Below are 69,632 nucleotides of genomic sequence, written 5' to 3' on the forward strand. Positions count from 1 at the left end.
AGTTTGGTGTAATATGAATGGCCAAGGGGAGATCTTTATCAGTAGGAAAAGCTGTAAAACTTATGAAAATACAATTAAAAGTGAGGAACTTATACCCTTTTCCACATTTTGGAATTTTCCAAGCTGTCCAGGGAGCTGGATTAGAGTCTTTGGCAGACTGAATCCAGTCCCCGGGCCTTATCTTTGACATCCTTGGTTTAAATGGTTTAAATTTAAAATAAAAAAAGTGTTTTTCCTCTTTCTGTCCACACTTGCAGCAGTTACAAGGATAAATAAACAGACGTTCCCTGCAATAATATAAATGAACTATATAACGTTTATTAAAATATATAAAAGACAAAATACATATATGCATAATTATATCCATGATGAAATATGCATATAGAGTATAATAATTATACAGTAAAATGTGTTTACATATATATATTTTTTTATACATATACCAAGATATTTTTGCATTAAAACTGGCAGTGGTGATTTCATATTCCCCCTCCCCCCCAAAAAGGAAACCCCTCGGTCCACAGCAGGCCTCCGAGAGGAAATAACCCTCTGAAAAGCTTGAGAGCAGCAGCACCTTTACACCTGAGATCCATGTTTTGGAAAGGTCTCGCACAGAACAATACAACAATTCTGACAAATAGCTTCCATGAAGTATAATCAACAGCTTCAGGAAAGGAGGGGTGTTACATCAAAAGTCATCCTCTTTTATACTGGTACCTTCCCGGCAGAAAATCTACAAATAACACTCACAGTGTGGCACACGATATCATCCTTGTGGTGCAGCATTATCTGTCACCAAGCCACATGCTCCCCTGGTACATCGAATCTCGGGATTTAACTGTTTAGCTTTCAGGAAGGAAATTAAAAGATCCTGGGCAGAAGAGTGAGACCCTCCCATGGGATGACATTTAGTCCTTGTGACTGGTGTGGTTGGCTGTGGTTGGTCCTATACAGTTTCAGCCACTGCACGCTGAAAGCGGTCATGTCTGGTGGTAATGGTGGTAGTGGTGATGGTGGTGGTGTTCGTGATGATGGTGGTGCTCATGGCGCTGGACCACAGGAACCACAAAGCCAGGGCTTCCAGGAGGGACAGACACCTGCTCTCTCTCCAGGCCTGGCAGTACAGAGGGCACTGGGGGTGGCTGCTGGGGGTGGGACTGACTTGGCAGAGGGGTTTTGGATGGGGATAGCGCCTCACGGCCTTTGGCCCTCAGGCGTTTACTGTGGCTGTATTGCAAAGGATGCTGGTGGTGGCCGGAGCTTTGGGCTTGGTGTGGCAAGTGGTAGACATCCTGACCTCCGTGAGCTGCTGCGCTGCCGCTGTGGAGCACCGTCTGCAGAGGAGGGTGGTGGCCATGACATTTAGTGGCTTTACCACTTCCGCTTCCCCCATTGTTGCCTCCGCTACCCTTGGAGGTTCCTTTAGGGGACTTGACGAACTGTGCACCTTTGCTTCGAGACTCGGTAGGATTGTAGCTATCACTGATGACCTGTGAGCGGCGCTGGTGCGCAACTTGGACTTCTGGTTCCTGGGAGCGCGAGCGGCTCTGGGAGCTGCGAGCATGAGCCTCCTGTGGAGGAAAGACAGGGGTGGTTCCTGACAGACAGGGCGGAGACAGAAATTAGTGTAGAACAGCTAAATTAAAGCTTCTGTAAATAAAATTACAATTTTATTTCTCTTCCCTCAACTTGCAAAAAAGAAGGCTGCACGAAAACACAACAGAAAAGACATTTACCTTCAAATCTGGAGGTGTAGTTCTCTATACCAGCCAGGTCAAGGTAGTGATTCCTCCTCTCTGTGTTCTCATCCACACAGTAATGTTGACCCTCAGTGGCTGGTGGCTCATTACTCTGCCCTCTACTGTTGTAAATAAGCATGTGGGTGCGTTAAGAAATAAATAGCTAACTCTCAAGTCGAGTCAACACAGTGTACACAGGAAAGGTTTTAAAACAAGTGCTGACCTGATGTAGGACGATAGCCTCTTGTCGGCTGAACGACCCTCCTCTTGGTGACAGCGCTCTGATGAGGGAGAGATCAATAGTTCAGACAAGGGAAAACTATCTTTCCCATAGATTTGCCATATCTGTAAGCTGCTATGTATAAATCATAAGCCAGGCGCTGTAAGTGTTTGTATGGTTACACGTGAAACACTGGCCACATTTGTTGCTTCTGTTGCAGAAAATAATTCTAATAATGATAATCGTAATGATATAATTAAGAGTATTGTTACAACGATAATCTAAGTTATAATGCTGGTGCCATCTACCTGCCCCCGTTTCTCTTCTGTGGCTTCTGGGCTCTGGAGTGACAGTCAGTTTGACACGCAGAGTCTTGCTCTTGTTATGACAGGACTGATTCACAGAGGCATCCACCACATCATAGATGGTGTGCATCAAACTTGACATGTCCTACAGTGACAGATAAAACACTTTTAATACAGTTTCTAGTGCTGTCGTCTGACAGAATAACGTGTAAAAGGACAGACTATGAATAGTAAGAAGACACATGACACATGTAGAAGGCTCAGACAAACACAACACAAAGGTAACATGATGCGAAGTAGCAGTGATCTCAACTCTGAATCTCAAAACACGTATAAGGTGCTTGGAATTTATAAAATATGAAACCAAAACAAAGTACCAGCACTCGCGGATGAACATGTTTATTGATATAAAATTAGTTTCCAATAAATGAATAAATATATTTAGAGGTATGCTCATTAGTAAGTGTCGCTATGTTGTCACATACCTCTTTAGTAACTTTTCCACTGTTGTCAAAGTCATAAAGAGTGAAGATCCACTCCTGGCGGTTGTCATCCTCCACAGAAACATCACACTCCAAATCCTGAGAATACAAACATTTAAATTTTTAGCAGTTGGTTGGCTTTAATCTCCATGTTTTTACCAATCCCAAGCACAGTAAGAGCACTGCATGCTCACTACTGCATGTCTGCAGTGTGCCAAAGAGAAAACACAGCAGCATTAATCACTGTGGTCAGTAAGTCCTTCAACTTTCTACAGATGAGTCAAAAATAAGTGTGGCCACCTTTCGGAGTTACCACTTTTTCTTAACCAACTTGAAGTCAGAAGTATCGGGTAACATGTTCATAAATGGAAAAATAAACATCTGGAGTATAGAGCCTGCAGCAGTGGAGATGGAGAGCTGACACAGTGTGAATGAGCACGTGCATTTACAAGAGATGAGACCTCAGGGAGAGACAAAGCTCTTTATGGTTTCATGAAATAACCTCGGCTCACGTAACCAGTGGTGATCACCAAAGGGCAAATCCAAGCAGTTCTTTAAAACATGCAGGTCTAAACATTACAATATATTTATTGGTCCCTAAATTCAATCAGGATATGGTCTGGAGTGGTGTAAACCTACAGACAGATGTTCTGCCCACATAGAGAAGGCATGCTGCGGCAGCTTGAGCAGAGGCTACCGATCATCCATTTACTGCCTGCAGTAGATGTTTAAATAGCTTTTACTCACTAAAACACACAACTGGTTTACTGCTTTTGGATCTTAGCATATGGCTTTTTATTTCTAACCGGGGAAAAAAAAGTGTCATATGAGGCAACACTGACTCAGTGTTATATGCACTCGTTTAAAATGGTGTCTGAAGCTGTACGTGGCTTAGGCTGGAACGCCACAGTCCTGCTCTCATTAAACCCAATGTCAGTCAAATTTATCCCAGTTATGTCCGTACACTAACCCACTCCTGCGCACATACTTTGTGATAAACATCTGAACTGTTGTGTATTTGTAAACGTAATCACATTACGTGGTTGAAGTGTGGTAAGTGTGGGTATGTACGGTGGTCTTGAGAGGTCAAGCGGACTGCAACTTAGGAAAACACCAGCAAATGCTGCAAAAGCACACAAAACACAACACGGGTTTTTCTGGGGACACAATAATGTGACGGGCCAGCTGGAGAAGTCACAGAAACCGAAATATTCAAAGGCTTGCAGAGGATTCATCGATGTTGTGTGGGAGAAAAAGATGCAAAGTATTATGTGTTTTAATCACATGATTCATATAATACTATAGATACATGCTTGCTGTTAGCCTTTACTGTTAGCTTGGCGCTTCTCCTGCAGTTATGTCATGTTATTGTGTCCCCAGAAATAATTGTGCTTACATCCAGGCTGATACGCTTCTTCCCCGAAGCTTTGGTTGCGTCTCTAAGTGTCTCCCTCTCGCCTTCTTCTGAGTGCAGGTACTGCAGGTAGCTTTCACAGCCCTCAGCCTTCTCTGGAGGCAGAACCACTGTTAACACAAGAGGACACATTTCAGTTAGACACAAACACACTGATTTAATTTCATTTCAAACATCTTCTTTAATCAGAAACCCTCACAAGCCTTTATCCTTTTTGTCTGGCTACAAGGTGTCTAAGCACGACTGTTTTTTCATTCCAAGGAAAATAGTGTTTCTTTTATGCTATGCATTTGCCTTAACCTACGAAATGAAGCCAAAGATCTGCGCTCTAATTGATGGCTTTTAACTGTTCCAGATGTAATTAAGGAAAGCTTTTAAGATCTGCACGTGATACAAGGCTTATTCTTACTAGTTTTATTACAGACGTTTATTTTGTAGTGGTGCTGTGCTTAGTCCACGTAGCTTGGTATGCTTTAATCAAAGCCATTAAAACCCAGCTCACTGCACGTTTTGCAAAAAATCACATCCAAAGAAATCTTGTGGAAAACTTGTAGTTTGACCACAAGCCAAATCAATTGAAGCACATCCTTCTCCACTTACCCTCTAGGGGACAGTGTTGATCTGTGAACTGTCCTTCCTTCAGCTCACCATTTGGAAACTCCTGTGACAAGGAAACAAATTAGAAGAGAGAGAGGGAGAGGAGGAGGACGAAGAGGAGGAGGGAGAGAGAGATGTAAGTGAATCTACAGTTCAGACCACAGACACAGAGAAACAAACAGTTCCAGCTAAAGCATTTCCTACTCAGATGAACGGGAGAGGGCTGGAGGCTCCAGCGCAGCCAAACACTTTGAACATCTGCACGCTTATTGTGTTTCACTGTCTGGGACACAGCAGGCCCAGCCACAGCCAAGCTTTCAAGATTCCTCCAAGCCCTTCAAACAGATCCCTCACATCCATCAAAAAAAGACAAAAAACCTCACCATGATGCACTTCATCATCTGAGCTCTCTCTCAGCCAACCTGTTTATTCTCATCCTGCTTGACGCGACACCCACCGAGAAGCATTTGATGGCAGCTCTGAGTCTGTCGTATTTCTCACTTGCGACTCGGCTCAGAGACGTTTGGTTTATGTAAAACAAACTTCACAGTGAGGTCTCAGCAACAGTTATTTTGAATGGAGAATAATTACCAGATGGAAATTTCCGTGCAGATAGGATGGGACTGATTAAATGCACAACTCTATAGCCATAAAACAAAAGCAGGGGAAAGGAGGGGGTGAAAAATATCCTGCATTAAACAGAACCACAATGCATTCATAAGCATCCTATATATGTTCAGGCACACTGAGGCAAAGGCAGCAGGGTCTCCATGCACACACACACACACACACACACACACACACACACACACACACACACACACACACACACACACACACACACACACACACACACACACAGCTAATCTTTAATTGCAATTGGATTGTGGAAACAATGAAAATTAAGTGCAGCACAGGCCCTAAACCACAAGTATTTAAACAACAAATGATTCATCTTATTTACGTCATTCTCAGTACTCTAAGCTGCTCCACACACACTTTGAAATAAAATCACACCAGATTGAATCAAGGAGGCCCACTGAAATGAGGCAAATAAAAAACAGATAGATGCTAGAAAACAAAAGAACTCCATGTACCTTCAGCTCAACTGAGGCTCGAGCGGGAGTCTGAACATCTGCATGCGTTTAGGTGAACGAGCCCCCCCACCCTTTCCTCTCCCTTCCCCTTCCCCTTCCCCTCTTTCTGAGAGTAATCACAGCACCAGGGCCTGTGGTTCTATTTAACAATCTCCAAGCCTATGATTATTCCTCACTTCAGAGCATGATACCTCCAGCCTGTAATCTGGTGCTGACCTTCACCGCTAAAGGGGGAGCCCATTGAGTCTCAGGGTCAAGGCTTGGATACCCCTTGCAAATTGGCCACAGGAGACACTGAGAAAAAACAGCAAAAAGAATAGGAGTCGAGCCTCGGGGTGGGGGAAGAAAGGGAGGCAGGAGGTGAAGAGAAAGAAAGAAAGAAAGAAAGAGGAAAGCGGGTGCAAAGGAGAAGAGAGGAGGAAGGTGAACAAGAGAGACAAAGATAAGAGAAGCGAGAAAGCAGATAAGCGTTGAGGTAAAGGAGGAAGCAGTTTGGGAGATAGTGCCTATCTGTTGCTTACTCCAGTCTCTGGGAGCTCTGGGGGAGGGACGGAGGTGGGTTTTTAGAGGCTCTGGAAGGCTTCTTTGAGAGGTGGAGACAACTGATACCAATCCCTGGGCACCAAACAAGAAGGGCTCTTTAATCATCAAAAGCACACACTGGAAACAAAGCGTATATGTATCCATAGACAAAAAACAAAGCAGTTTCCATCTTTTGTGGTTTCTGCAGCCAAGTTGTTGTTTCCTCTCTGCACTGGATGCTTTTATCTCTCCTCCCTGTGCTCAGTCCCATAATGAAGGCCAGTATGTAAGGAAGAGGGAGTTCACACAGAGACACTGTTCTGCAGCTCAGGGGAACATCAAAGACAACCACCGATTCCTCCCATCCTCATCCCCATGAGGGTGCGAAGCAAGGTATGAGCACCTCCAAATGATTCAGCCTTAAATCCAATGAAACTAAATTAATCAACCAGCTGGTCTTTAATTAAAAATCACATATTGGGACGCATCTCGCTGAGTGCAAAATGAGGGAACCAGCGGGGCTTGTGTTGAGCACATGGCTCCCCCGACTACCACCACCACCATGCTCATTACATCTATGGGGGGAGCTAATGAGAGAGCAGGCTGGGGCCGACCGCAGTCTGCAGTTTAACGTCCAAACACATGGCATCTCTATCCCCATCGCCCACAGTGTCGGGCTCGAATCTGCCCACCACATGTGTAATTAACTGCTTTCTGGCATCTAGCAGCTCTCATTCTTTCACTATCAGATCACAAACTGCTCTGCGGCCTGCGGAAATCTGTTAGCATTTTGGAGCAAAGTGTTCCTCATTTTTCTACCAGTGGTGTACACCTGAAATCCTTGAAGTGTGTCGCATTGGGTATGGAGGAAAAAAAATACTAAAAAAAGCCAACACTGCATGTGCAGAACAGGCACTTCAACAGGAATGACAGGGAAATGATAAGGTATCAGATCTCAGTTTTCTTTAAAAAATGCATTGGAAAAAAAGCAGCGACAGTGTTCCATGTAAACAGATTCTGTCTCCCAGACACCTTGACATAAGAGACAGAAAGAAAGGTGTGTGATGTTTGTTCCTGTTTAATGCAGCAGTTCTGCCAAGCTTCCCTAAAGCCTCAGCCTACTGCCAGACTTTTATGTGGGATAGGGTAACCAGGGGATGCTTTCATAGCTCCCTACCAGGTGACATCAGACATCCCCCAGCAGCCCCTCTCTCTCACTCCCTCTCTCTCTCTTGCAGCCTGCCTACCACCCATCCTCCCACTGGAAAACAGTGCACATCTTTGTTCTCACATCACTCCCTCTAGCTCACCCCCTAAATATAAGTGCACACACTTCTTTTAGTCAATTCTTTAAACCATATGATGCACAACTGCTTTTGAAAACTGTGTCAAAACACGAGGCTAACATGATTTTTTTTTTTACTCAGTTCCTCTCTCCTCTGGGTATTCTACATGGAAACTCGATCTGATGTCTGCATGTGTATCCAAGTATAAACATATGGAAAAATACAAAACAGGATACAGTCTGTTTCCTCGTGTATTTTTGAAGTTGTGTGGTTTTCTGAAATCCTCCAGATTGCTTTTTTTTTTTTTAAATATGAAAATATAATTGGAATAAAAGTTCTCTATGACATTCACAGTTTGTGGAAACACAAAGTCACCTCGAACTGACACAGAAAGGCTTCATAGCCATCAGCCAGCCAACATTCCTGCTATTAATTGGAGATGACTGCTGGGTTCTCTGCTAATGAAAATGTGGACCGAGTAGAATCAACATAAAGACGGGAGCACCAGCTTGTAAACAAAGTGGATTTTCTTATGCATACCGGAGGATGAAACTAGAGGAGTGTGGGGCCATTGAGAAATAAAAGCCCTCCATTCCTGAAGAAACCAACCTGGCCTTGACTCAAAACCAGATGTGAGCGGTTTTACTGAAGAGAGGCAGAGTAAAAGGGGGGGGGGGTTCCTACAATAACGGGAGTTAAAAGACAAAAGATCAGTTGCACAACTCCCTGCCTCGCAAGACAGTAAAAGAAAAATAAGTGTGTTACTTTCTTGATGGCTGGAACAAAAGGGTCATTTTCTTTTTTGTTTATCTGACCTCTGGTTTTAATCAAAGTCAGTGACATTATGCTGCTCACAGTCAACAGAAGCATTTTACCACAGTTAGCATTGTTTATACTAATTTCAGCCTGCACGATAATTATCTTCAGGACCGCAGTATTTTTGCGTGCTATCATAAACGAGCCAAAAACAACTGTTTGTTCTAAGTTTGAAATGAAAACACCATCTCATCAAGTTTCAGTTACCAGACGGCTAAAATTTGCCTTTGTCTACTAATTATCTATCAGCGTGCCCTGACACGTCTTTCTCTGGATGGAAATGAGATCAGAGCAGGATGCCATCCTGTCATCTGGACTAGCCCGGGCACAGATATGGCAGCTTCATGGTAGCGGGATGCTCTCCGAGGTCAAACAGGAGGCAGAACCTCTCCCTTGGCACAACATGAATCGCTGGGGCGAAGCCTCGTCTGTCCTACTATAACAACAGCTGTGGCGAGAGATGAGCATGCTTGCTTGTCTATGTAACAGCAGCATGTAAACCACAGAAAGTCACCCACTCCCCTTCAATCAGGATATACTATCTCTTAAACTCTCCCCTCCTCACCCCACCGCTGATCTTTCTCTCGCTTTGATTGTGACCTGGTGGATGGCATAAACAAAGATTAGCATCATTGGCTGGCCATCCTGCATCTGTCACCAGCGCTGTAATCAGCTTGCTTTCATTAAAGTGAGCTTTGATAGGAGACTGATGTAATGGAGTGCCCTTCTCTCAGCTGTCACACAGGCAGCTACTGTAGGGACTTGGAAACCATGTGCTTCATACCAGTGACTCGATCAGTCTTACAGATCTGGGTTAGGCGAATGTACTAAATAGTATTCATAGTAGATCACGACACTGTTCATGTAATTGATCAGAGAAAACATAATGTGGCGCACACATTCTCACTGCAACCTCAGAGCAGAACTCTGCATTACAACACCGACAGACTCTGCATTGCCATCTTCTTCTTTTAACAGCCACAAGTAATGCTGCTTCATAGTTTTGTGAGTAAAGACTTAAATATTTTGTGTCTAAAGTCTGGGCCAAGGGTAAAGTCTTTACCCCCGTTTGGACTGTTAAATAATTAGGAGACTCATTCATTTAAACCAAGCAGAACATTAAGTTTGTACCATAATGCTTTCCCAAAGATTTAAGGAGTCTTCAGGAATAGTTCTACAGCTTCTTGAAGGACATTTAATCCTCATCATTGGATGTTGGCTGTCTTTTCTTCTGTTCTCAGTCAAAATGATCCCACACTGTTTCAGAAATGTTGAGGTGCAGGCTTTGGGGAGGCCAATCCATGACTGTGTTATATTGTGTGTTTTTTATCCAGGTATGCTTTTACTGGACTGGCAACATATTTGACATAATCATCTTGAAAAATGAAGCTGTTTCCCAATCAAATGTTTTTTAGATGTTACTGTATGGTGAATCAAAATCTGATGATACTTTTATATATTCATAAGTTACACTTTAACACCACTCATTGAAATACAGTCAAAAACCATGCCAGAGCCTTCACCATGTTTTACAGATGGCTGTAGACACTCACTGTTGTATGACTGACTGAACCACAAATTTTACATTTGGAGTCATCTCTCCATAACACCCATTGTTCTTGTGTGATTCGGCATGTCTTAGCCTCTCCTCCCCGTTTCCCCTTCTTAAGGGGCTTCTTGACACCCACCCTTCTACTGAGACCATTTCTGATGAGGGTTCAGTGAGCAGTAGGTGGATAAACTGAAGGGCATCTCACAGGTCCCATGCCAGGTATTTTTTTTTTCAATTGTTAAAGGACATGACTTTCAAACATTGTTAATCTGCTATAGTTAGCTTTTGGGTCTTATACTTGTTTGTCCTCTACCTGTCCAAGTTCCTAAAACGTTTTGAAGACACGCTACACACCATGCAGAGGTATGCCAAGTTTTCAGCTAATAGTTCATGCAAATCACCTTATGTCTGTGTCTGCCTATCTTATGTCTTCCAAGCTTTTTTATTTTGGGCTATTTTCTTTTGTAGATTAAATTAAGGAATTCAGAATAAATGTTATGTTTCTAGAACATGCTGCTGTTAGGCAAGTCCCTAAAACTTCAATTTAAAACTGGTTCTTTGCTAAGCCTATGTGTAGACACAAAACTGGTTCATCCCTTGAGTTAGGTGCCTTTTTCATAAAAACAAATTCATAAATATTTCTCTCAAAATACTCAGGTACAAGGACTAGACCAAAAAGAAGTAAAAACACAAAAACAAAAACAGACAATTTAAAGCCAGAAAAATTTTGAAAGATCTTCAGAAAGAATGCAGAACTATTGCTCAAGACAACTTTAAAAATGACAAGAAAGTCCAGTGGCTTAAAAGCAAAGTGGAAAGAAATAAGGGGTGGCTCAAGACTTTTGCACATTGCTGTAATTAAGACTTTTGTTGTTTGTTGAGGACAGATATTCAAACCAGCTTCGCCTACTGTGTTAAACATATGAAATCCAGGGCTGGAGCACTCTTCATGACCAATTAATCGTGCTTCTTGTTAAAAATTTTCCCTGACCTTGAGATGATCCAGTTCTCATATTAAAGTGGGGAGATTTTTAATAAAACAATCAAAAGAATCATTCATCTTTTACTTTGCAGCACCAGATATTAAGAACACACATAAACTAGACAGAGAACACACAGCAAGCAATATTTTTGAGCATATACGCACAGCCTGACAAACAAGAAAACAAGAAGGAAGCGAGTTCACAAGGCACCGGCATATCAAAGTCAGCGTAGGACTCAAACAGGATGTTCCTGTGTTTCTGGCCTCCATGTGAAATTCTGTAAGCTCCTGCACAGGCCCCTGGCTCTTAAGCTCGGCCAATGGGGAGCTCGTCCAGGCCGATAAAGCTGAGAGGATTTGTTCCACATTCCACAGGCCCTTTAAAAAAACACAGAGGATCTCAGAATGCCAGGTTGTGGGTGAGGCAACTGGGACGCCAATACCATTATGGTCCAAAGGTAGCTACTCCATGCAAGTGTCCAGCTGAGCTTGAAACCAGCTGCAATGATCTCATGTAGCCAGGGGTTTAGTACATCAGCAATTCAGACCGGTTGTCTGTCAGTTACAGTGAACAAGTGAGCATGTCTCCGTCTTGTCTGCATCTAGTGGGCAATAAAAACACCTCAATACAATCACTCTCATCTGTAAGAGTGCTTTTTGTGTACTCTACACTGTGTCAGGTTTCCAGCTGTCTGTCTAGCAGTGAGATGTCAGTTGTAATAGCTCTCACCTGTGAGATAACCACCAACACGCTGTTTTCGCTGCTCATTTTGCTAAGCTGCAAGAGATTTGAGTCATAGCATTGAAAACCAGACCCAGCAGTGCATAGGGGCGAGGCTCTGTGGCTGGAGGCTGGTGGAGCTACAGGCGTTACAATGCTCCTGTGGGTGACTGAGAAATGTAAACAAATCATGTTGGGTAAGGACAGCTGCACACCAGTGGGTAAGAGCAGCAACACTGCTTTACATGTAGCATGTCTCTCAACCTGTTTCGTCTGACGCACTCCCTCATCTGTATCAGTCAAGCTCAAGTGCATCTTCATCACCTCCTGTCAGCTCTCAAAAATGATCTCATGGATTACAAAATAAGTGTTACGTGGATACTCTTATAGAATGTAGTGTTTATAGGTATTTGAACAATGTTTTTAATCCAACAGTTTTAATCACGTATTTTAACTATTTATTAATTAGTAATGCTCAGTGCTTTTACCGCTTAGACCATCGCCTTTTTATGTTTAACGTTTGACTGCTATTGCAACTGTTTTTCTGTTCATTCATCTCTACTTTTATTCAGCCGTGCATTTGTCTGTCAGCTATTTATCACTGATTATCTACAGATTGGTTACAGAGACTGTAATAGGAAGATGGCCAGAGATGGGACTCCGGTAACATGTTGGTTTAGTCCACGAATTGCAAAAAACTGTTATGCAGGGAGAAAATTAGTTATACACAACTAGCCTACATTGAATCAGCTCTGGGTTAGGCTGCTAGATCAGAAATTTGCTGGACACAGGAATGAAGACTTCTAACACTTACCATAATATGGTCCAGTATGGAATATATTATGGACCATGGTGTTCCATAGACTGCATGGTATGTACTTAGCACTATGTAATATACAAATAAAACACTACAATTTCAATGACAGAAACTGCAGCACAAATGTGATTAACTGAATTAAAAATGCTTCAAAAGGGACCAACACCACAAACACAGTCAAGAGGTCCAGTTTACTAAGTCAAATTAGGAGGGGAAGGTCTAGCAGACATATAGTAGCCTAACTGGTACCCACTTGACACTCAAAGTCACTTAAAAGTGGGCAATAAAAAAAATCTCAGGCACCTGTAGTTTTTGGCACTACACCATTCAAGTTCTGTGCAGATTTGCTGACTATTTTTCAGTCACTCTCAAATACAGCAGCCAGTGACAAAAGATGTTGTGGCTCTCGTGCTGTTATTATAAAAGCTTGTGGTGTGATAGATGAGCCGTCTGCTGGTTTCCTGTATAAGTCTTCCAACCAAACAGAAGTTGGTTAAAGGTCAAAACCAAAAAGCAGTTACTTATTCCGATGTCTTTCAATGTAACTTACAAAGAAAAGTACAGATGGATATGAGTAACTACAAAAAGAAGAGCTTATGGAGTCGTGACCAGTCGATTCTTAACACATCATTTTGGAAGGCGTATTAGGCAAACAGAGACGAAGGTCTGTTGTAGTGTATTATCAGTGCATCAAAACTCCAGGGAGATTCCGGCTTGCAGGTAAGAGACAGCCAGAATCCTGAGCAAAAAATGAGGGAAGCAGAAGGCGGAGCCTCTAAAAACCCATCCATCTAACCTAACTACTCTACAGACACGTTTGCCAAACCTCAGGTTCTAGGCGACACCACTTATTTGCATAATTGGTACTGTGCTCTTTACTGTGAGATATTTAAGGCTTGAGGCCCTCCTGTTCTCTGCAAAAACGTCCTGGCTTTGCAGACTGCGGTACACTTTTTGACACTAAATACAGTATCTTAATCTGACATGCTGAAAAAAGTAGCAGCAGCTTATTCATAGTGGATGCACCCCTTTTATCTCCTTTCTCTCTTTGCTGTTGTGTAACTCCCCCTGATTGTCCTGTACCGCTGTCTCCTCCAGCCAGCAGCGATTGCCAGTCTCAAAGACCACAAGAATTCTTGACACTGCAAGAACAGGCTTAAATCCAAGCTGTGAAGTTCCTCACAGGCCTGGAACTGGACAAGGGGGTCATCCCAGGGTCAAAACCAAATGTTTTCCTGAGGATTCCTAAAAATACACTCCTGCTGGGCACAGGAAGCAGAGGAGACTCCATGATCTTGAGATGATGTGAAGGAAGCCCGGCTATGTGAAATGGACAATTGCCAGTAAGTCACTGGCTGTGATGCTATGGCACGTGAGACGCAACCTCTTTTGAAAAAGAAGTAGAAAGTTGCAAGCTGAAGAGGAACAGATGAGATACTGAAAAGAGAAAGTAGCACATGGGCTAATTACTGATGCACCAAAATCATGCAAAGCTCATTCATATTTCTGTTGAATTATTCTCAAAGAAAATAATTGGTCAAAAAAAGTAAAAAGGATATGAGGGTATGCATGTGATGAATTGCTCTTGAAATCATAGCTACAAGACAAGAATATTAAAGCCTCGTGGTGCAAACCATGAATTATAATTTTTACTTGCAACACATCACAGAAATATGCCAAGTGCAGATTCTTAGACCACCATCAGTGAGACTTAACATCTGCACGTCTTCTTTTTGGACTCAGGCTGCCATGTGTGCACTTTAGTGACCTGACAGACTAGCTGTGTTTCTGAAACACTGTTCCCCAGTGTGAAATTCTGAAACGTAATTCATCCATGGCACAAGCAGAGATCAAAAAGCTATGGTGCAGAGGGCAGCTTAGCTCAGCTCCACCTCCATCTCCAGCTTAGCTTTTTTGCTGCAGAGTGCACGAAAACTGGTGCTTTCATGGCCGTAATATTGGAAGGTCTACAGGGCTGCAGAGGAGCCTGCACTTAGCTTAGTGTTATCTTCCTTGTGTATTCTTATCTTATCTCCGATATAAAGCTACAAGCCCGATGGAGTCTTGCTCTCTATCATGCAGCAAGTCCGAAGGCAGTCCACTTGAAGCACTAAGTGTGACACTTAAAAGTCTGATAAAAGTTCTTTAAAGGGGATTTATGCTTCAAAAAGCAGAAGGGTGCTGATGTGCAATAACGCCTTAAAAGCTATGAGATAATGAGGCGCTACCAGGATAGAGCAGCTCTAAAAGCCTTGCAAGCATGTGACAGTGGGGGTAAAAGTTCAGGTGTTCTGATACACTGGCATTTTTTGAAATGATAGGATCAGTTGGGCCCCTATCAGCATGAAGAATTAAGTGCTGGTTATAAAGAAAGATCCTGCGGAGCAACTGCACGTGATATTTCTGATGTTTTCATGCATTTCCAAGTCTCCTGTTGAGATTCTTTTGCAACTTAACTCACTATATTTGGGCTTTTTTGAGGAACACATTTTCTCATCACATTCTGCTACACTTGTAAGCTCTTCTGTAAAACTGTAAGACACAAAAGGCAATGAGCGGCAATATCGTGAAATGATATCAAGATTTAAGAAAGTGTGTTTTCTTTTAGATCTGCCTCCTGTGAGCAGATTGTGTCTCTGAAAAGCTCTCAGTGAGGAGGGGCAGGCATCTCATGGAGAACTGCTGTTTATTTGAAATGAGCCTTTAGGTAAACACGTTACATGGCACACAGGGCTCAGGTCAGCTTTTGAAGTGGACGGGCTCAGGAAAAAATGGGTGGGGGAAGAAAAGAAGGCTGCCTTCAGAGGAAATAAGAACAGAAGCCTCTTTCAGCAGCATTTCATCCTCTCCCTCCTGTTCTGTCACATATAGAAGGAGCACAAAAGGTGTGTGGGTATATAACCAATGCATATTGTGAGAACCGCTGAGCTCTCATTTCTTCTGAACACATGAGCAGAATCATCCTGCAGTTTTTTGTTTTCATGTTTTGTTTTGTTTTGTTTTTTTCAAAATTAAATTACCACCAATGACAAAAATAGCCACTTCCTTTAAATGGGGACTCACTGAGGGTTTTGATGACGGGAACAGGTTTGGGTAACAAAAGCACGTTTGCAGCCATCCCCCATCGGAGAGGAATGCGTTGTGCAAAAGGAGGGCCAGGCCTGTGCTGTCTGCAGAGCCTGGATCCAAGCTTTGAAGCTGCTAGTGTGTTTCAACAGCTAACCACTTTCAGATGGGGCTGTGGCATTTTATGAGCTGAGTAATAGCGATACCTACACATGTGCAGGGTTGGGGTCCCAAAGAGGGGAAGGCTCAGCTCAGAGAGAGAGGAAGACTCCTCGGGGGTCTGGGTTAGGCTGTGTTTGAAAAAAAAAGAATAAGGATTTGGTAATTCCTATGTACAAATTGAAGACAGGAAGGTGGATAGTTTTAAAAATCTGTTCATCAGTGAGAACAGTTCTGCTATAAATTCCACCTTTTTCAAGTTACCTTGAACATCTTAATGAAACTTGAATGAACGTGAAACAAAATTGTGGTACTACCCAACGTAGCATGTGTAACACTGAGCATAATGCATTACTACAGTGCTTGATCTATGCATAAAGAATAAGCTCACCAGCATACTCTTGGTCTTTTTTGTTTTTTTGGATGGTTACAGGAAGCCAGGGTATGTGGCATGTGTGGTGTTTCACTCTGAAGCCTCAAACCCAGCAGGGTGTCAGGTTCATGAATGCGGTGCAAGGATGAAGTTTCGACACATTAAGCTGCGACCCTGAAGGATGTTTATACAAGAGCAACACAGAAATTGAAGGTAACAAGAGACAAAAGGAGGCGTACACTGCATCGCATCATGAAAGGTGTTAATCAGCCCAAAACTATTCAGCTATACTTTGTATAAATGCCCCCCCCCCCCTTTTTATGCATTGATATTCCCACAACTCTGTATCTTGTGATGCCCATCTTAGTTCCCTCTATGATTATCTAACATAAAAGTCATCTCTACATTTGATATGTATGTATTAGGACAATTTTCGACTGGCTGAATTTAATACATAACACACTTCTTTCCCAAAGAGTAATCTCCTGTCTTCTTTAAGCAAACAACCAAAACCTCAGACTTCCTTTGTGTCTTAAAACCTCAAACAAAACTAAATGTTGAAGAGTAGCAGATCTGGAGTGTCCTTTGTTAAGTTAAACACACATTCAGGAGCTTCTCACATCCTCCCCAAACGTACCTTGTGCACTATATTTAGCTAAATATGTAATTATAACAATGCAATCAATTAACAATGACAGAATACAATAACACTATGGGCAACCATAACTGAAAAAATATAATATTCCCCTGGTTGCTTTAAGGCTTGCGAAATGAAGTCCACTTGGAAAAGAACAGGGGTTTATGTGGAAACATACCTTACACACTAAAATGTAATAACCTTTGAGTCTCCCGGTGTTTTACTTGGCTTGGAGAGCACTAGATCAAACACACACTTGGATCCAGCAGCCTTTGCCAAAAATGTCAGCGCTAAGCACTGGATTCCAGCTTCAGGTATTTTCTTTCCCCTGGCAGGGATCGGGGGTAAAGACACCCACCAGCATTAACCCTCACCAGGGCTGCCCCAAACAGACACCAGCACACTACCCATGATGTAGTGGAGGTGAGGTCTCCCTGCTGTCATCGGTGACCATGCATTTCTAGCTCATTGAGTGTGAAGGAAAAACCTGTGCTTCTTTCAGAAAGGTGAGCTTTTACTGTAATCAATTTGTGTAAATCTCTCATTAATATAATGAAGAGAAAGCATTGATGGTGTGGGTGAGATTTCACTAACCACAACAGTGCTTCTGTCCAAAAGTGTGAAGATAAACAGTCCAATAATGAAGAAAACGAAATGATTGTAACTTCTTTTGTCTTAAAGAAAATTTTATTATTTTTGATGCCATCAAATATAACCAGTGGATAAAGCTGTGTGTGAAGCCTGCTTACAACTATTTATTATGTACTTATGGAAGCTGATTTAGGTATTTTGATTACACTATTTGAAAAGGTATGCTCTTACTCATTCAGTGTGACTGTTTCTTAGCAACAAGAGTGGAAAAAAGAACATATACAATAGCTGAATAGCTTAATTATCACAACATGGTGACTTACCAGACAAACATAAGTATTTCATGTGAATATTATTTAATTATTTATGTTGAACTAGATTCAAGTTGTTAGGTTAAGAAAAATCGCAAATATTTCTGGATGGCTTTTTTTTGCCTTTTTCCCGTCTTCCTCACACCCAACTGATCGCAGATCCTTGTGCCTGATTCTGCTGGAGGTATCTTCCTGTTAAAAGGGAGTTTTTTCTTCCCACTGTTGTCAAGTGCTTGTTCACAAGGGGTCATCTAATTGTTGGGGTTTTCTCTGTGTTATTGTTAGGTCTCTACCTTACAAAATGAAGCACCTTTAGCCGACTGTTTTTTGACAGTCTTAGACAGCTTAACACATAGTGAGAGGCTTCTATTCTATGTTCACATTAGTGTAACGACAACTTAAGTGAGGTTATATTCACTTCACCTGCCTCTCCTCAGCAGACAGGGGAAGTGTGCTTTGCCAGCACACAGACAAAGCAGAGTGGAAAAGACTTGACTCAGCTTGGTTTTCTGGATTGACTGTTAGATGGCAGTACCCAGTACCAGGTACCTTTTTAGTAGCTACTTGGCCAGGGTTCCAACTGAGCCGAGTCGAGCTGAATATGCAACATCAACAGACTGCACGCCACTGTGTGACTCACTGGATGAGTCATAAGAGTGACTCCTTCACAAGAATCAAACCTGTCATTTTTGAAACCCGACGACGAGGGAAACGGCTGCACACAAACCAGCACTGTGGTCCAGCAACAAGGTGCAGACATTTAGCATTGGTTTAGCAGCATGTATGCCATCGCCTCGATATCGTCCATTGTTGTGTCGTGCATGTGTGGCATAAAAAGTATGTCAAGGGACTTTTGGGCTGTGTGTGTGGGCTATAATGACCTCACCCACATTGAAGTGGTACTCAGTTCTAATGGAAACCGAATAGAGCTGAGTTGAATAGCTGTTTGTGGAAAAGAGGCAAAAGGAAACCATGTTCCCTGAGTTCCCGGAGTAAACTCCTGTAATTAGCACAGTTGACCTAAGCAGTAGACCCAGCCATCCATCCATGCTCAACATGGATGATGCTATTTGTATGTTTTAACTTCACTCTTCTCCACAGCCGGCTGAGGGTCTAACAACAGAACAAGCAAGAGTAACCCACAGACCAGTCGTACCACATGTCTTTGACACTGCCCCCATCTGACAGCAGACGCTCTCTGCGGGCAGAAAGGCAGACTATAGCTGCTCACAGATTTCCAAACCACAACCACCACTAAACCACGATTTTCCCCATCATACAGTGTTGTGGTGTGGGAGGTCACAGCAGGGTCTATAGGATGATTTTGTTATCTTGCAGGGTAAATAAGTAAATCGCTAAATAAGCCATACACAAAGAAGTGGTTAGGCTCTATCCATGAACTTGCTGCAGCAATGCAATAAAACAGGCATTGCGCTATATTGCCAGTGATGGATGAATGACTGTACCTTGCAAGGAGCAAAACAAATCCTGCTTTTCCTTGCGACTTTACTACTGGAAAGCAGTCAACTTGGAGTGATGTCACCCGACTTCCAAAGTAAAGGGAATGCAGCATAAGTGCTGGCAACATCGGCCACTTGGTGTGGCTACCTCGTAGGCTCTACACAGATTCACCATAGAAGTATAACTCAGGTGTTAAACCCTAATGTTGTAATCTACACCATAACCTTGCGTGCACTTCCCTCGAAATTTATCCACATGTCACACTGACAGCCTGCACAGGTGTAAATACTGGTAATGACATTGGCCACTTGCATAGTCTATATATATTCAACAGAGAAGTATACATGAAGCAGCAGGGAGGGATTCAGGCTACTTATTTTTTTTTCTGTTTTAAGACTTTACGTTAAGCAGGCTGAATGCTGAATATAAATGTATTGTTCGAACAAGATTGGTCATGGATGTGCAGTAGATAAAGAGCTTGACTTCTAATAATGCAGAACCTGTATTAATGCATAGTTAAATGTGGCTTGGAGACTTAAGTGTTTTGAATGGTCAGCAAGACTAGAAAAGCTCTTTATAAATGTTAGTTATGTCCATAGAGAGACGAGAGTTTGATTTATCGTCGCAATAAAATCTACACAAATATTCCTTCAAGATTAAGGAGTTTTTTGTGACTCCAAATCTGTTTAGTAAAATGCATTTTTAAAACAACCGACAGGAAGGATCTATAGGGGCCCATAGCTCATTTTTAGTCCCAGTATCCCCTAATAAGATTAATTTGGCTCTGGTTTGTGCTGACAGCGTGTAAATATGTAGCGTGTGTTTCTTTTTTCTTTTGATGGCAATAAAGAGTTATTTTCATGAGCATTGGCCACAAGGGAATTACAGTAAAAGAGAGCAAACAAGTACTTCAGACAAGTATCGTCAGAATAATAAACATTCAATTTGCTAACAGTGTTGTAATGTCTTTCTCCATTAGACTCAGGCCACGCATGCCACTCTGTAGCCTTTTATTCACTCACAAATATACAGACACACAGGCAAAGCCACGTGGGGGTGCACACCTATGCGCTCAGATATGAAAGAAAGTCTAAAACAAGCACATCGCACTTGTGAGAAGGGTCAGAGCCAAGCAGGTGATGATGTTTACACTGACAGAGGAGTGAATGTTCTGAGCAAATGGCAATCAGTGTAGGAAAAACCAAGAGAGTAGCTTGATTTACACGTTGAACACTTTTACAAGTTAATGTGGGAAGCAAGCTAAGATAAGATCAATGGTCCACTTCTGTCTCCCTAAAGAAAGCAGTGAAGAAGGCAGATGAGGCTCTCAATTACCCCCTTCCCCCACTACCTTTAAAACAATCAAATATCTCCCTTAAGAAAAAACAACACCCGTAAACTCTATTCCTCCTCCTTGTACTCTTTTCCTCTTCCCTCCCTGCCCCCCTTCCCACCACAGCCCCTCTCCCTGCTCCAGGATTTTTGCTGTACAAACCAGGAACAGATGTCTGCTGAGGCCGTGCTGAAAGACCCCGCTGTTCTGGATGCCAGCCACATGCTTTTCATTCAGAGATGAAGGCTCACAGCTCGCCTTCTTGTGAAGCCAATTTTTAAAAAAAAAAAAAGAAAAAGAAAAAAAAAGACGGGGTGGAAAAAAACAAACTAAATGCCTTCAAGTCTCTTCAAAAGCACATATACAAGCACACCTTTTTTGTCTCCTCTCCACCATGTATTGTTCCCTGCTTGTGCCTCATTCTAGGATGTTTTCCTCTTCATTCGTGGACTTAGATGACGGAAAAGCAAAAGATAAAAAAGTCATGAGATGCTGCTGACAAAAATATTTCTTGAAAGAAGTCGAGGACTTCAGGAGCTGCACACACAAATGTATCCAGTATACTCACAGCCGAAGCAAAAGTGATCTCCCTTTTAAAAACTTGCCCCCGTGTGCCGAAAAATAAAGTGTTATTTAGTGTCATAGTCTTAAGATTACACAGATATCCCGGCCTCGGATCCAAATCAAATACTGCTAACTCAAAATTAACGTGGCGACTAGAAGATATACCCAAATGCCCAGCGGCAAAACTGCCCAAAGAAAACATCCATTTTGAGCAGGATCACCAAATGAGTATGTTATATAAGGGGAAAGTCTTATTCACGAATTCCGAATTGAATGTTAAAAAAACATTAGCTTACAATTAGTTTAGTGAGCTGCTTGGGAACTACGCTCTTAAACCTAATTTATTGTTGAGGGGTGAGCTCTATGTAACTCTTTGTAAGTCAAAATAAATTTGTGTCTTGGAGCTTTTGGCACATCGTTACATCCAGCTAATTCCTGACTGAGTCTTTTTCTTTTTTTTTTACTTCAAGTGTGATATTATTAACCTTTCAAAGTGGCATAATAAAGCTCTTTGTTGTGGAGTTTAAGATGTTGACACACTCCTTCTTTGGAGGCCGCAGCTATGGGAAGTTTTGAGACAAAAGGTGGTGCTGAAAAGCTGAATTAGCCTGTCAATATTTGGGCATTCAAGCATGAGTGTTTGAAGTTCCAACGTGAAGCACAGTGTGTGTGTGAGAGAGAAACTGTGGATGTGTTGGTGTTCCTGGAAGCTTCACAGAGCTTGGAGGTAGCTTACATATTTAACAAGCGCAGATTAGGGTAATTTATTATGTAGTGGGGTGGGTAACTTTTCCGCCAGGTTGATCTATCATGTAATGATTAAACATCACACGAGGTGCTTCAAAAGAGAAAACTCATCGTGAACACCTGCACAGAAGTGTCAGTATCTTGATTGTAGGATGAGCAAAGTCATTGCGCTGAATCGCTCTCTCTTTGTCCCCTAATGCCGCACTTCAAGGAGACTATAGGATTACACTGAAGAAACGGTACAGCTGCAATCATGAATCATGGTTTGCAGTGATATCAATATTTAAACAGGTCTTTAAATCCTTTGATCCTTTCTTATTCCTTCCTGGAGCACAGCGATGCATTCGCACTTTGCCGGAGTTAAAAAAAACAAAACAAAACAAAAATCCTGCTTTATTGAAGAAATTCAGACTTACACAGACTGACGATGGGAACATGCATTTTGGTTTGTTTTTTTTTTCTTTCTGGTAGCACACTATCCCCCAGCCCATCCCCCAGGACGGGGAAAAGGGGAGGTGGGATAGAGGAGTGAGGGTTCGGAGCCTTCGCTGATATCAGAGCCCTTTTATAACTCCCAGTTCTGTGCTTTGAAGTCGCAGCCAGACAACTCAGGAATTCTACTCCCCCGTTTGACAATGAGGAGGGGGATGGTCAGAGCTCTGCCGTGTGTTTAGCCAATCTTCTCCTATATGAAATCATAAGGAATTTTCAACTGTCTCTGCAGCTCATCAGCCAGAACCGTGTGACGAAACTTCTATCTGGCATGAGGGTCATGTGCAAAAACACTGAGCTGAGGGGAAAAAAACGTGTCTGCAATGAATCTAAAAAAAACTCCCAACAACTTCTAAACACATTAAATCATTATTGCTGTTTTTCTGTTTGCTCGGACCTGTTTAATCCAAACTCCAGACATCTAAGAAGCCATAATCCAATAATTACAACTGGAAATGTGACAGAGTAATCCGATCCCAGCGAAGAATTAATTAGCAGAATGTGGGATCAAACAGGGAAATGGTGTGAGCGTCTGATAGCAGAGATAAATTTTATCTTTGAGGAAGCTCTGTCTTGTAGGTGGGGAAATTATAAAGCATTAAAAGGGTCTCCAGGGACATTTCATATCTTTACAGGAAAGTTGGTTTAGGACCATTTTTTAGCAGCATGAATGGAGCTTCCACTTAATATGAGCAGGCAGTTGCATGCTCTATCTGGAATACAATACTGAGGTGAAACTCAATATATGATCTAGTATAATTTTCATACCTGACTGTGGTTTATTTAGTAGTTTATATTCTGTATTCTGCACTTTTTTTTAGATTTATAAGCATACATGTTTATTTAGTTTTACAATTACATCTACAACATACGCAAAAATATTAACTATCCAGTACTAATAAGTAACTAAAAATTCTACTATGCAAATTAATTATTTTAGTCACTTTCTGACATAAAATAACTACTACCAGATTACATTTTACCACAAAGACCCATCGAGACCATTATATGCAATGACTGTGCTTGAATCTATCCACCTTCTCAGTCCACATGGAGGTAGTTTCAAAGAAAGCATGAAAAGCAAAGGGTTTGCTAGTTACATGCTAACAGCCATCCAGTTTTGTGGTGTGATTGAGCCACTAATACAACCAGCTAATAGCACAAATAAATCAGGGGTATGACTTTGATAGAAGTGAGGGAGGGAGCCACCTACTAATAAGTGCCAAGCTTATGCCTTTGGTGGTTTTCCTTCAGGGGAGTGTGAACTCAGCCTCCTCTGAAGCCGAGTAAAGTTCTCTTTAATTTGCCTTGAGTGGGTGGTTTATAGCCCTGATATAATCCATAACTCTTCCACTATTACAGCCACCTACCTCACAGATTGTCTGTGCCGCTGTGTGAACTTCTTGCAGTTTCTGTCTGAGAGCCTGAGACTCATAGTACCCCTCAAAAAGGTACGCTAATTGAAGTGATGTAATGTTATGCCACAGAGGGCTGCCCACTGGGAGCCGCGCTAGAATAGGAGGCACTGAAGAAAAAGACACAACAACGATGCCAGCAGCCACAAGAGCAAACTTTATATCCCTCAGTCTGAGAAATGACTACCTTTCCAACCAACCAGCCTGTGTGTGTGTGTGTGTGTGTGTGTGTGTGTGTGTGTGTGTGTGTGTGTGTGTGTGTGTGTGTGTGTGTGTGTGTGTGTGTGTGTGTGTGTGTGTGTGTGTTTGGGTCTGAGTTGCTTTGCCAAGCCGCTTCACTCATGGCTGTCATAACCCATCCAGCAATGTTGGCAGGGGAGTAACCGCTGCAGTGTTGTGCCGGAGCCAGACATGACAGAAAGAACAACAACCTACAACTCTGCGAGGACATCAGCATGTCTTCACACATGCCTGTGAATACAGTTTGCCTCCACTTAAGTCAAGAAGTTCTTAGATCAGCTTTCAGGGGAAAAAGAAATGTAACAGCTCTGAAGTGCCTGACAGACTCATCCCATCAGCAAATTCAAGCACACACAAAAACACCTGGCATGCTTTCCCCCCTCCACAATAATGAATTTTGTGTAAACTGTCAAACATATATAATGAGTACGCAATCCACATCCTAAAATTTGAATCAATAGAAGACCAGCTTAGTTTTGAAGAAAGTAAGACAATAATTAATAAGTGTAGTATTACCTGCATGCTCTTCAGCTTTTGATCCGCCGCGCTGTACCTCTCACATTCCTCCATCCCTCTCCGGAGGAAGGCGTTCACCACAAAACTGTCTCCTGAGACGCGGAGAATACACAGCGATTAGCAGGTACAAATCTCAGGCTAGTCCTGCGGTTTATTAGACCGTTACCATTTACAAACCATTACGCAAAAATGATGTGCGTTTATCCTCACCTTCAGGGTTCTCTCTGCGCTTGCACGCTACGGATCACGACGCACGAGGATGTAAAAGAGACACTAGTTAGTTTTTTTTAGGCTACAATATTCAAATTGTGTCATTTCGCTTTATTTTTTATTTATGTATTTATTTATGTATTTTGCTGTCTTACCGTGTTTTGACTGAAGTTTGCCCATTCTTTAAATCCCTCTTCCCTGGATCAGTAAATGTACTCCGAAATCCGCCACTTCTTACTCTACATGATCACATTGTTTTTAGTTTAGAAAGAAGAAAAGTCCAACTTCATCCAAAGGTGCGCACATATATCGCGCTATCATTGAAGCATTGCTTGTCAGCGATGAGATGATCTGATAAAAATCGCTAAAATGATCTGTAAGCGGCTCAGGGTGCGCTCGCAGTCTGGCTCCCAGCTTTACTCCCGTTCAACTGATGTGAAACTGCTTGAACGCAACAGAAACGGCAGAGCGGGGCGTCAAGCTTGCAGAAGAAGAGAGGGACACTTCTGGTGCAGGCTTTTACAAAATAAAACACACCATTGGTGCAAGTTGAACTCTGTTTGAAATAGATTTGATCTACCATGTATACACGTATGCGTGATAAGGTTTTTAAAATGGAAATGTTGCCTACTCTGATATTAGATAGGCTGGTGGTATTTCTTTTAATTGATTGGTGTTAGCTTATTGGTTTTTGTTGCTATAACTGGTTATCATTTATAATGATTATTATTTACAAGAGTTGATTATTCTTATTTCTTATAGGCATAATAAAATGAAATTATCTCCAATACCCACCATCATTATCCAGGTCAAGTCACCCCCAACCCCCTGCCTAATTCAGACAAAACAGCTCTACAGATCACACCAAATCTCAGCTTGTGTCCAAACGTTTTGTTTTTGTTTTTGAATTTAAGACAGTATGCTATGATGTTGCTTTTTTATTGGAAATGCTATTTATTCCACTACTGAATACAAAAAAACTTGTGAGTTATTTCAAAATGTCATCTTGATAATGGAAAGTTTAAAGTTGCTTTCGAAGAAACACGTTCCATACACTTTGTATTTTGTATAATTTATCCTTTCGATAGTTTTTCATTTTTCCTATGTTCTCTTAGTACAGCTGTAACACACCTCTACCTCTACTTTGAAAAGTCAATTCCTTTTCCGGTTGCAGGTTATGTCTCTCTTGACCGTTAAACAATTATTGGCAGTTCATGAGCAGTTGAAAGCTGAACCATGTCCTCTGTTGGTGTCATCTTCCTTTTGACTCCATTCATGTTTTATCCCTAATTCATTTCTTGTAGGTTCATATTTATGGCAAATACTTTTCATTATTCTGTCATTTGTAGTTCTGTTTACACCAGAGGTCAGTTAATAACTGAATAAAAAAGGTGAATTATCTCCAAATAGCCTTGTGGTTATAAAACCTTGAAGAAAATTGTTGTAGCACAATTATTGCTGGACTATTTTACTACTTGCACATGCTCTGGGTTAGTGTCGTGAATGATTGAGGATCAGTGTTAGGTGGCATATATAGTTTGTTTGGTTTGTGGGAATACGGATAGGCTTCCTATTGTCGTTTCCAGTATTTGTTTTTCATATATGCACAGTAGATGCCAAAGATAACTATTGTTTATTGAAGACAGCCAGGAAGAACATGTTGTACTTCAGCCCAGCAGACTTCAAAAGCTCCTCAGCACTTTTATAGTTTGTTTCCTTTGGCACAGTGTTAAAAGAGCCCAATCGCAGGACACATTCCACGCGCTATATAAATATTAATTTACTACAGCAATGTCTCGCTCAGTGTGAAGCTAATGTTTCTGTTTTGTAAATGTTCCTCGGTCGTGCAAATCCTTTAAGAAATCAAGAAAGGTGTTACTTTGATCTTTTGTGTGGAAACCTAGACACAAACTGTTGTGATACACTCTGCTGTCTCCTCCACGTGCTGCTGTCACATCACAGTCGTGCACTTAAACCTTGTTGTTGGAGAGCTGCGTGGATGAGCATGTATTCTCAGAGCCACTGAAACATGTTATTCTTTCTGAGGGTGGTACTGTATGATAGCGTCCCACTTTTACTGCCATACCTTTAATGTGCAGCAGTATGGCTCTTTCTATCAGTGTGACTGCTATATGACTCCTCAAAGACGCAGAAATCTTAGATCACTGTCTGCGGTTGACAGGACGAGTCGACATTTGCATAGCTCATTGATGGCAGCTTCCTTTGATCCTACTTGCTGCGCCTAATTATCACAATTTCTTCATGCAGCCCGGCTCCCAGGATTCAGCCTCTTTACAAGGTATCTCTCCTTCATCCTCGTTCTCCTACGCCTTCTAACATCCTGCTTAAATGGATGACAAACATATGGGGTACAGAAATCTCAACAGACTCGAGAAACAACAACTGTTCATAATTTCTGACAGGACAGTCTTGACTGGGAACAGATACAGAGAGAGAGAGACAGAAAGAGCACGCTGCGGTTTTCTTCTGAGGGAAATGTTCATTTGGATAAAAGCACTAGTTTATGATCAAAGGCTGCCATGTAGAAGAATTGAAAAGCCAACACTGCTTCGGCTTTATGGGCTCTCAGTATGCATTTGTGCAATGGATGTGGATTACCATGCTGGCAAAGGCGCAAAGTATTTCTAAACTAACAACTGAGTATCACACTTTTAGACCAGCAATGTAAATCATAACCTCTTAAAAACTCAGAGGAGATGAGTGATAATTTCCATAGTTCGTGTGCAGCTTGGCTCACTTTCCTCTTACCGCGCATATAAGTAAGAGTGTAAGTTAACCCCCACCCCTCTATTTGAATCACCATTGGCACATAAAGGTATATTCCATTGCTTTCAGCAATGTACCTGAACAACGGTTGAGAGGATAAACATCAGACTGTTTGTTTTGTTTGGAGTTTTCTGACATTTTAAGTCTGCTTGAAACAGTGATAAAATCCCCATAACAATAAGGCTTTTGACTTTTCTTCCTTCTCCGGCTTGATTGCCTTTTAACAGCTGCCTGCTTTTGGAGAGACTACAGTGAAAAGAAAAAGGCCTGCAGACAGAGCAATTATGGTTTTATTTACCGTGCCCGTTCTTACAGCTCTCCCTTTCTCTACTACCCCCTTTTTCTCTCACCTTTGTAATCACTGATCAGATTAGAGACAAGTTGAGCTCCCTCATGTGATTCATCTTACTCAAAAATTCACTGACAAATAGATATAATGGGAGCCAAACAATTAGGTATAAAAGATAACATGGCACTAAAGGGGCAATTCACACAAATGCAGTCTTTATGCATGAGGGGAAATCCATTCTGGGTTGGTCTTAATTATAACATAAATCTTCTTTTTTTTTCCATCTTAATTATAGACCTTTGACAGCATAATCAAATCCACCAATAAAATAATTACGAGCTTAATAAAACACGCAGTAAAGGTCACTGTAAAGGTGACAGTGTTATGATTGAGCAGGTCTGGAGCGTGCAAATGAAGACAAATCCAACATTTGCTTTCCTTTTACATTCAGGAACAGCCTACAGGATTCACCTTTGAAGTGGAATGAAAAAGCTGTTGCCAGCAACAAACAAAGGGCACATTGTTTGAAGCCGGCAGCTGACATGCAAAGCAGCAAAGCATTCACAGAATGCAAAACATGTTCATACGAACAACGAAACCACCGATCTGTTCGTATAAACTGTGTACAGGAGTGACGCATTTCAAACTCAGTCATCTTTCAACCTTTTGGTTTTTAGTCCACAATGGAAGACCGCAACATGTAAAAGCTCACAGTCCCAAATCATAACCATGAATCACTTTAAATTCCCGTGCATGGGCCTGTATCATAAAGGAGGAATATTACGTAGAACTGCTCTTTTGTTGCTTTGTTGTAAGGTAACATTTGATATTTGCAGGACTTTGTTGGTAACCCTCCCAAAAAAAAAACCCATTGTTCATCTAGTTGATACAAACTTACCACAAGATTAAATGCAATTAGCTTTTATTGCCACCTTATCGTGGTCCATCTTGTCTTATTGCCCTTTCTGAGACAACCATGCAAATCAGAATCTGTAATAAACTGAATTCTGTTTATGTCTAGAACTGCATTACAGCCTCATTGCGCCCCCAAGTGGTGGACTTAGTGTATTAAAATTTCCAAAATGCATCCGACACTGCAATCAGGAAACAATGCTGTTTATTACAATGTTATATACAAAATTAAACCAATAAACAACAAACCCAGATAGTTTAAATTGGATTTATCACATTCATTTATAAAAAAAACAAACAAACAAACAAACAAACAAACATGCGAACAGAGCACAAAGCAGATTGTATGTGAAGGGTAAAGTCCACTCACGTTTTTGTTTTGTTTTTTTGCATCGAGTGATTCATGCACAGGCATAAACCCCCTCTGTAGGGGATGCAGCCAGCTGAGCTTACAAACTTGTCAGGTGAAATAAGCGACCTTGAATGGGACCAATTAACAAGAACACATAATAACACACACAGGTTAACCGTTCATAACAAACAGCAACATGTTTACTATATTTTGGATTTGTTGTCCGGTGAGTCAGTTGGCCCATTGTGGGACTCACAAGTTGTCATGTCAGCATAGCTACACACTGACTGATCTAATGTCTGTGCACAAATAGTATAGGTTTAAAAAAAGAAAAACAAAAAGAAACAGTTATGGTTAAAGCAACAAATATTAAATACTTTGGAAGTGAGAAAAGAGTAAACATATTTGTTAATAGCATATAAAACAAAGAAAAATTCAAGCATTGGGGGCTACAACTTAAAATTACAATTCCTCTGTCGACATAGATATGGTCTTGGTCATTTAAGAGAGTAGCACCAGCAAAATTACCTGAATAAACACTTTTGTGTTACAGCACTTGTTAAAATAGCATTTGTGTGTATGTATATTGAATGTAGTGCTGACAAATGAACTGATTAAGCTCTATAAAAAAGATGTTTTATAGGTTTTAAACCACAAACAAGGCACAATCAGTCAGCCTGTGGGAATTTCAGCAGGTTCAGATACCATTGACCAAGTTAGCTTTTTCCTCCTTCTGTTTTTCCACAGCTTGGCCCATAGCCTCCAGAAACCTCTCAAGCGTTACTGTTGGTGTCTGCAAGACAACAAACCATTTTAAAAAGCCCATGTGAATCTTATGTTTGTCAGGAGAAAACAATCAAATACCTACCTTTACAAAGAGTGCATGGGCTATAAATGGTAACTTCCTGAGTGCTCTTCCGCTCAAACCTTTGCTTTTTCTGAAAAGAAAAAGAAAAAACTGAGCATTGGCCTCCATCTCTTTTCGCTTCCCACACTCTGATTTAGATGCTGCTTATTGGAGTGCGCACTTACATAGCAATGTTCCTCAGGTTTAGACTGTGTTCGGACACCTCACTCTTTGCAAAGCCCATAGTCTCGAGCTCAAACATGGTAAACAGCTGCTGCCGGGGGTAGATGATCTGGCACTGTGTACATCCGAGATCACAACTCAGAGACGTGTCGGAAAAAAATTGCATTTCATTTACATAAGCTGAATTTTAAAAGTGCCTCTTGTGATTTTTCTGTCAAGAAATTTCTGCAAAAAACCTAAATACAGGAAGAATGTCCTGTGTGAGAAAACTGAGAATTAATGTTAATTTAACAGCTAGTCACTGGCCCGTACAGACCTTTGCACATCTGTAGTCCTTTGTCGCACTGCAATTACAAAGCATACGTGACTTTGGGATGTTTTTAGCTCAAATTTTTAATTTACACTTGGTGGTCTGTTCAGATTGGATCACATTCACAAAATAAACGAACCGCTCTGGAGTTCCTTTGGAGACCACCTCCTCCAAATGTTCTCGTGGGGTTGTTTTGTTTTGCACCTGAATGCACTTATTTGCATCCAAATATGTCACATTTGACCTCTGACCTTACTTTTACATTTCACATCTTTCAAGTTGAACCCAAAATGCATTTTATCTTTTCAAGAGAATGAGCTGCCTAGTTAGATGTGTACTGTAGTAAAATTTCATATTATACAACATAACAAGCCCAAGTTACAAATCAGTACCGCTTTGCTTTCCTTAAATATGCTTAAATTGTATTTTGCACCGTGACTTTTTTTTTTTTTTTTTTTTTTTTAAATTGTTCTATCAATATTTTGTTGGAATAAACTGCTATATGGACATTATGTAGCCCTTTTATCAAGAGCAGTTTACAGTGTCTTCATTCAGTTACACAAACACTCATACAGAGATTGCAAGGTACAATGCCTGGCACTGGACAGCATGGTGGGCACTGCACCAGATGGCTGCCATACGTATGTAACATTTCAGGAAACTGACATTCGTTTCCTACTGGCAAAGTGCTCTTTTTGGTCAGGTGGTTACTACGCAATATGGTGACATCATAATATCTATTATAGACCTGTATGCCAAGTTTGGTTGCCCACCTCGTGATCGTGTAGTTGCAATTTTAGATGGAAAAACAATTAAGTCAGATGTGTTTCACTTTAGAAGTGGAAATAAACAGCTGCCAGATTACTGGATTACCTTCATCAGCTCCTCCAGGCAGGAGAGGTAGATGTTGTAAATGCCTTTTTCAGATGGCGGTCCGATGTACTGCTTGATATCAGCTCTGTCTACAAAGGCCAAGTCGATTTTTTCTGTCACATTGGAGGTCGTCAAGATCACTACATTGGAATGTCTGAAATTTCAGCCCAATAGCCAACACAGAACAACTTGTTTAAAGTAGGACATAATAAGTAAATAATCCATCCATCTACTTTCTGTCACTCCAAGTTTGGGTCAGTAGCAGTTTTAGCAGAGAAACTCAGACTTCAGTCTCCACAGCCACCCTAAAAGGTTACGTCTCATGGAAATGTTATGTTCCAAGTCAGCCAAGAGACATATTGTCTTCAAGTATGCCCCAGTTCTGCCTCAGAGCCTCCTGTTTAGATGCCCAAACCATATCAGCTGCTCTTTTCAATGTAGAGGTGTAGCAGCTCAGCTCTGGGCTCCTCCTCTGTCTTAAAGGGAGAACCAAGATACCCTACAGAGGAAGCTCATTTCCACCACTTCTCTCTGCAATTCCAATCTTTTGGTCTCTACTGAAAGCTTTTAACCATGTGTTAAACAACAGCTTCATTTTCACACTGCTCTCTCTCCACTACAACAGACTAGTACAGAGTCGATCTCTAATTTAAAACAAATAAAATCACTAAGAAAGGTTTGCATTCTGACCGTTTGATCTGGTCCAGCTGCGTGAGGACTGAGTTGACCACACGAATGGCATCAGAAGGCTCTGTTCCTGCCTGGCAGGCATTTCTTGCTGCTGTCAAACTCTCCACCTGTTCACAAAAGAGAAACCGTTTCAATCACACTTCAACATAACAAAGTACAACCAGTTGGCAAGAAGTTCTCCTGTCTTAGATAAACATAAAAGACACAGAAGCAAATCAAAATGAAATAAATACACTTCATTTTACCTCATCAATCAGAACAAACACAAGAGCGTCTTTGTCATCAATCAGCTGTTGGATCTTTTGAAACATCTTTGTGACCAGCTTGCCACTCTGTGAAAAATAGGCATAATTAGCTACAGGAGACATTACGAGTAACAAAAGCATTTAAAAAAAAGAAAAGAAAAAAAGACCCAGGTGTACCTCTGAGAACCACTTTGAGAACAAACTGTGGCTGTTTATCTCAACAAATTGGCCATATAAATACCTGCAGGGGAGAAAGAAAAAATGTGTATTTGGAAATGAAAAGTGCTGGTGTAGTCATAGCTGGAGCGGTTTCACTAGAATGAGGACGATCTTACCGACTTGACAGTCTGATTGACAGTTTCTGGGCGAGAGCTTTGCACAGTGATGTTTTCCCTGTGCCTGGAGGTCCTGAATGTGGGCAAACAAAGAGAGACAGTCAATACTCTTTGTTCCAATGTAATAACAATCACTGTAGAAATTCCCTTCTTAAATATTTACCATGAAGCAGAACAACACGATTCCATGAAATCAGGTTGCTGTCAACGTTTTTGTCTGAGAAATAAATTGTTGTTGTGACATAATCCAGGAGCTAGAGAAAAGGGGAAATAAGGTAAAGTTAAGAAGCATTAGGTTACACATCAGGTTATTTGATCATTTTTCCTAATTCCTAAACAGCTGTAATTTATTTTACCTGAGTTTTGACTCCAGTTTCATAAACCAGACTTTCCCAAATCCCATGAAATTCAGCTGTTAAAAAGAAAAAAGCAATTTAACATATATAATAGAACAGAAAATGCTTATGAGCTACAAGAAAAAAAATATCATCCTCAGTAGCGCAACACGCTCACCAAGCTTTACACCCACAGATCTCGAATGCTAAACCAAGATTATTTTATTTTTATCCCATAAAAAGAAGAAATAAAAAGCAGATGCTCCACCAGCAACATGGCAGCAGGATCTTGAGGCCTGTTTGACAGAAACATGTAGCCTGTACATTTGTAACAAGAACATCAGAATGTAAAATACTGATACATTTGCAAAGTAGGTTTTGGTCATGCTGGATTCAAACACACAAATGAAATCCCAATTTTGATACTAGCAAAAAGTAAAGAAACGTTTAAATAAGCGCTAGATTTTCACAATTCTTTCTGCTGTATAATACTCATTCCTACTCTTAATATGATCCATAAACATTTCAGCACAGACCTTGTACCATGAAGATACAAAAATGTCATTTAAAAAGATTTTGGTTAAAATATGTCAGTTTGTAACTCAATGCAGGAAGATTGCAGGGTCACATGGATCCAATATCTTCTCCCCCTCCTTTTTTTAAAGCTGCGTTGGAGACGTATCGTGACCATCAGTCATTGCTCTCCAGTCCTTTACTCCCTGTTAAATGAGATGTTTTTTCTGAGAACCTCCTGATGATAGATGTTGCTGGAACATACCCAAACGACCATTTCCATCCTACATACATCCTATATTATACTATTATCCTCCACTATACGCAGATGCCGTCACATTGACTGTCCAAATATCTAATAAAAAAACAAGATGGTCCACAGAACAATGAAAAGAAGATCCAGCATTTGGTGATACAGTCCTCTAAAAACAACCTTGACCTTAATGTTAAAGAGACCAAAGAAATGATGTCTATATTGCTGAGGACTTGATTTGGTCTCTTTATCTCCCATCTGATAAAGAAGGCCCAGTGTCGCCACCACTTCATGAGGTGGCTGAAAAGGGCCCATTTGTCACAAAACAAGTTTCTCCACTTCTCCAGCTTCACCACTGTACAAATATTATAGCATTATTTTCCATGTTCCCATCTTACAGTTTGGTACAGCAACTCTGCCTTGGCTGACGAAAGGGCACTGCAGAGGAAAGTCACAGCAGCTGAGCGTACTGTTAGCAATCAGCTACCTGTTATCAGAGATATCTACCAAAAAACACTGCCACCAAGTGTTTTTGAAATGCCACCAAGGCTCATTTTTTCCTTTCTCCACCCCAGGACAGTAAATCTCTCATGTCTCTATAACAATATGTTGCAAAGTCCTTTATGAATGACTTATTAAATGCATAGTCATACAATGTTTTGCACACAATCACTAGACCAGAAACTGTCACACACTGCCAACAACAACAACAACAACTGCAACCTACCTATAAGAGACAATTTATTGCACTGGTTTTGCTTTAATGACAGTAAAGCGAATTAAACTGAACGCAGTGTTACCTGCAGGCAGCAACCAGTGGTTTGCTGCTGAAAGCTCCTCATCCTCCTCCAAAGTGAGCATGCTAGGTCCATCTTCGCTCAGTGTGAAGATGTGAAAAGAGACACAGCAGTTCTTCAAATCAAGGGGCTGAAAGGGAGAATAAAAATTAATAAGTATAAAGCTTTACTAATACAATGATACTGCAGAGCTTTCATCCCCAAAACAAACTGAAATAACAGACCTGTGTAACTATTTCTTCTAGATCAGCTATAACCACAGATGCCACATGCTTCTGAAGGAAGTCATCGTCAAACTCTGTCCATGCGTAGTTTCCAAACACCATGCTGTGACAGTTCAGTAAACTCTGAACATGCATTTTCACCTCAGACCGTTTAGCTGTGCTGAAATATGAAAGACAAATCACAAATCACAAGAAGGCATGCGTGTATATATCTAGCTTCTGGCTGGTACTATGACAATACCATTGCTGATTTGTTTTAAACAAACGTTATCGTCAGACATGACTTGAAACATATTTAAATCTTTGGTGGAAAAAAAGGAGTCATTTGAGTTCAAAGGGTCAAAGTAAACCAAAGGAGGCATTTTAGCTTTTCATGTCCTTTATCACCTGTGTATGGGTTTGACCTAATAATAACTTCACTGTTTACACTAGGATTAAACTACCCACCTGTCAGATTTAACGTGAACTTCCACATGGATTTTTGGTGTGAGGTTTCCCGTCTCCATCCTGTCATCCTCCATTGCCGAAGAACTGTGAACACCAGAGCAATAACTGCGGCTTTAACAACAGCAAGTCTCAGAGGGCTTCTGTATTTTATTAAGTACTGAACAAAAACCCATCACTACATCGCGTTAGCAAGCTAGCTAACCCAGGTAAGGCTGTAAACGTGAGCTAGCTGACCCAGCTGCCTCATATGAACAAAACAACCTGCTGAGGTGACAAAACAAAACCCAAACCTTAAAACATTAGCGTCGTCAAACTGTTTAGTCGTATCAATCAAACATCTGGTGTATTTTTACTATCAACCGTGTGCTGCCGATATTTATGAGTCGAATTCCGCGCGTTTTGTTTAAACCGGAAATACAACAGTAGTTTTTGTAGCGTCACATCTGCCCACCGTCTCTCTTGATTTTTTTTTTTTTTTTGATACAGCTTGTAAACTCACTGTCCGACCCATACTCCGGAACAGTAGGAGGCGGTAATGCTCTTTTACGTTGGTTGCCAACCGCCGTTAAACACAAAGAAGAAGAAGAAGACCGTCTCTCTCTTGTTGCTAACATCGTAACTCGTCATAGCTAGGCTAACGCTAGCGACCAGTGTTAATTGGAATAAATTTACGACTTTGAGAATTTGAACAGAAACATGGGGAAAAAACATAAGAAGCATAAACCGGAATGGAGAACAGTTGACGGTACATTAGAGCACATTTTATTTGCACACCGAGCGCTCACTGCAGCGTCGCTTTTGTTCTAGCTAGCATTATGTTAGCTAGCATTAAAGCTGACAGAGTTTAGTTTATGTATAGTAGCTACATTCATTCATTCATTCATTCATTCATTCATTCATTCATTCATTCATCTACTGGTGGAATTATGTATAGCTAAAATCTCGCATTAATCACTTTGCTGCATTACGTTGTATACTATGTTCTTATTGTTGTTTGTTTTACGTTATAAATTATTATAAAACACTTCTAAAAACTACAAACTGTATTTGGGTTGTAAGTAGGAAAAAAATACATAAACAACATAAAAATACATGCATACATAAAAAATAAACAACAAAGAGATTATTATGCCTTATATTTTATATAAACCAGAGAGCTTATCATGCCTTTTTTAATATAATAACCAGTTTGGCGTGTAAAGTCCTTCGTTTTTCTAAAGAAAATCTGCATGTTAATGTCAACTTCTTTCATACTGCCCTTCTACTTTGTCGCTGCTATTGCCTGACACAATACCTTTACCAATTCTTCGTTTTGGTTGTAGACTATGAGGACAAAGCTCTTGAGAAGCCTCTGAAGCTTGTGCTCAAAGTTGGAGGAAGCGAAGTGACTGAACTCTCTGGGTCCGGCCATGACTCCAGCTACTACGATGACAGATCAGACCACGAGCGAGAACGTCACAAAGAAAAGAAGAAAAAGAAGAAGAAAAAATCTGAAAAGGATAAAGACAAATATGTAGATGATGAGGAGAGAAGGCGAAGAAAGGTTAGGTAGCTGAATTTCGTTCTTCTGCGTGACTAATGCACCATTTACTACTTTAAGTTGTTTGTTTTTTAATTGGCTTTCATTTCATTGGGGTGGCTGTAGCTCAGGAGGTAGAGCAGGTCATCTACTGATCAGAAGGTTGGTGGTTTGATCTCTGGCTGCTCCAGTCTGCATGCCATATATCTTTGGGCAAGATACTGATACTGATGCTCTCTGATGCATCCATTGACGTATGAATGTTTTTGATTGGTAGATTGCACTTAAGTGTCAAAGACAGTGCTTGTGTGAATGAAGCTCCTTGTATAAAGCGTTTTGGGTGCTCTGGGAGAGTAGAAAAGTGCTATATAACAATCAGTCCATTTACTGTTTACCATTTCACAGGAGGAGAAAAGGAAGAAGAGGGAGCGGGAGCAGAGTGAATCAGAGGCGGCAGCAGTGACTGTTGCTAGTAGTAGTAGTGGTGGTGGTGGTGCTGGACCTGTTGAACCATTCACACTGTCAAAAAGTATTGGATTGGAGGTGATAAAACTTAAATCTTAAGATTGTGACCAATAAATTATTTATGGTTATTTTTGACAAGTTGTTCACATTCTGTGTGTCTCTACAGCCAGAAGAGAAAAAGAAGAAGAAAGAAAGGTTTGAAATAGAGCCCGAAGGGGAGGAGTTTCACCCCACTGTGAAGGTGGACGTAGAACAACCAGGAGACAGGCCAGTCAGAGCGTGCCGGACACAGCAAGGCAAGACTACCTGTCTATAAGCGCATACAGTTTTTACAAGCATTTTTTATTTGGGCAAAAATTTACTTGTAAGTTTATGTTTGCCCGATTTAGAGAATGAGTCCACACCACGGCAACAGCTGCTAGAACACTTTCTGAGGCAGCTGCAGAGGTAAGAACAATGTTGTCTGTTTACAGCAAAATCTTCCAAATGCAGGCACCGCAGATGCCTTCATTGCATTTGATACCCTCAAATGAAAGCTGAGTCTACACATTATGTCCATGTCCATTATGTAACTATAACTAGAAAATGTTTCGGTAAACAGGTAAAAAAAAACAGAACTTGTGTCAGTGTCCAAATATATGTGGCCCTAACTGTACATATTACGATGAGCGCAGTCCACAGTAGTTCTGTTTCCTTTTTTATACCAGTAGGTTAAAAATGTCAGTTTTGCATGTGTCTTTTCCCACAGTCCACTTGGCAGATTAGCATGAGCTTAGATAAACAAATATATTCTCTTAGAGAGGGAGGTTCGCATTACTTTCCTGCTAATAATGCTCTAAAAATAGAGCATTTTGCATTTGCTGTTCTGTCGTGGAACACCAGCATGCTACATTTTGAACATGGCCAATAAATATCGCTCCTTTGACATGCTTTCAAACATTAACCTAGCAGATAATGAATTATTATTCTTTTAAAGAACTGAGGGGAAGCCCTGTTTGTTTATCACAGATTACAAAATGTGGCATGTGAATAAGGCTACATTATGAAATTCTTTGTTTGATAAAAGCACAGCAAGATCCATTAATAATGACCATTTTGACCTGAAAGATAACATTCTTGATCAGATCAGAACACTGGGCATGTCTAAACAAGTCTAAAAGCTGGTGCTTTCAATAACATTGATGGTGTGTCTCTCATCTTTCCAGGAAAGATCCCCATGGGTTCTTTGCATCTCCAGTAACAGATGCAATCGCTCCTGGTTACTCAATGATCATCAAACATCCTATGGACTTCAGCACCATGAAAGACAAGAATAGAAACAATGACTATAAAACAGTAACAGAATTTAAGGTGAGGGTGCCTTTAACATCTAATTGTGAATTAGATTTTCTTCCCAGCTTAAAGATGTTGGGCATTAAACCTGCAGCCTTCATAGTTGACTGAACACTTTTTGTTCCTCAGGCTGATTTTAAACTGATGTGTGACAATGCCATGGTATACAACCGACCAGAGACTGTCTACTACAAGGCTGCAAAGAAATTGCTTCACACAGGATTCAAGATGATGAGCAAGGTAACACGGTCAAGCAAACCAAAGGCAAAAACACTTTATTCATTTGTTATAACAACAGTGTATGATTGTTGTTGATGTGTACATTATATTGTTGTTTTATAAAGATAAAACAGCAAAGCAACAGAGATCACAAAGGAAGTTATTAGCAGTCAAATCATGTTCCATACACAGTGTGTTCCACAGTTATGGAATATATTCAAAGCGCTGTTATTTTTAGTAGCAGAGTTGTACGACTCTCACATACAAATAAAACTGATTTGGGTGTTGCAATCCAACGAATCACTCCGAAGATATACCATTAATTTAAACAATATTCAATCGACTGCAAATGTTGTTAACTAATGCTACTAGTAATGCAAACCTTGATGTTCTAAACCTAAAACTTGAGGATATACGTTTTTGCTTTGGTTAAAATATACTGTCACATGTTTATGGAATCAGTACAAATGCTTTACTACCAATATCATTGTTTATTATTGCTTTTCCATAAAAGTGGAATTTATGTAATGAATGTAAATATTGTGTCTTTTTTTTTCTTTCTACTCGTTGTCCAGGAACGGCTTTTGGCTCTGAAACGCAGCATGTCATTCATGCAGGACATGGATTTTACCCAGCAAGCAGCCATTTTGGGGGATGAAGACCTGACAGCTGACATTCCTCCTCCAGAGACAATCCACATTCCAATGGAATCTCCAAGGAAGCCCAGGAAGCAGCCAGCCAAGGACATGAAGGAAGTCATCAGGTATTCCCTGAACAGTGTCTACATTTCATGTCACCTTTACTTTTTTTGCAAACGTGTTCAGACTAACATATTCAGAGAAGACAGTGGGGAAGTGCTTGACACCGGATGCATTGTGAATCTTGTCACACAACACCTCGTCTGTATACTGATACTGTGTAACATTTCTGCCGTCTCAGTTACCTGTATGAACCAGAGGGAAACGCATGCAGCTTGACTGACAGCACAGCAGAGGAGCATGTTCTGGCACTGGTTGAACATTCTGCAGATGAAGCTCACGACCGCATCAACAGATACATGCCAAACTCCAAGGTTTTACACTTTGAACACTTTTTATACAATCCAGTTGTATCCAATGTTTACACAAGTTATAGCTCTTTTTTATTATTAGAGCTGACAGCTTTTAAAGCGTTTAATTTACCCAGTGTTTTGCTTTTTCAGATGGGGTATTTGCGTAAGGAGTCTGACAGTTCTCTTTTGTATACTGTTGTAAATCAACTCGATCCTGATGCAGAAGGTTTGCTACCACTACATGGCCTTTTATATATCTACTAAAACCTTTTTATTTCTGCTATATCATTATAATATGTGATATCTCTGTAAGAACCCGGTTTGATTTATTGTTTTGCAGAGGAAGAGACCCATAAAGTGGATCTAAGTTCTCTGTCAAATAAGCTTCTGCCTGGGTTAACAACCCTGGGCTTCAAAGATGACAGGAGACACAAAGGTATGTGATAATATATACTTTCATTGATTTACTTAATCTTAATTATTTTAAATAGTTCATGCTTTTTAACAAGTTTCTTTCTCTTTGTATAGTGACCTTTCTTAGCAGTGCCTACAACGTCCAGAGCCTCCAGAAGAACTCTGTCTTTGCAGACTTGTTACCTGATGAGATGGACATGCTCTATTCAGCCTATGGAGATGACACAGGGGTTCAGTGCGCTTTAAGGTAGGCAGTGATTTTATTGATCGCACTGATAAATTATCCAGTTGTGGTAAGTTTTTCATTTTTGATCATCTTTTTTCACTACTTAAGTATACAGGAGTTTGTCAAGGGCTGCAGCGGTGTCACCAAGCATTGGGTTGACGGGCTCCTGGACAAGATGACCGCAGGCGATCACACAAAATCTGTCAATCAGATACGACAGGTATAGTCTCTTTTTTTTTTTTCTTCTTCTTCTTTTTCTTTTTTTGCTTGCTTAAAGAAAAGTTTAGTTCCTCTGCTGCGTTTACGAAGCTTCTTTATTTGTAACGTTTCAGAAGAGAAATATAATGCTGAAACCTGACGAAACCAAGTCGAACATCTGTGACATGCAGGTACGCTGTGGCTCTCATGAAAGGAGATACTATAATATGTTTTGATTATTGTTTTTCTTGTTTCAACTGAAATGATTGACTAATTCAAGCTGGATATTTTCTGTTCAGATGGCAGACGGAGCTGGCCTGGGAGAGGGGAGTTCAGTGCTGGATTTCATGTCAATGAAGACTTATCCAGATATGTCTCTGGATATCACCATGCTTAACTCATTAGGTGATTGTTCTCTATCAACATGCTGTATATACGTTCATATTTCTATATCAGTAATTCAGATACAATGACATTTAGATAAGAGAAGCCAGGTAGTGATGTTACCATAGGGGTAGGTAAATATTTGGAGTTGCTGGAATAAAGGGCATTATTTTCATGTAAACATGTTTACTATTTTTCAGCACATGCGGCAGCCACGTCTCCTTCATTGGCATAGAACAGAAATGCTGAATTTGCTGTTTCACTTTCTTTTCCAGTGAATCTGTACTCAAAGTTTAGAGGAGCTTTCTGTGGGAAAAATGTATAATGTTCTGCTTAACAAAATTCAGCTGAATTGTGCAAGTTTTAGTTTAGTTTTTTATGGATGTGCGCCCTTATTAAGGTCGCATGAAGTGCCCTTTAATTCCCGATAATGAAGCCATATTTTTTTTTTATATCAGGCAAAACGGTGAAAAAAGAGCCAGGTAATGAGGAGGGCCAGCAGCCTTTTGATGATGCTGATAAACTCCTGCAGGAGTTCCAAGAAGCGCAGGTGGATAGAGTTGGTTCCAGACCCTCATCCAACCTGTCCTCACTCTCTAATGCCTCCGAGAGGGACCAGCACCACTTAGGTATCTCCAGCAAATGCCTTCTTTTCCCTTTATTTTAATGATTATATGAAATGAGCTACTAGTGCCAGCAATACAACATAAGAACCATTTTTTCGTGCATCCATAGGGAGCCCATCTCATCTGGGTGTTGGGGACCAGTCTGAAATGGTTCATGATCCCTATGAGTTCCTGCAGTCTCCAGAGCCAGAGAACACGGCCAACGGCTGACCACACACTGCCGCACTGTTATCCTGTTGCTAACCACTCTGGCTACTCTGTTATGGACTGTTGAATTGCCGTGAAGAAAGCAGGAGCCTCAGACCTTTGTTAAAGACTGAACATAAGTGTACAGACTAGTGTGATTGTGTGCTTTTGTATGAGTTGCAGCACTTGAAAAATAAATGTTTGTGCCTGTGTTTGTGAATGTGTGCACTCAGTTATTGGACACAAATCTTTTACTTATTCTGATTATACACAGTGTTGTTAAAAAGCATTTGCCCTCTTTTTTTTGCATGTAAATGCAAAATGCAGTTTTTAAATGCTGTTTTCATTTATTAAGGTAAAGAGCAGAATTCATGGTTCCAGCAATTAGTCGTCCAGCCCCAGACGATAATACTATCACCACTATGGACTGCTGGTGTGATGTATTTTTGTGAAATTAGATGTTTTACTGCAGATGTAACAGGAATCAAACCTTCCATAAAGTTCTGCTTTTATCTGTGGGTTTTAAGTGGTGGAAATGAAGTTTCTCTAAAGGGTGGCTGGCCTCTCCCTTAGAGATAGGGGTGAGGATTTCGGCCATCCGGACGTCAGAGTAGAGCCTCTACTCCTGCACATTGAAAGAAGCCAGTACAGGTGGTTCAGACATCTGACAAGGATGCCTCCTGGGTGAGGTGTCCTGGGCATGTTCCACCAGGAGGAGGCCTGGTGCAGACCCAGGACATGCTGGTGAAATCATATCTCCTGGCTGGCCTGGAGAAGGTGGCTGGGGGGAGGGAGGTTTGAGCTTCTCTGCTTAGGCCGCTGGCCCTGTGACTTGGCCCGGATAAGTCACAGGGGCCGAGTTCTGTCATGGCATCCGATGCCATTTTTATTCAGTATTTTTCTTATTGTTGAATCATTAACTGAGACTAGTGAGGCCTGCAGTTCTTTAGATGCTGTTCTTTTGTGATCTCCTGGATGAGTCACTGATGTGCAATGGCTCTCACTGTGGTTGACTAGAAATGTTTAGTCTTTTTCAGAGATAGATGTCAATTACTTTCTCATCTGTTCTTCCGTTTCTGTAGATAGTGGTATGATGTCGTATGTGTTGCTTTTTGGACTTGTTTAGCTTACTTTACCTTGTCAGATCGGTTCTATTTAAGTGATTTATTGATTCAATCACAATTAATTATTTTAAAGGAGTGTGTGCGTGTGTGTGCGTGCGTGCGTGCGTGTGTTTGGGGTGCTAACTTTTTCACACAGGACCAGGAAGGCTTGAATAAATACAAATAAATAAATGTATAAATACAACTTTGTCTAATATTACAATTTGATTGATGATGTGAAGCATGTAAGTCTGACATCGCTGCAAAAAATAAGAAAACAGTAAGGGTACAAGTACTTTCTCACAGCACTGTATATACACTATGGGAGCACAAAAATAGGAAATGTCCGTGTTATCCAAATATCGTGCATTTGCAGCGAAAACGCAGTTTCAGAGTAACTGAACTGCTGAGTCCTCGGGTTTTCAGCATGGATAAGCTTCCACCTGTAGTTACGCTGTTTGTCTCGGTGTGTTGGGGAAGTGAAACTGAAGCACTATGGGTGCTGCGACATATGCATTTAGCACGGTCTAATATGAGTTGAAAATAAAGCACGGGCTTTATTTTTGAAAGCAGAAGTACCCTGTGAGCACATATGTCTGTCTGCAGTTCCTTCTTGTTCTGTGGAAGCATTGAACATTGGTTTCAAATTCCCTGACACCTGTAAGTATTTAATAGCGCGTTTAATAGGCGAGTTGCATGCACATCATCTGGCGAGTCAAGGTTGACAAAGAAGAAAATACACACAAACACATGCACACAAAAAAGGGGAAAAGGGCAGGTATCGCGAAGAGAGCCATTGCGCATGCGCTGTCGCACAGTTTCCATAGCGCTGCACCGTCCTGCTGAGTGAGTTGATTCTTCTACTTCACGTCCTTCGGCTTTCACAAATCCAAGGACACCGGAGGGCCGGTGTGCCCGTTTTATCCAACATACGGGAGCTTTAAAGTGATTTGTCGATGTTGTCGTGTTTTTATTATCATGTGACTTTTACTCATAAGAAACACCTGCTTGGCTGACAAAGTTATGATGGGATATTAGGCGGTGAAAATCGAATGAACTGAAGAAAATTTAATGTTATGGTCGCTGTCGCAAGTAGAAAGGTAAGTAATTATGGGTTAAGACTAGTGTCGTCGTTATTATTATTATTATTATTATTATTATTATTTTAACGGGTACAAATGGAGTCAGCTAGATTGATTGCAAATTAAACAGCCGGGTTGATCCACTAAAGCAACCATAAACTGATTGCCAGCTACTCGCTTTAATTGTTAAGCAAAGCAGAGGCAACAAAACTAGCTGCCAGGAATACAGCTGGATGGCTCTGTTGCTTCTTTTTCAGATTTTTAATGCATAGATGAACAAGAACATAATTAACTGCCTTTTTTCAAAAAGTCCAGAAACAGTTGACCTTTTATGCTTTTTAAGTTAAACGGATTGCACAATTCATATGCTGTGCTAAGGGTAAGGCTAAAAGCAAAACATGTGATTGCAAGGCCTGTGGAAAAAGAAGGGGATGTAAAAGTTTGTGGAAGTCACTTTAATCAGCTGTTTCCTGCAGGCTTTGCGACTGAGTCTCCGTTCTTGTTTATTTGCCTTTTTAATTTAGTGGCTGAGAAATTAATGCTGCTTTTATGAAGTTTAAAATGTAAGAAATGTAGTTCGTACTGCTCCTCAGTTACACTTCACTTTACTATCACACTGCAGTGCTTATGTTTCTTTTTAATAAATATAAACCCTTGAAAGTAAACCAGAGTGGCCGGATCACTGTAGAACATCTAGCTGCACCTAATACAGTCTCGGTATAGCACCATCTGTGGATGAACAGTCACTGCCATTATGCTCAACTCATTTTCCTAGCTCATTTCCCCAGCAAATGTGGCCACACTCTGCCGGTACTCTACTTTTATGTGTACTCCAACCTGTCCTTATTCTTCTCTCGCACCATAGATGAACTGCTTCAGTCAGAGGTTCAGACAGACAGCTCCCATGCTTGGCAGCAGCAAAAATGAGCTTGTCCCCTCCAAGCCTCCCAGAAGGAACGGATGGTCGTGGCCCCCTCAAGCCTTCCAGGTGGTTGGGTGGTCGGTGTACAGCTATCTCACCATAGTCAGCTTTGGTATCTATATCCCGCTTCTGCCTCTGCCGTGGAAACATGTGGTCTATACTGTATCCTTAACACACAGTGGGTCTTTCTTATTTGAATATGGAGCAAACATTAGCCTGTGCTGGGGTTTTTTTTGTCTTTTTTTGTCTGTGCTGCTGAACAGGACAAGGATTTTGTTGTGTGGCGTGTCTGTATGGGCTGTATGTGACACACTTTCTTTTTCTGGCCCAAAAGACATAATCAGTGGCCTTTTTGTAAGCTGTTGAATGCCACATGATGTCAACCACAAGAACAGTCAATGTCTTCAGTCTTTATTTCTCATGCACAAGACTTGTACAGTAGTTGTTCTCTCATACTAGTCACACTTAATATTTTTCACATTACTGCACATTTATCACACGCTGCAATATTCTTTAAGGACGTTTATAAAAAAACAAACAAAAAAAAAACTTCCTTGACTGTTTTGTGCAGCTGATGGGCGTAGCGTTTATTGTGCACTTATTCGCACACATCGCAGTTCTCACTGTAGATCCAGCAGATGACAGCGTGAGGGCCAAGCAGAGCTATTCCACGCCGATGCCTCTCTTTGACCGAACAAAGCAACCGCATGTTATCCACGACCTGCACTGTTATCTTTGTGATGTGAATGTGTATGTATCCTGAGCAGCAGTCTCTAATGTTCATTTGCATTTTCAAATTGGCAGGTACCCTATCACAAATGAGGAAAAACTTTTTTTTTTATTTTTTTTTATAAAGTGTAATGATGTAAAACATTAAATCTTCTTGCAGTGGCCCCAAAGTAAAACACTGTGGTGTTTGCAACAAGTGTGTGGAAGACTTTGATCACCATTGCAAATGGCTGAACACCTGTGTGGGTGGAAGGAACTACCGGTAAGTTAACGTTTTTGGATTTATGAGCCTTATCGTTGCTGTCCACATGAAGTAAGACTTGCTCTATAAATTCATCGGTTTTCATGCATTACTTTCAGGTACTTCTTCTTGGCACTGTGCTCAGCTACAATAGGCGTCTTTCTGCTTATTGTGGTTGTGTTGTTCGTATTTATTCAGCATTACCTCAATCCGTACAGTTTACGGACTGCACCGCAGTTTGCCGGTGAGTGACCTGCAGTATAATCTTACCGAGTCGGTGGAAATTGCAGCACTGAAAGCTGTCCTTTGTTCCTTCTTTTCAAAGATGTGTCTGGGAATAGTACCTGGCTGATGTTTTTGCCGTTAGCTCCCATAAAGACGAGTTCAGCTGGTCTCCTAATACTAGCCTTCGTAACAGTCATGCTGAGCACCACCTGCCTACTGCTGCTAAGCCATCTGCTGGGCTTTCACCTTTACCTCTGTAAGTGAATTTTGGAGACATACATGTCATAAGGTTATTTTCCCCTCTTCCAGTGATTAAGCCTCACTATATCCTGTGGTGTTTGCTCCTCACTCTGGTTTATAGATCATAAAGGCATAAGCACGTATGATTATGTTAAGCTGCAGCGGCAAAAAGAAGCAAAGAAACGAGACGTCGAAGCAGGAAATGGTACTCATAATGCAAAAACTCATAAGGCTCCACAGGTCAGGCTTCTTTTCTGCCTCTAACTGTTATTCACCTGTTCAGTCTATTGTATTCAGTAGCTTTGTTTTTTCTTTCTTTTAATAGAACCAAGAGGCCTCAGTTGACTGTGAGCCATCATTGTCACAACGTTCAAGGTAAAATATTTCCTTTCTGTTTTGTAACGCTTCTTTTAAAGCTGTTTGTTTTAAAAAAAATAGTAATACCTCTCTGGCTTTCTTGAAGTTCTTGCAAATTTCATGATAAAGATCCGTTCACCAGCCGGCTTTCGGAGTCCATATGCACAGAGGTAAGCATGTCTGCTTATATCTTCTTTGATTGATTTATGATGGATCTAATTTGTGACGCATTAAAGTGTTCGAGGGTTTGTTTATGTTTTGTTTTTTTTATAGCTGGAAAACTTTAAGAAATCAGAGAACAAATTCCGTTATGGTACAGAAAATCCCAGTGAAAATATAGCAAGTAAGTATTCATCTGTACTCTTTACCAATGAGCTCTTTTATACTTTACAGTTACTTTATACTTTACACTTTTTGTAGGTAGGCATTTTCAATAACTCTTACACAAATAATAGCGCAAATATTTAATCAGCCAATCACATGGCAGCATCTCAGTGCATGTAGACATGGTCAAGACAACCTGCTGAAACATCAGAATTAGGAAGAAAAGTGATCGAAGTGACTACAGGCGTAGCATGGTTGTTGAGGAACTGCTGATCTGCTAGGATTTTCACGCATGACCATTTCTATGTTTTATAAAGGATGGTAAGAAAAAGAGAAAATATCTATTGAGCACAAGTTTTCTGGTTGAAAATACCTTGTTGATGTCAGAGGTCAGAGGAGAATGGCCAGACTGCTTCCAGCTGATAGGGAGGCATCACTATCTGAAATAATCGCTTGTTACAACCAAAGTCTGCAGAAGAGCATCTCTGAATGCATCAAACCTTGAAGCAAATGGGCTCAGGAGAAGACCACACCGGGTGCCTCTCCTGTCAGCTAGAAATAGGAAACTGAGACTATAATTCACATGGGTTCACCAAAATTGGACAATAGAAAGCTGTGAAAACTTTGCTTGGTCTGATGAGTCTCAATTCTGTTGCAACATTCAAATGGTAATGAGTTTTGCACAGACACCATCAAAATAACCATGAGAGCATGGATCCAACCTACTTGTATCGACAGTTTAGGTTGGTGCTGGTGGAGTAATTGTGTAGGGCAGTGATTTCCAAAGTGTGGGCTGGGGCCACCTAGTGTGCTCCAAAGGTACTTGCAGGTTGGCCGCAGTAATAACAGAAATTCTGAAACTATGGACAGTTTCATATTTATATACATATATTGAAACTGGTAATAGAATGTGGTTAGTTTGTATTATTATTCATTACTCTGACCCACATTTACTCCTCTGGTATTGAGGTTTGTCCCAGTGACACACGGGTCACATATTGGCGGTAACACTTTGCATATGGGTTTGCATATGACTGAGTAACATTAGCAGTTTATAGCCAACAGCCTATGTTGTTGATGTTTTGTTTTTGTGTTGTTGTTTTTTTCAAATTAAAATTTCCATGAAATGCATCACTTTCTCTTGTATTTTGATTAGAGTGAAGATTTAAGATTTTCTTGCTTTTAAGTTGGCCACAGTATTCTTGACTTTGTGAATGGCTGGTGTAGGGGATGTTTCCTTGGCACACTTTGGGCATTTCATCTTTTGATCACTGCTTACAACAGAAAAATTATTCATGTTACAAAGCTCAAATCATCATCTTAGACCATGTACTCAAATCCAATAGAGCACCTTTGGGATGGGGTGGGACAGGAAGTTCACAATGCAACTGTGTGAAGCATTCATATGATAAGTATTTCCAGGATCTTGTTGAATCTGTGCCACAAACAACTATGGCAGCTCTGAAGGCAAAAGTGGTTCAATCTGGTACTAGCAAGGTGTACCTAATGAAGTGTCCTATTGAGTGCATGTCAACTTCATTTACAAATATGAAACCCCCGCAAAGTATTAGAAATCTACAGTATATGCATACTACTTCAGAACTGCAAACAATTATTGGAATTATTGCAGTAAAGTGTACAAGTGTTTATGCTGAGCGTAAATGAAGTGTGTTCTTCTACATTATCAGGTAAGTTTATTAGTATGTATTAGGAAAGACTGTCGGCACATGAAGTTTGTAAGTAATGCTTATCTCCTCTGTTTGACAGGGGGAATAGCTTTGAGGGACATCAAAAACTGGAAGCCTGACAATGATGAAGAGTCTCAGAGTGCCACTGTGAAGTCTGTTTGCAGTGTTCCTGGAGTGCAGGACCCTCTAGGCAGCTCAATCATGACTCCCGATGATATTTAAACAAACAGATGTCTGCGTGGTGGTGGATCAGAAGATGCTGCTCTCAGAAAATATTTATTTTGACATTATCAAAACAGGAACAGAAAGGTTGGCTATTTACAAGAACAGAGTACTGTGTGGACCTTTGCACTTTTATATGACTGTTTTGTTTTTTTTTGTATACCAACTGCATAACTTGACCTGTCAGTGGGTTTCATTCATTTTTTAAATAATTTTGTTTGTTTGTTTGTTTTTTAATGACAACAGTTGAATTATTTAAAGCAATGTTTTATCTCACTGACTTAGTTAGCGAGGCAGGTCAGTCTCTGTTCCATTTCAGTTAGACAGATGTATTTTTGCATCTTTTTGAAAACTAAATATATCACGGTGTAGTTTCCTGTTCATTTCACTGATGGTAACATTTGAGAATCTTTCCGTTTTTATCTGATCACCAAAGAGAGAACCTTATATGGGAAAAATGTTTTGTCTAACTGTGAAGAGTGGAGCAGATAGTGGCCTGAAATAACACTTCAGCTCTCTGTTCCCTTTCTATGAACAACCGATTTTAAAGTTGACGATGTTAAGCACACCCTTTTTTGCTAAATATGACAGTAAAGAATATAAAAACAATGTTTGCTCTATTTTATTTCTTAACTTCCAGTGTCTACATCATTTTACAAAATACAAATATGTATCTGACTATTTGCTTTGTTGACAATATACAGCATGAAAAATAGTCATACAGCTTTGACACACACACCTAAAGATGGAGCATTAAGGTAGGACTTTTTGGAATGGGTTACAGTTGAAGTCATACATTTTAATGATATGACAAAGGATGTTGCAGTTGCAAATCCCTTCAGTTTGCCAGCAGGAGGCTCCAGAAATGGAATTAGCAGTTTGTTTGTGTGTTGTTGTTGTTTTTTTTGTTTGTTTGTTTTTTTTAAACAATATGACTGCGTGGGTGTGTGAGCTTTCCTTTGTTTACAGGGAGTGCAGAATTATTAGGCAAATGAGTATTTTGTCCACATCATCCTCTTCATGCATGTTGTCTTACTCCAAGCTGTATAGGCTCGAAAGCCTACTACCAATTAAGCATATTAGGTGATGTGCATCTCTGTAATGAGAAGGGGTGTGGTCTAATGACATCAACACCCTATATCAGGTGTGCATAATTATTAGGCAAGGTCCTTTCCTTTGGCAAAATGGGTCAAAAGAAGGACTTGACAGGCTCAGAAAAGTCAAAAATAGTGAGATATCTTGCAGAGGGATGCAGCAGTCTCAAAATTGCAAAGCTTCTGAAGCGTGATCATCGAACAATCAAGCGTTTCATTCAAAATAGTCAACAGGGTCGCAAGAAGCGTGTGGAAAAACCAAGGCGCAAAATAACTGCCCATGAACTGAGAAAAGTCAAGCGTGCAGCTGCCAACATGCCACTTGCCACCAGTTTGGCCATATTTCAGAGCTGCAACATCACTGGAGTGCCCAAAAGCACAAGGTGTGCAATACTCAGAGACATGGCCAAGGTAAGAAAGGCTGAAAGACGACCACCACTGAACAAGACACACAAGCTGAAACGTCAAGACTGGGCCAAGAAATATCTCGAGACTGATTTTTCTAAGGTTTTATGGACTGATGAAATGAGAGTGAGTCTTGATGGGCCAGATGGATGGGCCCGTGGCTGGATTGGTAAAGGGCAGAGAGCTCCAGTCCGACTCAGACGCCAGCAAGGTGGAGGTGGAGTACTGGTTTGGGCTGGTATCATCAAAGATGAGCTTGTGGGGCCTTTTCGGGTTGAGGATGGAGTCAAGCTCAACTCCCAGTCCTACTGCCAGTTTCTGGAAGACACCTTCTTCAAGCAGTGGTACAGGAAGAAGTCTGCATCCTTCAAGAAAAACATGATTTTCATGCAGGACGATGCTTCATCACACGCGTCCAAGTACTCCACAGCGTGGCTGGCAAGAAAGGGTATAAAAGAAGAAAAACTAATGACATGGCCACCTTGTTCACCTGATCTGAACCCCATTGAGAACCTGTGGTCCATCATCAAATGTGAGATTTACAAGGAGGGAAAAGCAGTACACCTCTCTGAACAGTGTCTGGGAGGCTGTGGTTGCTGCTGCACGCAATGTTGATGGTGAACAGATCAAAACACTGACAGAATCCATGGATGGCAGGCTTTTGAGTGTCCTTGCAAAGAAAGGTGGCTATATTGGTCACTGATTTGTTTTTGTTTTGTTTTTGAATGTCAGAAATGTATATTTGTGAATGTGGAGATGTTATATTGGTTTCACTGGTAAAAATAAATAATTGAAATGGGTATATATTTGTTTTTTGTTAAGTTGCCTAATAATTATGCACAGTAATAGTCACCTGCACACACAGATATCCTCCTAAAATAGCTAAAACTAAAAACAAACTAAAAACTACTTCCAAAAACATTCAGCTTTGATATTAATGAGTTTTTTGGGTTCATTGAGAACATGGTTGTTGTTCAATAATAAAATTATTCCTCAAAAATACAACTTGCCTAATAATTCTGCACTCCCTGTATTAGGAAATGTGCCATGTACACAGCCAACAGTTTACAGATTTAGTGGAGATGGTGCAAGAAACTGGCTCACTTTGCAACAATTGTCAAACATGTGAATGTCATTCTTACAACCACAGCCTTTAGCATCAAATTTCTCATTCTTCATGTATATATGGGTCAAACCACAGCTGTACCAGGCCTGCAGCTTGTGTATGCTGCTTTTGAAATCAATCAAAAGTAAGTTTTGGGGCACATTTTCACATACCCCGCACATGACTGCTGCTTGAAGCATTTGTCTGATTTAGTCTGCCTTTTTCTCTAAAAAACAAAAAAGCCACTAATCATTATAATGTTCCTTTTGAGACTTGTTGTTATTGCATTTTTTTTTTCAATTACACGTTTTATTTAAGAATATATAATAAATGGATTGTTGCAGGGAGTTTTAAGTGTACATTACTTGGATGGTACATATTTTCACCACTAGAGGGCTGTAGACACTAGTGTCACCTGGATGGGTGAGCTGGGAATTTGTATCGGTGTTTGCATACCAACGTATAGTGTGTCCTTTTTATTGTCTCTCAGAGAGGACTGTGTGATGTGTCAGCTTTGTTGTTCCTGCCAAGTCTGATCCTCCACTTTCTGTTGATGAGGTCACTGAACTTGTTCACCTGGTACAAAAAGTTGGCATGCTTAGAGATATCAAGTTAGTTTTTAAGTTTTGTACAATGCAAGATGGATGGGTGTAAAGGAGTAGTTTACATCAAATATTATGATGTGGCATAGAAGGGGGGGGAGCACACACCTCCCATCTGTATAATTTAAGTCTAATTTAAGTGTATAATTAAAATCCTGCACCACTCAGTAACAGTGGTTAGTAAATATAGGTATTTATGATGGTATTGATATGCAATACAACAGCCTTAAACTGAAAATGATGATCAATACTTGCATGTTGCTATATGCCACAAGTGGTGAGGGTCTGTCAAAGTGAAACTAGACGGCCCAAAACCTTTGAATCCACCCACGCTACGTGCCTGATCTAACGAGACTGCAAAAAAACCACACTTCCCCTTCTTGTTTATTTTTATTTTACATGAAAAGAGAAATGTCATATTAACAACAAAAGTGTAAGCATATCTGTGAAATCTGTTTCATGAACCTGACACCTGCAGTATATTTCCTATATGTGGACTGAAGCTGGCATTTTCTAGCCAACCCAGATTGGGTGGTATTTTTTTATGGGTAATACTAGTGTATTACAAGTGTGGCAGGGCAACTCTTATTGCTAAGTCTGATCATAAAGCACTTTCAGTGTGTACTTGTTTTCGCTGTAGCCTACTACTAACCACACACTGGTGCAACTGAAGTAGCTTGAGTTAGACTATTATGTCATCAAGTGATTGCACTCTGTCCAGGCTGCTTTCATCATGATCAGCTATCACTATTCTCTCTTCGTTTGCTTGTAGGCGTGCATGCTTTCTGCTTATATCCTTGTGTTTGAGTTGCATACATCAGACCTTTGTGCCACAGTTGAACCAACCAAGCCTAAAGGTTACATAATGTCCATCCACGTCCAGCCGTTATGGGCTACTGGTTGTGTAACACATTACAGCCCTGGACATAAGAAGAGTCATATTCATGAGTATTTGTAGACATGCATCCATTCTGAAAAGATTGCTTATTAAAGTCTGACGGGTTTCCCCTTGAGATAATTCCCTCTGGCCATCCTGTGTTTGGACAAAAGCCAAAGATTGTTATTGCTTGTTATTGCTACTGTGTGTGACCACTGGCCTCTCCCATGCATGTCCTTCCAAGGTTCATGGCTACAGACAGCTGCTATTATTAATAAAGCTATCATTTCGTACGATCCCCCATCCCTTGTTTACATCTACTATCTCCTCCCCTCAAAGCACGAAAAGATGCTGCTGGTTGTTTATCACAGCTCCAGTGTGGTATCGTCGTGCCTAAAACCAGGAGGCGAGGAGGAGGGGGCGGTAAAAAAAAAAAGAAAAAAAAGAAAAGAAAGAAAGAAAAAGAAAAGAGAAAACAGCTCGGCGCACTCGACAGCAGCCAATCAGCAGTCTGGTTTCTCTTCAGCATCTCAGAGGGACTGAACCATCGGGTAGTCTTGATCCCAGGCAACAGGGAGGGAAGATAGTTGAAGGCTCCTCGCTGCTTAATTATGATTTTGTGAAATTCGCGAGGAGCTGGAGGATTACGTCACCAGGTAATTAAAACGATTTGTCGTATTTACTTCATAAAAAATAAAAGATACAAAAAAAAAACGTAGTTTGTTTTGACTACACGGTAGACCTGCATGTTTTCACAACCTGGAAAAAATGATTGCCAGCCTACACTGATTCATGTGATTCATTTGGGTTTTGTTTTTTTTGTTTTTTTGCAAGTTTCTGCATGTCTTTCCTTTTTATTTAGAATTTTCTGTAAAGGGATTAATTTTGACACTGCTCGATTCGCGCATACCTGGGCTGTACCTAATGTTCCGGACAGGCAGACTCGCAAGGGCTGACAATAACAAACGGATCACGTGGACGTGTGAATCTGGCGTTTGCAAGTTTATGTAACACGTTTCGCTCAATAAACGCACTCGGACTCTGTGGTTTAAGCAGCAGCTGCAGCCATGTCCACTGATATAAACAAGAGCTTTCTCCCCCCTCATACGTTTATCCTTTGAACGCAATGAGAGCGAGAGTGGAAGCTCCTTTAATAAGCACCATTAATGGTTAGAAAAAAAAGCGGGGGGGGAGCTGCTGGGCTACGAGTAGGTAGTTACATAATTAGGCACGGGAAGAAAAAAAAAGATCTGTGTCATAATCCGATGCTCAGCTCTGCTTAATTTTAAATGAATACAAGATAATCACATTAATATGTCCAATTGCGACTGTCTGTGGTGGTATTAGGTTGTAGTTTTGAAGGAGCCATTAGTGCATTATTTTGGAAGCAGTGTCACTAAAGCACTGCGCGAACACAATATGTTTAATTCCTCTCACCTAATGGCGCTGCTGCCATTGGTTGAATTAGGTATGGCTGAGAGGAAGACAGTCACTGAGTTTGTCCTAGATTTCACTGTGTAGGTTTTTTATTGCACTCGACCAGGAGCCTTTGGGTTCTGTCGCAAACAATTAATCTCACGGTGTAAATCATCTTATTTTGTTTGTGATGACTCAAATTTAGGTCAGATATGCAAAGTCAGTGGGATTTTTTAGACTGTGAATACAAATCAAACTGGAGGATAGCTGGCATTGGTGCGCTCTGCTATATTTTTATGTTTCAGCTGAGACATTTGGTTGCATTTCCACAAATTTAAAAGACTCAAAAAATGAAAAGTTATACAACACAGTCTACCCTCCCAAAAATCTTTAACTGTACTCCCTTCAGAATGAATTTTGTTGCTGGCTCAACAGGCCTTTCTCCCCATGAGCCATGTCAGGGACGCTTCTGCTGTCTCTGGCATCATGTATCCTGCTCCAATGTGCAGCTGCATAAGAATCCCTGGGCTTTGTTATTACCTCCATTTGCTGCTGCCAACAATAACCACTGCGTCGTGTTTTAAACATCTTATTTTTCTACAGCGTAATGCTTGCCAAGATCTCTGGCTCACAGAGCTGTTCAAGTGTTTGGGGAGGCGAGGAATGACAGAGACAGCGTGGTGGTGACCTCAGACCTGGGCTGCGGCATGCTAATGTCGTGTCCTCTCTCCTTGTGTGGAGAGTGAGGACTGGGGACTGAACAGACCGGGATATATTTAAGGGGCTGTATTGAACTTTTTTGAAGAAACATGGGGTTGTTAGAACTAAACAAGCGACTTGAGCGCGGGGTGAAGCCCTGAGCAGACACTGGGGTGGTAACAGTTGACTGACATGGTCACATTCCAGAGCAGCTGCCTGGAAAAGGATAGGTGATCTAGATAGAAAGCAGATGGGATCCCTCCATCCCCACTCACCATGATGGCATGATGAAGCAGTAGGTTACAGACACTGTCTTTTCTCTCTCTCTCTCTCTCACTCTGACAACAGTGTCATCATTTTGTGACTTAAACACCATCTGCCAAACTAACAGATTAACACCAAATTTTTCTCCCTCTTTTTTTTTCTTTTTTATCGCCTGCATGTTGTCTGCTGTCTGATCTGCTCCCCTAAGAATGAATAGAATGTTCCACTCGTGGCAATGTATTGTTGCTATGAATAGACGCAGTTCAAAATGGGTCGATTTATAGTTAAAGCACTCATCTGTGCAGTGTATTGCCAGAAGGAGAGTGTATGTAAGCATGCTGTCATCCAGTAACAGATTTGTCTCTGGAGATCTGCCCTTAACCAAACGGCTTCTCATTTGTATGTGGCAAAGTGGGACAAAAAAAGTGGCACAAGGCAAATTTGATCTGTAATGGTAATGTTTGTCTATTTTTTCTGTATCGGGCCAAATCCAAGAAAAGGCAATGAAACAAAGACTTTCAGAGGGCCACATTTCAGTTCATCTCAGTGTGTGTTGTGCTTTATCCCAATGAACTCTGTGCAGTGTTAATTTTATGTATCATTTGAGGAGGCTTGTTGTACTGAGTACTTGGGCACTTAACACTGCTGACAATAAATTCAAGGAGGACAGTGAAAGGATTCCTTTGTTTCTGTTAGATTTAGTCGCTCTCATTAAAGCACAAAGGAAAACACAGTGAGCAGCTAGTGTACTGAAAGGATGTGGATCTCCACAGAGAGTGAGGTATATAATCACAGTACCTCAGTGTCGCTGCTACAGGAAGCAATCGCAGAATTGCTTAGAGTATTATGAATTTTATGTAGATTATGTTATGTCAGTTATTAATTGTATATTGCATTGCAATATAGATAGTAAAAATCTTGTTTCAAAAAGAAATTTTGATAATCAGCAATTCCCTTAAGGACTATTTCAAGCTTTTATTTGTTCATTTATTTAATTTTGGAATGAACATCTTTTATAAAGTCAATATTTTTAGGCTCTAGGAAACAGTGGTGGATATTTACAGACTGTCGCCCCTAACCGGTCAGGGCAGGTGGCTGCCCCTCCCTGAGCCTGGTTCTGCTGGAGGTTTCGTCCTGTTAAAAGGGAGCTTTTCCTTCCCACTGTTGCCAACTACTTGCTCATAGACAGTTGTTTGATGATGAGGTTTTCTGTGTATTATTGAGTCTTTACTTTACAATCTAACAACAAAGATAAATTCAAATTAAATGTTGAAGTGATTATATAGCTATTATAATCAGTATTTATACTACTATTTAGTTGCATGCCTACATGAAGTTATATTAGTTCCATGAAGAGGAACATCATTGATTTGTTACTGTGATGGGCTGCCCAATCTTGAAGAATCCATCTCAACTCATTGAATTAGCTATTATTCAAATAGTTAAATTCAGATTTTAGGTTATCTGAGTCACAGATATGCTGAAAAATGTTTTCAGCTCCAGCATGTTTTCAGTTTTAACGCTACCTTCATAAATACATACCTGGTTTGTGAGCTTTGATATGTTCTTTTTCTAAAACTTTGTTGCCTATTTTCTGTTTGATATAATCAAAGAACCCGTTGTCTAGGTGATTGTGGGCAGCGTTGTCCTGTTTTCATGTTTCATTCTAAAAAACAGTTTTAACCTGATTTCAGCATGGTTTAAAAGGTTCTTACTTCCCCTTCTAGACATTTTAATGCCTAAAAACTTCAAAGCTGGTATGTCCTGACAGCTCTTGATCTGACTCTCCTTCTGCAATTTTAAGTAAAATCCCATTCCACCTCACCCTGGCCTCTCCTTCCTGAAGTATGGGACACAGGTTGAAAATGTGAGGTAGTAAGTCTTAAGTCGTAAGGAGTAAAATTACAATCCATTTCTGAAATTCAATTAAATCAAAGTTAAGACTCTTAAATTGAAGATACAATTTGATTATGAGCAGTAAAATCATGATAACTTAAAAAAATAAAATAAAAAAAAATAAAATAGCACTCAGCATTTCCACCACATCCCAACAGTGCTCTGTTGGAGTGTGGAGGTCATTTGAGTACAGCAAACTCATTGTCACGTTCAAGAAACCAAGTTGAACTTTCTGATATGTCACAAAGTTCAAATCTGTGGTCTCTAAATGATACTCACTTGATACTAAGAATCCCAAAGTGTGCCAAGGAAATATCACTTTCCACTAAAACTACCACCAGCTTCATTTGTTAATAAAAGGCAGGATGGATCCATGTTTTCATGTTGTTTATTCAAAATTCTGACCCAACCGTCTAAATGGTGTAACAAAATCTGAGGCTCATCAGACCAGGAAACATTTTGCAATCTCATATTATTACATTTTCATGAGCTCATGAGAACTGTACCTCAGTTTCCTGTTCTTAGCTGACAGGTGTTGCACCTGGTGTGGTGTTCTGCTGCTATAGTTCCTCTGCTTCAAGTTTCAGCTTGTTGTGTGTTTAGATGATGACGCTATTCTGAATGCCTGGGTTGTAACCCAGGAATTATTGAACTATTTCTGTCAGCTCACACTAGTCTGGCCATTCTCCTCTCAATATAACCTGACTGATGTCAGGCAATTTCAGCCGATGCTTACTGGATATTTCCTCTTTTTCAGACCTTTCTCTGTAAACCTCAGAGATGGCTGTGTGGGAAATCCCAGCAGATCAGCAGTTTCTGAAATACAGAGATCACCTGATCTGGAACCAACAACCATGCCATGTTCAAAATGACTTAAATCCCTTATTTTCAGCACATCTTCTTGACCATGTCTAAAAATGCACAAATATTTATATAGGTGATATAGGTGGTAAATACATTACTTCAGTAAAAATGGTAATGATTTTCTGTTCTCCTTAATGGTGACGAACTTTATTGGTAATCCATTGAGACTTCAGCAACCTCAATAACTCAGTCTCAATTGTCTTGGCTGGAGATCTCGATGACATATGACTACAGAAGCCCCTGCCATCAATAGTGGTACTCTGCGATGTCACCGTGTGCATGCGTGAAGAAATGGCATGGGTCAGACAGAGAAGCCACTTGCCTTGGACAATGGGTTCCCAGTGTCTATAGCTGTGAATGCTATTATTCAGACACATTAATAATCTCTTTTTCCTCACAAAGATTCAACATTCTGAATATAATGGCTTTATGCAGTGTCAATCTTTTAACTTTGGTACGTATTCAAGCATCGACCGTCCTTAGCTAGGCCCTGTTTGTGATTGTTAGCTACAGGATTGTGGAAACAAAGCCCTTCATATTGCCACTGCCACTGGGGGAGCGTAAAAGCACTTCATTGGTGACTCGAGGGAGCTGCTTAAACTTTGTTAGCCAGAGCAGACGGTTCGAACCGCAGGACGCAGCATCCCGCTCTGGTTTGGTTCTCGTTTGTATCTTTTTAAAACCGACGTGAGTACAACTTCTGGCAAATTGTTGTAGAGAGTTTGTTTGGGTGTACTTTGCAGTGGCAGCACTGTTTTTTTTTAAGGATGCTGAGCTGAGTATGGGAACAGCTGAAAGGTGAGCAGAAATGCATCATCCAAACATAATGCAGGGTTTTGTTATATTTATAGAATGAAAAAAAATGGTGTTACTGGCTTTTTTCTTTTTGTCACTCCTTTTGTATGTTTATGTAAAGCTGACTTGAGAAGAAGAATTTGCTGCTGTGGCTGCAAATCTGGCCGATGTGTTAGGAGAGACTGAATGAAGTGACAACAGTGGAAAGATGTGTGTCCTCACAGACTGTAGAAAGCAGAAATAAATTTGTTTTATCTGATTATAAGAAGGATTTTGACCTTGTATTAGTAGTATGAGCACCACTTTCAGTTTTTATGCTGCTGGGTTAATTGGTTTAATTAAATTTCTCTCCCTCTTACCCCTCCCTGACACTCACATCTGTACACACCCATAACATTAACCACTTTCATTCTGATCTCTCCCACAGCACAAAGAGAAAAGAAAAGTTGGCTAATCAAGACACTGCACAGAGGGAACCAAATTCCTGCACAAACATGGCAGACCAAAAGTAAGTCGTTTTAGCTGTAGTATATGACACTATAAGTGCTTCCAGTCCACAGTTTTGTGTGTGGGATGTGTGTGTGTTTTATACACTCTTGTTTCTTGATTTGTGTGACACTGAATTCCAGAGATCTATTTATAACTCTCACTTCTCTACCAGAACCGTGATGTCTGCCCATTCACAGGCAGTGTGAGCACTTTTTTTAAACTGCACTTTATCTTAGAACAGATTTATTTTTCCAGAAAATCCTCCTCTTCCTTTCTGGTATCCATGTTTAGGCTGTACGTTTCTTTCCTCTCTTATCCGATGATTGTGATCAAATCCATGAGCTTTTCTTGTAAATGGAAAATATTACAGGGAATTATTTATGTTTCTTGATGCACAGCCAAAACCTCACATGCTGCAGGGGCTGCTTTTCCCAACTCACTTAATTTCTTATTCTTTTACAGACCTCCTCTGTTGTGACTATTCACAAGTCTGCTTAGAAAAGAATAACTTCAGTGCATGTACACTTGATCTCAGTAGCAGTAAACTTCCTTTTATACTTCTGACATCACATGGATAACCTGATTATTTGCTATTTTACCTTCCAGAGACAACATAGACGATTTTAAAGTCCAGACAGCTAAGCACCCCAATATGACTTCGGCCCCATTACGGCCGCATAGTGAACACTCTAAAGACCGGGCATCCAAGAGGCTTTCGACCGAGTCCAATGGGACTAGCGACGGTGGTGTCGGGTCATCTACACCGGTGGAGATTACTGCTTTGGAAGAATCATTTCGACGCTTCGCCATCCACGGCGACACTCGTGCAACCGGCAAGGAGATGCACGGCAAGAACTGGTCCAAGCTCTGCAAGGACTGCGGCGTGATCGACGGCAAGAACATCACCCTCACTGACGTGGACATCGTCTTCAGCAAAGTCAAGTAAGAAAGACACCGACATTATTGCACACTAAGGATACAATTTCAGTTTGGATTAGTAGAAAGTCTTTTCCATCATATTTGGGTTTTACCTTCCAATTTGCAATTGATTGTTTAAATCACTTAGCTGTTGTGTCGCGACAGAAGCGCATATTTTATTTATTGCATTTGTCATTTCGTAGATGATTGTTGGTAGAGAATTGCAAACATTTAGAATTGTGGTTCAAAGAACATAAAACTGAAAACTATTTCGTTTCTGTTTCAGAACAGTTCAAAGAACTAAATTAATGTTTTTAGCAGGCATCAACCTTATTGTACAGTAACTATGAACACATGAAGGGCATCTAGCTATTATTAAACTAAACTTTAGTCATTAATAAGTAAGTCAGTCACGACCATCAGTTTATAAAGCCATCAAAATATCATAAACAACTCCAAGGCTCGGTTTAGCAGTTTCTGAATTTCATGTTCTGTTTCAGAACATGCTGTTCTTTCTTTTATTAAGGAGACTTGTAGTATTCGGTTGGTCAGAAACAGCAGCTAGAACAAAATGCCAGGATGGCTCATCTTATATTTCCTCAGGCTGGGCTGATTCATCCTTTACTGTGACCTCAATATTATTTCGCCATGGGAGTGAAAAAAAAAAAGTCTTCTGCACAGCTGTGCCCATGTTTACCAAATGCACCAAAAATCCGGATGCTGTCTAGGCTGGTAACACTTTTAAGGTGAGCGTACATGTGATCCACGCCACATTAAAAATGAATATTGTTCCAGTGTTGTTCACACACAATACGGGACTTGTGTGCAGTAGCACAGAGTAAAGCTGATGTAAGGAGCGGGGTTTTTACAGCATTGGTTTGTGCGACCGTGCGCATGGTTATTTTGGAGTTTTCATTCATATACAGAGAGGCTTTGAACTTGTTTCATCCTGGTTGAATGATCTGAATAAGGATTATTACGCAAGACGGCACCAGAATTGCGGAGTATGGCTGGGAGCCACACTTCATTGTGTCTACAAGAATGGAGAGAAAAAAGATCTACTCGGGAATCTCACGTTGATTTAGCAGATTTTCCATCTTCTACCTGCATATAACTGTAGTCCAATCTAAGTCATTTTTCATATACATTTACTGGAAGAGATTCCAAGATTATATGGCAAATCAGTCATAATACATTCAATGCATTTAAGAGTTTTAAGAGCATTAATAAAATATTCCTTCCTATTTCAGCTGTCTGTTTATACAACAAACAGAAGGATCATTTTTCTGAGCCAACCACATCGACACCTTTGCTGCTGGCATGGCAATTTGTGTTTACATTTACAAATATTTTTCTCGATAGAATGAACTTAGACTGTGAGTCTTGTTTACACCCAGCTCTACTTGTGAGCAGTATTTTGAAGTGTGCAAATAATATGATGGCCCAAATTTTAAGGAACAAAGTATGCCCAATGGCTTTTTGCACATTTTTCTTACGAGTAATTCTGTGTAGTCTCATTAGGTCTCTGGATATGTGTGTGTTTGGTGTGTGAATTTACAGGTGCTGTCATCTGATTCCCTCGGGTTCTAATCCCAGGTGGTGCAGCAGGCAATTCTTTCAAGACTCACAGCTCTGGAGTGTGATCCAGAAAATATTACTGTAAAATGTGGAAAAAAACCCCCCACACATGTGGTGTTTGTATACCTAGGTGTCACCGACAGTATAAACAGAGATACAGTTCTGGGGGAAGGGCCCTTTTTCATGTAGTTTCTGACTCCAGGCACAGCTGAGTGGGGGAGGGCTGGCATTGCAAGAGATGCAGATCATCACTTTCCTTTTAATCAGTGTTGGAGAATGCATGCAAAAAAATTAAAGATCTTAATGAGGACTGGCAAATCACAGCATGGCTCAGTGACTCATTATTTATTCTGGATATGGAGGTCTGCTGCACCACGTTAGGTCTCTGCTATGCTATGCGCCTGTTTGGAACCAGAATGCTACAACATAATCTGAGATAGATTCATTGATTTGTAACGACATCTTATTTCCAGGGCTTTGGTTGTATTTCCCATAGCCTGTATATAAAAGATGGGTATAGCCACCAAGTCAGAGAGTAGTTTCTAAATGTTTTGAGGCCTCGATCATTCTTGCACCATGTTTTTTGTTTTTTTAAAGTGAGGGATGGGACTATATTGGGATAAAGTTTGTAGTATTTTTATGTTTGTGTAGATACTAAACTACCCAAAGTGAAGAATTTTGCGGATGCAACTCACGCAGATGTGTGTAGTCCTTAAAAAAACCCACCGGCACATAGCTTGATGTGCTATGTGTAGATCAAATACTGATTGACTGAAAAGTAGGTCTGAACATGAAAGATAGTGAAAGCAGCTTTTTGTTTTTAGGCCTTTTTGTCTTTATTAGATGAAGAGATGAGATGAAGTGGGGAGAGAGAAGCAAGCGCTTCGTGTTGGAGTCGAACCTGGGCTACTGCATTTAGCCCTGCAGCATATGGTTGCTTGTACCTAAAAAGGGGTTCATCACAAAGAGGTAGAAGCATTAAAAAAAAGAAAAAAAAGAAAGACCAGTAAAGCAGCATGAGAGGCACGTTTTGAATTTAACACTGTGTTTGGTCTTTTTCGTGGCTGGCTGAAGGACAGGCAACAGCAGAAACAAGAGTAACGTACAGACAGGTTGTTTCCAAAGACTCTATTCAAAAGGCTAACATAGCTACCGTGACATCATCCATAGGCATCTGATAAGCCTTGAGATAAGTGGTTCTCGTTTTCATAAAAGAGGATGTGAGGTGCAGTTCTGACTGTGAAACTGCTCATGCATTTCCTAACGACTTGTCAGTCGCAATTCATTAGCCAATGTACATGCCACCGATAACCCTCCCTTTTGATACATAGTATAACCAAGATTTACAAAACAGACTAAATTTTTATCAAGTGGCTCAGACCATAAACCCAGCAGGGAAGTATTTATAGAGATCAAGTCAGAGAGCCATTTTTCGCATAGGACTGGAAGTCTTTTTGCAACCACAGCTATCGCCATGTGGTGTCCTTCAGATAAGAATGCAGGTTTAAGGCAACTTACATTGGTTGCATTGTGCAAGCATTGGTTTATAACAAACAGACAGTTGTTATAAAGGGAGACTTGGCTATAGAGTTAAAAACTGCGTTTTCACAAGTCTGTAACCACAGTTAGCCAGTTTGGCATTTTCACACTGAAGCCTGAGGGGTTTGACTTACTGTTGGAGCCAGCCTCAAGTGGCCTTTACAAAAAAATTGGCGCAGATGTTGAATTCATGTTTCATCCCTGGAAGTCACTGCTTGGTTTCCTTATTAGTGAATGTGATCATGGGTAATACATTCAGTCCATATGCATCATATATTCCAAATGGCTGATATATGTCAACAGACAGCAGGTCAACTATCAGTGTCCCTGCCAAAAATAAGTTATAATGACCCTCTGACTTCTGTCCTTTTCAACCTCATGACAGCCTCGTTAGTTTCTCATCTTCTGTTTATTTGCACAGATTAGCCTTTTGTATTCTGTGAGGAACTGAACCGGTCAGTGTGGGGAGGTCTGCAGAGAGGAAACACAGCTATGTTCCTTGCACAGGAATGGCAGTTTAAAAGTCCAGTTTCCCCTCTGACAATAGACAGCATGGAACATACTCGGGGGGAATGAAGCTCCCAAATGTTCAACACTGATGGATTGCCCAAACAAAACCAGTCACTGAACAAGTGAAATTAATAATAAACCAAAACATCTCTGTTTACTGTAGCTTGTTTCTATGGCAGCAGGTTGCCAGGGGAGACTGTGTGCTTTATAGGCTGTTGTTTAGGTGTTTAAGTTTATCACCACAGTGATAGCAGTTTGTGTTTGTGTTGCTATGAACTTTTCACATGGAAGTTAAAAATGGCAAATGGCCATTTAAACAAGTGGAGCACTTTGAGATGGAGAAAAATTGACGTGATGCAGGATTTTCAGTTCATACAAGCGGTTTGATCCTCAGATAAACGAGAAGTCAACACCCTTCCAGATACATGGCTGAACTTAGCAGACAGCTACAGTCAAACACATTTGGGTCTAAGTGCGTGAGCCGAACACATTATGATGGATGATTTTAAGAGACGGCCTCAAATGCGAGCTACACTCTGTGGAGTTGCTAAGGCGACACATAAGTACTGAGACACACTGGGAGACGTGAAAGTTTTCCCATTGTTTATCTCAATAGGATACCATCTCCATGCTGTCTTACATCTGCCACATTAAAGTGATCACACATGGCTGAGTGTAGACTGTGGACTGTCATCTTAACCTCAAACTGCTCTGAAACACATTAGTACTTGGTACTATGGAGGACCTAAATTCTCAAAAAAGTCAATAAGAAAATGACTATGCACCAGGAAAAATAAGTCAATATAAGTATTTGTTTAAAAAAAATTCATTTAAAAGTTTTATTTTTTCATTCATCTGCTTTTATATTAATTTCCCAATTAGCTTACTTTCTTGTTTAACACTACAGGCTATTTTCAGCTAGACTGGCTCATTTCACCTGACTTGTAACCATTTCTGTTGCAAGTCTTTGAATGACCAACCAAAAGGACCAAAGGTGAATCAACAACACTGTGACTGATAGCTCCTTTATTACCATACTGAAGCAAAATATGCCAAGGGGAATAGCAAAATAAAATAATGAATAAATGGGAAAATGCAAAACTAAAATACTACAGGTATTTTAGCCCTAGCAGGTCTTAACATGAGGTAAAAATACAGCCTCAAATGAACTATAAAACATGACATATCTCATTGTGTCATTATTTATTTAAGAAAGGGCCAGGATGGATGCAAGTGTTTGAAACTCTACACCCTCCCTGCTTTCATAAGAATTAAAAGAGTAAGGTGCTGGTAATCAAATGCACTTGATAACAGATCATGAGCAAGTATGACCACCTCCATAAAAGCAGAAGTTTGTTGTTCTGGTGCATTCAAATGTGTTACCACAATGCCAAGGAATGCACAGCTTAGGTTTGTAAAAATGGATCTGGACAAACTGTCTGGACCTTTGGATAGATGAAACCAAGGTGGAAATCTTTGGCCGTAATTCACAGCGCTAAACTAAACACAGCACATCAGCACAAATACCTCATACCACTTGCTACCATACTTTTAGATGGGTTTGACTTTGGGCTTAATTTTTCAGTTGTCGGCTCTGTGGCACTGTGCAGTCAGTGAGTGGACCATGAAATCATCTGTAAAATAAACTAATCTAGAGGTAAATGTGCAGCCATCTGTCTGACAGCTAAAGTTTAGCAGAAACTAGGTCATGCAAAGGGACAATGTTCCTAACCACACTAGCAAATCTACAAGAGACTGGCTGAAAAAGTCAAATGCCAGACTTTCAACCCAATTGAAATGTTGTGGTGGGACCTTGAGAGAGCTGTACATAAACAAATGCCCGCAAACCTCAATGAACTGAAGCAACATTGTCAAGATAAGTTCCTTCACAACGATTTGAGAGACTGATAAGGTCACACAGAAAAACGATTACTTCAAATTGCTTTTCCTAAAGGTGGTTTTACAAGATATTGAAGTCTGGGGTGTGTACTTGCTTGCTTTGATGTTTTGGCTTAGGTTTTGTTAATTCAATAATGATTTGGTGTAATACATCATGTATTGCTGTAAATCTTCAGTGTATTTAGGGTATTTACCTAATTTGAAGGCCTGGTAAGGACTAGATCATCTTTTTCCTATGACTATACTTTTCGGGGTTAGGTAATATACTATAAAGGTGTTGAAACTCCTACTTAAATATCCGTTCTTTCCTCCTATATTACAGGAAGAAATCCAGTCGCACCATCATATTCGATGAGTTCAAGGTTGCGCTTGGAGAGCTGGCCAGGAAGAAGTATAAAGACAAGACTGGAGAGGAGGCTGAGGCAGAGGTGTTCCAGCTGATCGAGGGGAAGTCACCGGTCATTTCAGGAGTCACAGTAAGATTCGATCGGAAAGTTTCACAAGTTTCACAAGACGTCTCCTTTTTCAGCAGTAAAAACTCAAACTTTCTTTGTGAACTTCTTCACAGAGAGCCGTCGCTTCCCCAACAGTCAGTCGTCTTACGGACACCACCAAGTTTACAGGGTCGCACAAGGAGCGTTTTGACGAAACCGGCCGCGGGAAGGGTAAGGCGGGACGAGTAGACATAGTTGACACTTCTGGATACGTTTCGGGATACAAGCATCAAGGGTCGTATGAAAAGAAGGTGACCAAACCCACTGCGGGCAGACCCGTGTGAGGGCGAAGACAAGGAAATAAACATTTGATCAACTACTAGGATGATTTTCTATTAAACGATTACTCATAGAAAGCACAAAAGCATAGGATTTCATATTTTTTCCCCATCCATCTATTTTATGTGTGCGTGTATGTGTGTGAGAGCGAGCAAGAGAGAGAGATGTTTTTGAGTTCCTCTCTTTGTGAAGTGTGAGAACTGGAAAACTGTTTACATCTATTTTTACAAATTCATCACCAGCTGGTACATTCCTGTCTGATAGCAAGTTACTGCCAAACACTGAAGAGAACAAATGAGAGAAACTGCTTTGCTATGACTATTTAGGCTTTGTTGTTATGATAGGGCCTTGTATTTATTGAGCACAATGAGCAACATGCCAAGAAAAACAAAAGTGGGACAACAGTTTGGTGAATATACATTTGCACTTTTTAATAGAAACATTTGTTCCCATGTTTAGCTGATTACACGGTTTAGCTTGTTTTGCCATTTCAAAGATAATTGGCACAGGTTTTTGACAGAGATCATTGATTTTTCTCTTTCAAAACCTTAAATTCATTCACATTTCAGCGTTGTCTGTTCGCCATCTGCACTTAGTAACTGTTTCGTCTTCATGAAATCTGCTGTTTGTTATTTTATGAGCTCACACTTGTCTTTTCAGTAATCTGCCTTTAGTTCGAACCAAGAAAATCGTTTTTTGGGGAGATTTTTTTGTGAAAGTTAGTCACCCCTCTCAGACTAAATATTTGTGACCTTTATCATACCTTCTTGCTTTTGTAAATACATATAAAAACAAAACAAAAGCTCTCCCATGCAGAATTTAACGAGCTTACTTAAAGCTCTTACACAAAACCTAAAAGGACTTCCCTGTTTTTTCCCTCTTAGTCTTTATCTAGCTTTATCATACCATATTTTATTTAATTATACACAAACTGTTTTGCTAACATGCATTTTAAGTAATAAATTGGTAAAGAGAAAGCTCTAACCACAAATGAGATGAGCCTAACTGTACAAGATTGTATTTTTAACATTTTACTTCCTGATCAGATTTCTATACAGTAGTTCTAATATATTTGTGGTAAGATTGTGTATATTCTAAAAAGGTTATAGCCACATTAATTTAAGACACTGGCTTCAAGTTTTATTTTCTATTTGTATTATGTATTGCTGTACTTTGTGCATGTTATGTATATTGCATTTGATTCAGCAGCATATAGATGACGGTAGGAGTCTGTCATATCATATTGCAACTGCTGTGCCTGGTGTAAGAAGAGACTACTGGGTGGACAACATTGTGTTGTTAAAAAAAAAGTAATGAAATTGTGAGACGACAAAATCTTGTATTGTTTGAAATCAATATGTATGAACCTGTACGTGTACAAAGTCAGCTAATGCTCTAATATTTGTTGATAAAAATCTCCTAATGCGCACCGTCATCCAAGGCACAGATTTAACTGAAGAAAAAACAAACAAACGCAGGGATTTTAAATGTTTCCTTACACACTGTATCAGAAAAAGGGAAAATTGCAAACGAGTATTATACTTTTGTAGAATATTTTTCCAGCAGAATGACAGATTCATGTCACACACTACTTGTAGCCTCAGCTGATGAAGACTCGTGCATCAAGTGCAAAACTAGCAGCTATCAGTGTGTTTTTGTAGCTTGAGTATGATCCGTTTTCTGTGCTTAATGCCAAATACTGTGCACCTTTTAATGTGGAGAAACAATATTGTCCTTTTTTCCTTCAAATAACTTGTAATGTACTATTATGCCCCAGTGCATGCAGTGTGTTTTCTGTTTGTTTTTTTGTTCTTGTTCTTTAGATCTCTTAAAGTGTGTTCATGATTTGTAGTGCATTATTGAAAATTAAAAAAAAAAAAAAAGAAAACATGCACGCACACCCTGGAACCTCTGCTGAGTAGGTTTTGGAGTGTCTGTTGAAACAGTAGTTATGTTCTTGCTTTCTTTTCTTTCTTTTTTTTGTGGAGTTTACTCCCTACAAGTAGTACCAACCAGCAATCTGTAACATTCATATAAAAAGAAAAAGAAGACATTCAGCTTGTGTAGCATCCAAACCTCTAACCTGGTTTGCCAGGGCTTGATTTAGTGTTAGCAAGAGGAAAGTGCATGTCTGCCTGCGCATCTCTCCAGCCCGAAGGCAGAGGTATAAATAAAGTCACAGTGCAGCTGGAATCTAGATGCATTCATTCCACTGCGGCGTGCAAAGCAGATGGAGACTGACCTACAAACAGAAAAAAAACTAAAAAAGGAGCCAAAAGAGAGACGATCCCGCCACAGATCCAGGAAATGCATTATGACCTTTTCACTAACACCCCCCCAGAAAATCATTTGTTAATATAACAGCCCTGTCACACACTCATACACAAAGCTTCCTGAATGAATTGCCTTTCCCCGTTACTGTTTACATCGAGTAAATGCAGCTTATGCACATTTTTTTAAATAATAGAAACATTTATAAAAAAATAAAAATAAAAAAAATAAAAAAAAAGGTATAGCACTTACTACAATTTTGCAGTAATCTGCAGTAATTTTAAAAATAAAATAATTTAAGCAGTTTATATTTGCTGGCACATGCTAATATGACGGTCGGCATAGTCCTGCTTTGATATTTTTATCCTGGCGTGCATCTCTTTGTTCAAATTCTGCATTAATGTTCCCCACTTCCCTTCAGCTCTGCTAACAAGCATTCATTTGTAGCCACCAGAGACCTGCAGAACACAAACACAGGCACATTTAAATCACAAAACCAGCCAACAAGGGGGTGAGTTGAGATTGAGATTACATCAGTTTACTCACACTGAGCATGTAGGTACAACAAAATCAACTGTCAGCACTAATACAGCACTATCTTCTTACCTGTGGCTTTCTTGCAGCATATCTGAAAGTTCTTTGACTTTCTCAGCTTCCTGCACTTTCTTCCTCAGCCCCTCGATCTCTTTCTTCAGTTCCTCTACTTCGGCCTGAGCTTCTAAACACAAACTGGGACACTTAGTAGGGAAAGCAGCATGTTCGCTTATGTCACAGTGGCAAGTACACCCACCTCTGATCTGAGACACATGTGAGCTTTTCATCATAGAC

General features: G+C 40.5%; 6 protein-coding genes across 15 annotated transcripts in view; 3 read left to right on the top strand and 3 right to left on the bottom strand.

Annotated features, from left to right (window-relative positions):
• Nucleotides 1-708: 708 nt before the first annotated feature.
• nkd2b (NKD inhibitor of WNT signaling pathway 2b) lies at nt 709-25,091 on the bottom strand. 2 transcript variants are annotated; one of them, XM_040031128.1, is made up of 10 exons: nt 24,821-25,091; nt 24,666-24,692; nt 24,456-24,547; nt 4,761-4,821; nt 4,143-4,270; nt 2,750-2,845; nt 2,268-2,409; nt 1,963-2,020; nt 1,737-1,858; nt 709-1,597 (listed from the first exon to the last, which is right to left on the bottom strand). In XM_040031128.1, exons 1-10 carry the CDS (start codon nt 24,843-24,845, stop codon nt 981-983), a joined length of 1,368 nt encoding a protein of 455 aa, XP_039887062.1. In that variant the 5' UTR covers nt 24,846-25,091; the 3' UTR covers nt 709-980. The 2 variants fall into 2 exon arrangements, with proteins under 2 accessions (XP_039887062.1, XP_039887061.1); XM_040031127.1 differs by having other exon boundaries at nt 1,737-1,861.
• A 3,750-nt stretch (nt 25,092-28,841) lies between these two features.
• trip13 (thyroid hormone receptor interactor 13) lies at nt 28,842-35,657 on the bottom strand. Of its 2 annotated transcripts, none has more exons than XM_040031131.1 (14): nt 35,557-35,657; nt 35,058-35,141; nt 34,611-34,770; nt 34,390-34,516; nt 32,845-32,900; nt 32,652-32,742; nt 32,489-32,561; nt 32,331-32,394; nt 32,154-32,240; nt 31,909-32,015; nt 31,219-31,372; nt 30,038-30,150; nt 29,874-29,943; nt 28,842-29,798 (listed from the first exon to the last, which is right to left on the bottom strand). In XM_040031131.1, the coding sequence occupies exons 2-14, from the start codon at nt 35,129-35,131 to the stop codon at nt 29,703-29,705; spliced, it is 1,272 nt and encodes a 423-aa protein (XP_039887065.1). In that variant the 5' UTR covers nt 35,132-35,141; nt 35,557-35,657; the 3' UTR covers nt 28,842-29,702. The 2 variants fall into 2 exon arrangements, with proteins under 2 accessions (XP_039887065.1, XP_039887064.1); XM_040031130.1 differs by lacking the exon at nt 35,557-35,657 and adding an exon at nt 35,348-35,506.
• brd9 (bromodomain containing 9) lies at nt 35,623-41,897 on the top strand. Of its 2 annotated transcripts, XM_040031085.1 has the most exons (17): nt 35,626-35,802; nt 36,380-36,600; nt 36,982-37,119; nt 37,208-37,337; nt 37,431-37,488; nt 38,247-38,391; nt 38,503-38,613; nt 39,168-39,355; nt 39,532-39,664; nt 39,794-39,869; nt 39,984-40,079; nt 40,172-40,304; nt 40,392-40,503; nt 40,616-40,672; nt 40,781-40,886; nt 41,324-41,494; nt 41,601-41,897. In XM_040031085.1, the coding sequence occupies exons 1-17, from the start codon at nt 35,754-35,756 to the stop codon at nt 41,699-41,701; spliced, it is 2,025 nt and encodes a 674-aa protein (XP_039887019.1). In that variant the 5' UTR covers nt 35,626-35,753; the 3' UTR covers nt 41,702-41,897. The 2 variants fall into 2 exon arrangements, with proteins under 2 accessions (XP_039887018.1, XP_039887019.1); XM_040031084.1 differs by having other exon boundaries at nt 35,623-35,802; nt 39,532-39,869.
• A 2,164-nt stretch (nt 41,898-44,061) lies between these two features.
• On the top strand, nt 44,062-49,416 carry zdhhc11 (zinc finger DHHC-type containing 11). The gene is made up of 11 exons (XM_040031129.1): nt 44,062-44,241; nt 44,728-44,946; nt 45,356-45,534; nt 45,674-45,775; nt 45,874-45,998; nt 46,080-46,235; nt 46,341-46,459; nt 46,545-46,594; nt 46,683-46,746; nt 46,850-46,919; nt 48,668-49,416. The coding sequence occupies exons 1-11, from the start codon at nt 44,194-44,196 to the stop codon at nt 48,808-48,810; spliced, it is 1,275 nt and encodes a 424-aa protein (XP_039887063.1). The 5' UTR covers nt 44,062-44,193; the 3' UTR covers nt 48,811-49,416.
• A 3,939-nt stretch (nt 49,417-53,355) lies between these two features.
• LOC120733110 (tubulin polymerization-promoting protein) lies at nt 53,356-68,481 on the top strand. Of its 3 annotated transcripts, none has more exons than XM_040031148.1 (5): nt 53,356-53,549; nt 59,255-59,335; nt 59,923-60,258; nt 66,083-66,236; nt 66,329-68,481. In XM_040031148.1, exons 2-5 carry the CDS (start codon nt 59,322-59,324, stop codon nt 66,536-66,538), a joined length of 714 nt encoding a protein of 237 aa, XP_039887082.1. In that variant the 5' UTR covers nt 53,356-53,549; nt 59,255-59,321; the 3' UTR covers nt 66,539-68,481. The 3 variants fall into 3 exon arrangements, with proteins under 3 accessions (XP_039887082.1, XP_039887083.1, XP_039887081.1); XM_040031149.1 differs by lacking the exon at nt 53,356-53,549 and adding an exon at nt 58,493-58,719; XM_040031147.1 differs by lacking the exon at nt 53,356-53,549 and adding an exon at nt 58,716-58,830.
• Nucleotides 68,360-69,632, bottom strand: part of cep72 (centrosomal protein 72) — a 5,381-nt gene continuing 4,108 nt past the window's right edge. For 4 of the 5 annotated variants that reach the window (XM_040031099.1, XM_040031101.1, XM_040031098.1 and 1 more), the window contains 2 exons: nt 69,411-69,632; nt 68,360-69,262 (listed from right to left, as the gene is read on the bottom strand). The exon at nt 69,411-69,632 is cut by the window's right edge and continues 89 nt beyond it. In XM_040031099.1, the coding sequence (XP_039887033.1) occupies nt 69,202-69,262; nt 69,411-69,632 (283 nt within the window). In that variant the 3' untranslated portion in view covers nt 68,360-69,201. The remainder of the gene's footprint in view (nt 69,263-69,410) is intronic. The other variant, XM_040031100.1, reaches the window with a different exon arrangement.

The sequence above is a fragment of the Simochromis diagramma genome, unplaced genomic scaffold, assembly GCF_900408965.1.
Source record: "Simochromis diagramma unplaced genomic scaffold, fSimDia1.1 OVJJ01000361.1, whole genome shotgun sequence".
Taxonomy (NCBI): Eukaryota; Metazoa; Chordata; class Actinopteri; order Cichliformes; family Cichlidae; genus Simochromis; species Simochromis diagramma.

Coding starts and splice junctions, on each gene's coding strand:
- LOC120733110 (XM_040031147.1), top strand. Junction 59,336..59,922: donor ACAAACATGGCAGACCAAAA/GTAAGTCGTTTT, acceptor TTTACCTTCCAG/AGACAACATAGACGATTTTA. Junction 66,237..66,328: donor CGGTCATTTCAGGAGTCACA/GTAAGATTCGAT, acceptor ACTTCTTCACAG/AGAGCCGTCGCTTCCCCAAC.
- nkd2b (XM_040031127.1), bottom strand. CDS start 24,845: ATGGGCAAACTTCAGTCAAAACACG. Junction 1,862..1,962: donor AGGCTATCGTCCTACATCAG/GTCAGCACTTGT, acceptor TATTTACAACAG/TAGAGGGCAGAGTAATGAGC. Junction 1,598..1,736: donor CTACACCTCCAGATTTGAAG/GTAAATGTCTTT, acceptor CCTGTCTGTCAG/GAACCACCCCTGTCTTTCCT.
- zdhhc11 (XM_040031129.1), top strand. CDS start 44,194: ATGCTTTTTAAGTTAAACGGATTGCACAATTCATATGCTGTGCTAAGG. Junction 44,242..44,727: donor ATTCATATGCTGTGCTAAGG/GTAAGGCTAAAA, acceptor CTCGCACCATAG/ATGAACTGCTTCAGTCAGAG. Junction 46,236..46,340: donor GGGCTTTCACCTTTACCTCT/GTAAGTGAATTT, acceptor TCTGGTTTATAG/ATCATAAAGGCATAAGCACG.
- brd9 (XM_040031084.1), top strand. CDS start 35,754: ATGGGGAAAAAACATAAGAAGCATAAACCGGAATGGAGAACAGTTGAC. Junction 37,338..37,430: donor AGCGTGCCGGACACAGCAAG/GCAAGACTACCT, acceptor TGCCCGATTTAG/AGAATGAGTCCACACCACGG. Junction 40,673..40,780: donor CGAACATCTGTGACATGCAG/GTACGCTGTGGC, acceptor TTTTCTGTTCAG/ATGGCAGACGGAGCTGGCCT.
- trip13 (XM_040031131.1), bottom strand. CDS start 35,131: ATGGAGGATGACAGGATGGAGACGGGAAACCTCACACCAAAAATCCAT. Junction 32,395..32,488: donor TCAATCAGACTGTCAAGTCG/GTAAGATCGTCC, acceptor TCTCCCCTGCAG/GTATTTATATGGCCAATTTG. Junction 31,373..31,908: donor CAGCTGGACCAGATCAAACG/GTCAGAATGCAA, acceptor CTGAAATTTCAG/ACATTCCAATGTAGTGATCT.